Here is a 72,089-nt window from a genome sequence, read left to right as displayed (position 1 = left end):
ATTCCAAAAAATAGTTGTTATTGGAATAGTCATTCTTATTCCCAATATGCATTCCTATTCTCCATTCCTATGCTTGCAACCAAATGGGCCCTAGAATATGAACAATGAACCTCTTATGTATAAATACAATTTTAAATTTTTTTTTTAAAACTATGAATCTTTAAGTTTGAAAAATTAAGATATATAAATCATACATAATTGGTTATTTATGTTGAAGATGGTTTTGAAGAGTTAGAAATGTAGATTTGTGATAATAATGTTAAAGATAAATTTATATAATAAAATGAATTTCAACTGTTTTCTCTTCCTTTTAATTCACGAGAGATGCAAGATGATTGAATTCTTCCTCATCATTAGATGTCCAATAGTCATTTGAGTTTTAGGTTTAGAGTTAGGGTTAGATTAGAGTTGTGCATATGGAATGGTTAGGGTGATTAGAAATGTAGATTTGTGATAATAATGTTATAGATAAATTTATATAATAAAATGCATTTCAACTGCTTTCTTTTCCCTTTAAGTCATGAGAGATGCAAGATGATTGAATTCTTCCTTGTCATTAGGTGTCCAATAGTCATTTGAGTGTTGTTGTCACTTAGGTTTGCACCCTTGTCCAAGGCCTATGCGCGAGGACAACCTAGAGAAACATGGAAACAACCTCCAAGCTATGGGACTTGAACTACGAGGTTGAGTCTCCGGAGAAGGCCGGCTTCCTCTTACTGTCAGGGCGCACCTATCTATTCTCAGAAGGGAAAGGGAGAAAGAGAGCGTTAAAGCAAATCTACCTAGTCTAATCTAAGGCGGTGATGCACCAAAACAGAGTGTTCAGACTCATTCCTGCCCATATATGCACTACAGAACTAGGGTAACATACAAAAGTCATACACGTCCAGACTTATATTGATCAATAATCACATACAGATCAGAAAACCAACTGAATGACACTAGGAAAAGAAGATTTCACTTGTATATTATCTAATAGGCCAAAGATAGATACAGTATGTGGACCACTAATCTCAATAATGCATCAATGAGAGGCAAATTGAAGCACATACACATTGACCACTGAAGAGAATGACACAGGATGCTATGTAGCTCAGAGACACAGGGATTCTACACTGCAAGTCTGCAAGCAGTAGCAGAGAAAATCAGGAAGAGGCGACCCTAAGAACAAGTCACCAAATTGCCTTTATAGATCAGGCATAATTAAAGATTTCTGTGTCACACTCACTTCTTACCTACTAGCATTAACTTCCCATCTTGAGAATCCAATCGAAGATCTGATTGAATCCTGGCCTGCATACCAAGAAATCTCATATCTTTCTGAGAAAGAGCCTGGAGAAGATAGAAACAACGCCACAACATTCCCTGACATGGTAGATGGATCGACTGGATAGATGGAGTGTCCCTCTGCACCTGATATTCACTCTGAGTTGGTGGCAATTGATTATGAAATCAGATCCACGGCAAAAATAAATAAATGATTTCTATCCTTTCTGGTTCACGAAATAGCAGGGTCAAAAGGGTCAACCAGGTCCACATGCTGACTGGGCCATGCGGGCAATCACTTTCCTCCCATTTGCCACCCCGACAGTCCTCTTCACGCGCTGACCACACCTTTATGTTTGACTGGGCGCTATGTCGCTATGGGCGCCATGCCCTGAAGTTCCTAATAGCGACATAGCGCCCAATAGTTATCTCTATCCGTGGTGGTACCAAACTGTGATTGTGATGCCCCAACCAAACTGTATCATTGACTTGGCAACTTAACTGTCAATCGTAACTATGATGTTAACTACGCATCTAAATCCAGGCCCACGAGGATATGCAGTGCATGGGCGCTAGCTCGCTATCATAAAATTTGCGCGGTTTCTCCATGGCGAGATAGCACCCGCCGCTGATCTTCGTAGATCTAACGGTGTAGAACTCGCCCTTGCAACGTGCTAGTTGCGTTGAAGATCTAGTGCCACCTCATGTCTATGTTCTGATCTGGCATATGTGGCAGTCCTTCATTGGCCTAACGTAGCACCATTCTGGTGAATTCCCTAACACTTGGCCCCACTGACCTGGCACATGGTACTAAGGCGCTATGTCGCTATGGGAAAATCGAGGCAACCTTCCCATAGCGAGATAGCGCCCAACTGCCATCTCACCCTTTGATGCAAACGTGGCGTATTTTGAAATGCCACTATGGTAGATGAGGTACCACCCTGACCAATCACGAGGCCACGACGTTAGATAGCTCATCCCACCTGTCCCGTCCTTCGGTCCCACCAAGCCTAAGAGTCCGTCATGGTCTATTTTCCGTTTGGGCGCTATGTCGCCAACGGAAAACTCATGAGTTTTTCGATGGCGCCATGGCACCCCACCAGCATTTCTAAACTTTTCGGCTGCCTGACCTCTTCCCACCGCAAAACTGGCCCGTCGTAAACTTGCTTGCCGTCACACTTCCCGGCCGGGCGCTATGTCGCCAACATAACCTTCACACATCTCCGCCATAGCGCGATGGCGCCTACCGTCGATCGGCCTCGATCCAACGATCATGGAGTTCCACAACTCCCTTCCCTTGTAAGTCACTAGGCCGCGGCACATGTGGCACTTCCCTATTGGTCCAATGATCGCTTAATCCTTACCGCGCCAGCTGCGTGAAACCTGGTTCCATCAAGACACGTGGTGCTCGGGCGCTATGTCGCCAACGTTAACTCTCGGGCAGTTCTCGATGGCGGAATAGCGCCAGCCGTAGATCCCTGTGGATCCGACGATCGTGAAGACTCGCCATTCCTCCCGAAACTACTGGGCCTACTCAACGCGTGTCGACATTTGATTCGTTCTCCTGACGCCGATGGGTAAGACCTGATTCCCGCCGACACGTGGCAGATGGTCGCTATGTCGCCATGTTAAAACCCGTGCATCTCTGCCATAGCGAGATGGCGCCATTTTTTGATCTGGATCGATCTGACGGTGGAGATCCTACCCTTCCATGTACCGGTGACGCTGACTGAACTCTAACTTGGAGGACGTGGTCGCTCTTTATTGGCCCAATGAGACACCTCCCTGGTTTGACAAAGCACCAACTCGGAGGGTCCGTATTGCCTTGACCCCACTGATGAATACGTGGCTACATCTGATTCGCCATCTTGACGTCGGGCTGGCAAATTGCGTTGCAGAGTACCGACGTGTACTGCCTGCCCCTAAGTCGCATTTCTGTCATCATTGCCAAACTCTTTTAGGCCAATTTATGTTTGATGATTAGTATTATTATTTTAGAGATTATCAGATGTTGTTTTACACTCAATTTATTATATGATGAGATGACTTGGTACTCTATATTTCATGCATGTATGATGATTATTCAATGTTTTCAATTATCAATGATGATTAGTTATATGGTTTATTATCACACGTGCTTTCTTATGGATACTTACCCCATACTGCATGTGTATGGTGTGCGTGTTTGTTTTCTTTATGTATGGTGTTTCTGATGTGGTTAAGGAAGGGAGTCGTAGTCACCTGCTAGTCGGGATCTACACGATGCACCACTTCCTGCCATTGTCTGTTTAGCTTAGAATATTGTGTCTGTACATGCGTGAATTTTATGCAGGTTGCAGGTACCGGGTATCGACTTCCCTGAATTGCCAGGATGAGCGTACCCTATCGCTTTATCTCAATGGTAAGAGAGGGGAGATAAACTCTTAAGTCCAAATCCTAAACCCTTTAGCCAATTGTCCTAATTGATAATTAGGACAAGTATCTGAGTTAAGTACCCTCCGAATGCATCAAATGATGTTATTTCGTGATTATAACCCTTTTTGTTTGATTTAGTATGTGTTCTTCTATGATGGGTTTTCATATGTTGTTTTATGAGTCCTTGATGTATTTTCTATTAATTAAGTTTAATTAAAAGGATTAATTAATGATTTAATTTAATAGAAAATTATTATGATATTTTAATATTTAATTGTATTTAATTAATTGAGAAATTAATTAAATAAAAAGAATTAAATTTGGAAATAAAAGTTTTAAGTATAATTTTAGAATGTGATAATATTTATTTAATTTAATAATAATATATATTTAGAGTTCATTTTTAAATAAATGCTAAATATTATTATTAATTGAATTAATAAATATTTTATCAATTAAAGTTTCTTAAATAAATTAAAAGTGGAAAAGATATTAAATTATTAAAGGTTTCTAGATCGCATGATCTAAGCATGAGTTTAAATATAAAAGAAATTAATTAAAATGATTAATTAATGATTTAATTTAATAGAAGATTATTATGACATTTTAATATTTAATTATTTTTTTATTTAAATTGAGAAATTAATTAAATGAAAGGAATTAAATTTGGAGATAAAAGCTTTAAGTCTAAATTTAGAACTTGATAATATTTAGTTAATTTAATAATAATATATTTAGAGTTCATTTTTAAATAAATGCTAAATATTATTATTATTTGAGTTAATAAATATTTTTACCAATTTAGTTTCTAAAATAATTTAAAAAGTGAAAATATAATTATTTAATAAAAGATTCTAGTTCGCATGACTTATGCATAAGATTAAATAAAAGAAATTTATTAAAAGATAAAAATAAGTGAAAATAATAATGTTACTTTAATTTCATAAAGTGCGCATGAGATTAAAAGTAATAAAGATTAAAAATAGAAGTCAAGTGGAATATTAGATAAAGTTATTTAATAATTCAACTTAATGTGCATGAAAGTTGAATGCAAAAGAATAAGAAAAGATAATAAAGGTTAATTTGGAGTTAACTGAGTTGTGCAAAGAGTCTTCTCGGGTAAATGCACAATTAGTGCCCCGAATTGAGGAGAAATTGCTTATCACAACTTTGGGGGTTCATTTTTGGAATATACGAAGTTGGACGGGAAATTTTGGTGAGACATCTTTTGGAAGCGATTTTCAGAAGGCAAATACCAAAGAAAGATTTTGGGAAGAAGGTTATTGAGAGGAGCGAATTCTCTTGCAGTTCCTGGGGATTTCATAATAGCATCAGGATCAGGTAGGGTCTTGTGTTGTTGATTATCGATTAAATATGCAATTATCCTTTCCTGTCTTCTTCGTGTCTGGGATTTGTAAATCCGAATTCTCTGTGATGAAAGTTTTAAGCTTTCAATATTGTGAATTTATTAATTGTTCGTCAATAATTTCTGTATCCATGGAGACTGGATGAATTATTAGAACCCTTGTTTTCTTGATTTAGAAATTAAGATTTATTTAGGTAAGGATTTTGAATGTAAAACTGAAAGTTCTAAGTTTTAAATATATATATATATATATATATATATATATATATTTTCCTTGGAGGATATTGTCTTAATGAAAATTAAATCAAACTAAATTTAAAATAAACATTATTTATTTTATATAAATATATATATATATATATTTATTTATTGTTTTAATAAAATTAAATAAATCTTATTTAAAATAAAATTAATTATTTAATACTTTTATTAAAATCGAAAATGGAGATTTGTTTTATATTTTTTTTAAAAAAAAAAAATTACGATTTAAATTTTTATAAATCGTTTAAAAAAAAAAAAAAACGTTTTAAATAGAATTACTTTATTTAATATTGTTATTAGATAATTTAAAATTATTAAATTTTAAATTATATTGAAATTTTATTATTATTTATTAATAATTTTATAAATAAATAAATTATTAATAAATATAATATGATTCTTTATGTATCATTAATTAATCTTAGTTATAGTTTGACTTAATTAAGATTAATTAAATCGAATATTTGTGTAAGCAAGTTTAATATTATAACATCGATTTTAATGGAAGCTCAGATTATTATAATCAACAAGGATTATTAATAATTTAATTATTACCTTAGATTGTTTTAGGACTTTGACTTAAGATCAATTAAGGGTAATTAGGTGTTTCATTTGGAGTTAGGAACGGGTTACTTTGTAAAGGTGAACTATGGGTTCTATCTGTTTAAAACATACGTTCAACTGGAAATGGAAACCTCAATAGTATATTATCAATTAAATTGAACTATAAAACTTTTTATTTGAAAATAAACACTGAAAACTGAAACCTTATTGTTTAACTCAACTGTATATTTCAAATCAAAACCAATTGTGAGACTATGATGTTTTCTATATATTGTTTATGTTTGAGTGTTATGGGGTTGGTTTAGCATTGACCAGTTTAGGTTGTCCCCAGAGGCTCGGGGTTGTGAATGTGATGTTATGATGATTTGTTCTCGATCTTTTCAAACCAACCAAGGTAATGTGATAGTATGCTCTATGATGGATGTATTTACTGTTTGTTATTGCTTTCCAATTTCCTTGTGTGAAGCTGAGGTGTATGTATTTGAGATACTTGACTTAACCATTTTCGAGTCTCGATCAGTTATATTTGATAACCATTTTTGAGTCTCAATCAGTTATACTTGGTTTGCTTTTCGGTCGCTTAAGAGGACTGAAGTGTTGGTTATGTTCTTGATGATGTCATGTTTTGACTTGACCATTTTGGAGTCTTCGATCAGTATTGTAATTTACTATTGGGATACTTTCTGGTTTCTCATTGGAGAACCATTGGATTTTGTGATTTATCATTGATGCCTTCAGTTGCTGATAGAGAACTGTCATGATCATATGATTATTATTGGATGCTTATCTGTTGCTCATGAAGAACTGATGTAATTTTGTGGCTTATCTTTTATGATGTTTTTCAGTTGCTTGTATAGGACTGAGGTGATTTTATTATGATTCTTGATTTGTGATTTCATGAGCCTAGGGTAGGTTATCTATGTGTAGAGTCGGGAAGTGGCTTGCAATGGGGATCGGGGCCCTAAGAGGCTGCCTGGAGTAACCCATTGTAAGTTGTTTTAATAAGTGAAAACATTTACACTAAATAAGGGAAAATGAACCTAATAAGATAATTGTATGTTCTCTCCCATGCCTTGAGTGCTAGTACAGACTAGGATGGGGTAGAGAGAACGCTTGGTTACGACCTTGCACTCCATAGTATGCCTCGTCAGTACGAGAGGATACTAGTGGCCGCAGGGATCAGTAGGGACCTGGGATTCCTAAGGGATTGCTCGGGTAACTTCTACGTGACTTTTGCGATGACACTTTCCCGCTTGCATATTAGGTTTCCTACGTGTCTTGTGGTACCTCTGGGATTTAGATGTCGATCTTTTTAGGAACCCTTGAGTTAGCATACTTATAGGATTTCCTGGACTTAGAGAGTATTTATGATTATAGGTTTTGTTATCCTATTTGGGACTTGAGACTATCTCCTCAGCGCGGTGGGAGTGGACCATTTAGGTTCCACGCGGTCGGGTGGTAGTGCTTTTACTCTTACCATTGAGATTCGTTCCGTGGTCACCGTGGCTGGAGTTTTCGTGATTGGGATTTACCTTCACTATGTCCTTGGATTATTATGATGGATGGTTAGATTTTATGTTAGATGTTTTATCATTATGGATGTATGGACATATCAAGTATGGTGAATGGTTTTGTATATATCTTTACTGTACTTTGTATCATGGATTCATGGAGGTTGATGTATTTCTATTATTACATATGTATATTCTTTTAAGCCTTTCATACCCTGTGACTTGTATAGTGGATGATTGAGCATTCCGAATTAATTTGCCGAGAGGCATTCGGAAAAAATGTATATTATGGACATGGGACTTTCTGATTATTCTTTCATATGTATGTGATAGTTGTTAGACTTAGAATTAATTAAATTTAAACGTGACTCAACGTCTTGGGATCTTTAAGAAATGTAACTTACAATGTATGTTGTCAATGATTACATGTTATTGCTTCCGCTACTATGTGTTTGATGTGTACGTTATACTTCTTGTTAAAAAAAAAAAAATGTTTAGCAAACTTAGTAAAACTTTAGGTTAATTCTTTTGGATCCCTTGGCGGGGCGTTACACGACGGGACCCATTTGCCTGACCCTTCCTCGCCACGGTGGATTTTTTGATTGGGCGCTATGTCGCCATCGAAAAATGCATTGGTTTTTCGTTGGCGCCATGGCGCCTTGCCGTGTTTTGAAACTTTCGGTCTGTGGAAACGTGTCGCCCGCCAACGTGAGCATCTCCGTCAGGCGCTATGTCGCCATGGAGATTTTTCGACCGGTGTGTGATAGCGACATAGCGCCTGCGGTGTCAAAAAACTTTCTCGACCCGCCCTCTGTTGTAGCCCGCTCGCCAGACCCACCAGACACGTGTCAATTGGGCGCGATGTCGCTGATGCTAACTCTCGGGCAGTTCTTGATGGCGAGATCGCGCCAACCATCGATCTTGTTGAAATCTGACAGAGAAGATCCTGCGGGCTGCGAAATACATCATAAGGTCCGATCTTGGCATAAAAAATAATATTTTCGCGGCTAGCCGTTGGATGAGCCGAGCATTTAAAATTTAAACCTTTGGCAGGTGAGCGAAAGGTAACAAGTGTTAGGGTTAGAGTTATGGTTAGATTAGAGTTTTGCATAGGGAATCGTTAGGGTAAGGGGTTATATCATGATTAGTATTATGTTCAGGATTAGAACTTTGATTAAGGTTAAGGTTAGGTTCAAGGATATATTTAGAAATATGGTTATTGTTATGGTTAAATTTAGGGTTCCTATGATTAATGTTAGTGAATTTGTTTATCTTTATGTCATGGTTAGGGATAGGATTGTGTTGAGACTCTGGGATATGATCTTGTTTAGTATTAGGGACAAGGTTAGTAACAATGAGCATGGTTTGGTTCAAGATTTATATCATAGTTATAATTATGGTCAGGGTTAAGGTTTTGATTATGATTAATACAAAGGGTTAACATTAGGAAATTTAAGTTTACGTGTTGGTTATTGTTATGATTAGGTTTGTAGTTTAGGTTATGATCTTGTATAGGATTATTATTTAATTTTGGATAAGGAGTAGTGTTATGGTTGGGTTAGGGTTAGGATTGTATATATGATTTCTAATTATATTTATGATAAGAGATTTATCTTTAATTAAAAATATGATAGTCTATCATTATATCTATCTATGATAATGAGTTGTATTAAGGTCAAGCTTAGGATTTGGTTTAGTGTTTAATATTATAATTATTGTCATGGTGGTTAGTGATATAATTAGAGATAAGGTTTATTTTGATTAGGACTAGATTTCAAATCTAGGATTATGCTTATAGTTACAACCATGGTTAAGGTTAGGGTTGGCATCATTGTTAGTGCTATCATTAGGATTAGGATTAGGGTTATAGTTATCATTAGGTTTGGGGTTAGGAATGTGAATAGGCTTTCTCTAGTGGCATTTAGGTGGATTTTATTCATTTTATAGATATCAATTGTTTATTCACGTCTATTTCACACAAATATATTTCCCTACTAACCTTATTATTGACTAAGTGGTATAAAATGTATATATGATTACATTGAATGCAGTTTGAATGCTAACAAAGCTCCCATAAACAAGTTTGATTTGCACATGTACCTTCACATAGAAATATATGGTATTTGAAGAAAATTTGGCCTCTACACTGACATCACAATGTGTAAGGTTATAAATCACGAATTTGCATCTTACAAAAATCAAACAAGAAGGATTTGAGGATCAGCTATGGCCTCATGTTGATCGACCGATACACAAAATCTACTCAAAGAAGAGTAATAGAGTGGTTCTAGTCCATGACCTCAATCCCCATCTATGTTTTCAGACCCACTTGTGCTTATTCCAACCTTTGGATGATGTGAACACGTGATCAGAAAATGGTTCTATCCCCTATTAACATATCCATGAAGTATTTCTTTCTTGAAAGATTTACAAATAGCTGGAGGCGCCAGAGGACTCTAGTAGGGTTTGCAAAGGAATAGATCATGAACACATTCAGCTCACTAGAATCATAACTCATTCAGCAAGAAATAGAGGAATCTATCTTCGACGAGAAACCTGTATGGAGTGTGGGACCTCTTCTTCTACAGGCCTTCTTCAATGATGAAGTACGACAGTTGAGATTGTCAGTGAAGATAGAATGCATGAGATGGTTAGATTTGTTAGCTTGATTAATTCCAACTCCAACGGTAGAATAGACATGGCCAATGTAAACGTTGGTTCACTATTTTCAACTACTAGCACCGGTTTTAACTCTGAGTTTAGATTGTCATGCATCTTTGACTACTATGTATGTAGGGGAGGTTTGCAATTCAGTTTATAATAATGATAACTATTGTAAATGAAAGCAGTTGTAATTTTTGATTTCTGCTCTCTTCAATATTACAAGCTCTATTTCTTTTATTTGCAGGGATTTGTGTTTTTTCTTTTTCTTTGTTTTTCCTGCTAAGGCTATGAATTTCACATGGTATCAGAGTAGTTTACAGGAAAGGAAAAATCCAATTTTCTTTTGTTGCAGATATAGAATACTAGATCTGAAAATGGATTCTCCATCCTCTTTTATTCTCACACCGTACAACTACTTTGATTGGAAGTCTAAAATTTTACTTCAGCTTCGAAGTAAAGGTCTCTATCAAATAGCTAAGAATAAAGAGGTTGAGCCCAATTCAACAGTAGAGAAATCTAAATACTGCAATCATATGGATGAAGCATTTGGTCCGTTATGCTTGTCCATATATCAAGAACTGTTGTTCCATGTTGAGTCATGCACAACTCCAAGCAAAGTTTGGGATACCTTAGAGACCCTATTTGGAAAGAAAGACGAAATGCAAGGTCATATACTTGAAAATGAGCTCATCTCATTAGATCCAAGGAATTTTGAAAATATCCAAGATTACTTCACAAAGTTCAAAGTTTTGTTGCTTCAGCTGAAAGGGTGTGGTATTGATAAGTCCAATGAAGAAAGTAAGTTAGTTCTTGCCATTCTATCAAAGTTGGGTCCAAAATATGCAATATTTGTTTCTTCTTTCCACACAATCTAACTCACAATAGGATCGAATTGGAAGATGGCCACACTCAATGCCTTCATTGTCTTTTATACATGAGCAGGATAAGCTTATTAAGATGGGTACCTTGAAGAATTCCAAAGCTCACGCACTCATTGTGCATACAACTGGGAAGAATAACTCTAAATCCAATCAACAATCCAAAGGAAAATGGAAAAAGGATTCAAATCCAAGAAAGGAAGGTAATCCAAAACCTTTAGATGGGTCCACAGGTTCAAAAGAAAAGGACACAAAGGGCACATCAAAGTGCACCTATTGCAACTGTGGGTATCATCCAAAATCATCATGCATGAAGAAGACCATTGATCTCATGGTGCAGACACTTCAACAACATAATCTTGGTGGTTTTATTCTTGAGAATGCCAAGAAGCAAAAAGAAAAAGCACCAGAAACTAAAGGCAATGCTCATGTGTTTATAGCTATTCATTCTTCCTCAAATGCATGGATCATAGATTCTGGAGCTTCACACCACATGGCAGCCACAAAAGATGATCTTTCATCTTTGAAACCATATTCTGGTTCTCCTATCCTAATGGGAGATGGATCTCCTATAGAAGCAACTAGAATTGGGAAGGTAGAGCTTGGAATTGGAAGTTTTGATAATGTCTTGCATATCCCAAAACTTTTTGTAAATTTACTTTCTGTGTATCAAATGACACATGCTGGAATTGGGAGGAGAGTTGAATTCACACCAAATTTAGTCATGATCTGTGACATGCAAGACAACTCCATAATTTTTTTTGGTAAGGTAAATCATCAATCTCATTTGTACACTTTCTCTAATTTTGGTGCAAAATCAGATTCTACTTTACTTCTGACACATGCAAATGATGAAAGTAGAATTTGGCATGAAAGATTTGGACATCTGAATTTTAGATACATGCAACAACTTAGCAATCAGGGTATGGTAAAAGGTTTGCCTACCATGGAATTTTCTAATGGAGTTTGTGAAGGTTGTGCTCTTGGAAAACATCCAGAAGAAAAGTTTCCCAAGGGAATCTCATTGAGAGCCCCTTCTCCTCTAGAGCTTGTTCGTGGTGATTTAATGGGTCCTTTTCCTGAGCCTTCCATGAGCAAAGCCAGATATGTCCTTACATTCATTGATGATTACTCAAGGTACACATGGGTATACTTTCTTAAATACAAGTCTAAAGTGTTTGAGAATATCAAGCTTTTCAAAGCCCATGCAAAAAAACAATCTGGAAAATTGGTTAAGATCCTCCACATAGATAATGGGGGGGGGGGGGGAGTATGTAAACAATGATGTCCAAAATCTTTGTGATGAAGCAAGAATACAGTTGCAAAACACAATTCCATATACTCTACAATAGAATGGGGTAGCTAAGAGGAAGAACCGATCTTTAAAGGAGATGGCTAGTTGCATGTTGCATGCTAGGTCACTTCCCTCAAAACTGTGGACTGAAGCAATCAACTATGCTTCATATATCCAAAACAAATCTTTTCACAAATTTGTTAAAGGAAAAACTCATTTTGAAGCATGGAGAGGTATCCAACCAATGGTGACTCATTTTCGTATTTTTCAATCTCGTGCATGGGCTCGCATTCCTACTAATAAGGCTTTGGAGCCTCAAAGCAAGGAATGTATCTGTGTTGGTTATCCAAATGGTGTAAAGGGTTATAGATTGCTAGATCTTTCTATAGAACAACTCTTCATTGAGAGGACTGTATATTTTGATGAAAGTCACATGCTAGCATCTCAAATGCAACATACTACCACTTTTATGCTTCCTTCTCTCATAGATCTTGAAGATGATGGAGATACCAAAAATCTAATTTTAGATTCATCTGAATTTGATGAACATGAACATGCAAGTCTCAATTGGGATTCTAGTGATGATTTAGCATCTCCTATGAGAAGACAAAGAACACGAAGCTTGGCTAATATATATGATGCTTCTCATGCATTTTCAGCTACCGATTCCATTATTCCAAGGCATGCTTATCTTCTTCAAGTATTAGATCCTCAAACTTATGTAGAAGCTACAGGGAATCCTCATTGGGAAGCTACCATGGATGAGGAGTACAATTCTCTTATTGCAAACCAAACTTGGGAGTTGGTTCCACTTCCAACCAATTGTAAAATTGTCAAGTGCAAGTGGATCTATCAAACAAAGAAATCAACAAATGGTCAAGTGAGTAGATACAAAGCAAGGTTGGCAGCCAAAGGTTTTCAACAAGTTCAAGACATTGATTATGATGAGACTTTTGCTCCTATGGCAAAAATGGATTCCATTTGATTGGTTCTAGTTATTGCAGCATCAAAACGATGGGAAATTCATCACATGGACGTGAAGAATGCTTTCCTTCACGGTGATCTAAAGGAGGAGATCTACATGAAGCAGCCACAAGGGTATGTACTTAATTCCTCACTACTATGTAAGCTCAAGAAATCACTTTATGGCCTCAAGTAGGCACCTCGTGCTTGGTATGCTAAAATGGATTCTTATCTTCTATCTCAAAAATTTGTGAGATGTAAATCAGATCCAAATGTTTATATGTTGAGAACATTTGACTCTTTGTTACTCATAGTACTCTATAGATGATCTACTAATCACAGGTGATTCATGCCCAATAATTGTGGCAACCAAGGCAGCTTTGCATGATACCTTTGTTATGACAGACATGGGCCTTCTCAATTTATTTCTTGGTCTTGAAATCAATCAGAGTGAATCAAGTGTCACAGTTTCTCAATCCAAGTATGCAAGAGATCTCTTGGTTTGATTTCACGAGTGATTGTAAATCAACACCCACACCTTTTCTATTTGGGATCAAGTTGGAAGATGGAAAAGATACACATTGGCTGATTGCACACTCTATCGCCAGCTTGTGGGAAGTCTTCTATATCTCACTCATTCTCATCCAGATCTATCATATGCAATGGGTGTTGTTTCAAGATACATGCAGGAGCCTCATGAGCTACATTGGAAAGTTGCCAAGTGTATCCTTCATTATGTTCAAGGAATTATTACCTATGGGATTCATTATTCAATTGGATGTACTTTGGATCTTATTGGTTATATTGATTCTGATTGGGCTGGTGATAGCATTGATCGGAAGTCCACTTCAAGATATGTTCTCAATTTGGGTTCTGGCCCCATATGCTAATCAAGCAAAAAGCAATCTTTCATTGCTCTCTCATCCACAGAGGCTAAATACAAAGGCATTATCAATGCTATTGTTTAGACTATTTGGATACAAAATTTCCTCACTGAGTTGGATATCTCATTTCCTCAACTGACCATCATTTGGTGTGACAATCAAAGTACATTGAAGGTTTGCAAAGATGCAATACAGTGACAGTGGACAAAGCACATCGAGATCCATATGCATTTCATCCAAGATCTCATCCATGATGGAATCATTGATTTACAGTATTGTCCCACGTCTCATTAGATTGCTAACATTTTTACAAAGTCCTTTATTGAGAAAAAGTTTTAGTTTCTGCAAGATCTTCTTGGGGTGAAAGACATTGTAACACAATAGTTTTCTTGTCTTGTTAGCATCTTTTTTTTTTAGGGGGGGGGGTTTCATCCCACTGGGTTTTCACTCTTTCCTCATTAGCTAATCTTTAGGTAGAATTAAGGGGGGGTGTTAGCATTATTAATTCCAACTCCAGCAGTAGAATAGACATGGCCAACTGATGCAATGCAATGCAATACAACCACACAGCGGAAACACAAGAACAAGAAGAAACAAATAATAATATATTCATAAAATATAATTGATTACATGCAATGTGTTGGGCTGTAAGGCCTTCCCGGTTATGGCCAAATACAAAGCAAGTAATAGTTATGCAAGATCCCTCAAGATCCAATCCCAAACCCTGGCTACTAGCCCTTCTCAAAATTCGCTCTTCCAAGCTCCTCTACTTCTCCTTGCTGAATGATCATGCCTATCCCCACAACCCCTACTTATACCAATCTAAGCCAGAGGTCGTCCCAGAACACAAATTAAATACAAATACATAAATTAAATGCCAAAGTCGGCCTCCTACAACAATTAAATTCCCAAAATTGATGTCTTAGTAAAATTGTGATATCTCCTAGCTTCGGATGAATTAGAACTTGTGCTTCGAACCGTAGATAGAAATCTAGGCTCTCTTCAATTCCTAAAATTTTCATCCTCTAACTCATTATAGAAAATTAGTTACACAACTTACAACAGGCACAAAATTTTCAGACCATGCCGAGCAACCAATATTCACCAAGCTCCATAACCATTAACCAAAATCCCTCTCAAACATGCAGGATTGCAAGCAAACCCAAGATGCTCCTGCATCACCAACGCAAATGTTGATTCACTATTTTCAACTGCTAGCACCGGTTTTAACTATGAGTTTAGATTGTCATGCATCTTTGACTGCTACATATGTAGAAGAAGGTTTGCTATTCAGTTTATAATAATGATAACTATTGTAAATAAAAGTAGTTGTAATTTTTGATTTCTGCTCTGTTCAATATTACAAGCTTTATTTCTTTTATTTACAGAGATTTGTGTTTTTTTCTTTTTCTCTGTTTTTCCTGCTAAGGTTGTGAATTTCACAAGATTCACAGGCTCTGGCCTTCATATGGGAGTACATCTTGTTTTTCACTAACACAGATCCAAGAGTTGGTCGACGAATTGGTACATAATGGGCAACCTTTCTTGTGAGTGATGATGATTCCTGACAGAGCTCATTCATGGACACAATCGCAGTTTGATTCGGCTTGGAAGTTTATGCAACAAGGGTACGGAAATGATTGGAGGGATGGGGTTTTACTGTGAGGGATTGAGCGCCTCAACTTGAAATCTTTTTTGCCCCCTTCCTCCTTTCCCTATATATCTCCTTATATTTTTATCTCTTTATTAATCCATCTCACTATCTATATAATTCTATTTATCTCCCTCCCTTCTTATCTTTTGATCTTTTCATCTCTATTTTCTCAACTCTCTTTATCTTTGTTTCATCATGGACCAATCTCTATCCTTCTATTATCCTCTCCTTATTTCTTGTCTCACTCTATTTTCATCTCTCTCTCTCTCTCTCTCTCTCTCTCTCTCTCTCTCTCTCTCTCTCTCTCTCTCTCTCACACACACACACACACACACACACACACACACCCATATGTCCCTCTTGTTATTTCTCCATCTCTCTATACCCACTTTGTATATCTACCTTTATATTTATATCCCTTCACGTATTAGGTGTAATAAAAAAAAACTTTGATTCACAACTTTGACTTGTTTTACACTTTTTGATAGATACTTTCTATAAACAAAATTAAATTTTCTAGATTTTCTATGTCAATTTTGAACACAACAAGTTTATTGGTTACAACTGAATTAAACCTAACTACTCTACTATTTAAATTGCATAGCAATTCCAAATTGATCACCTTATTAAAGAAATACCTACTCACTATAACCATTTTTGACATGTCTATTTATCAAGATTTAATTATCATTAACCATTCGCTTATTGAAAGCATTGTAATATCCTATATAAAAATCATATTTGATCACCCAATTCAAAAAAATTAATTCAACAACCTAAGATCTCATTTATGACAGTTCTTTTTAACAATACATTTTCAAAGAAAATCTTCCTCTCAATAATTAAAAATGAAATCTATTTGAATAAGGTTGTAATTATACCTTTTGAATTACATATATAGGCTTCCTTGTCCAAGCACAAGTTTTATATGGAAAATACGATTGTAGGGGATTCCCAAAAAGTCATTGGATAACATCATACTTTGTTAATGCAAAGGAAAAATTTGTGTGAAGGGTTATATATTTTTTATGACACTTGAAGCTCATAGTGGAGCCTCATATTGTAGGCACCCCAGAGAACTGTGACTCCTACTATGAATATTAAAATGCACTTCTTTGCTATCTTGATAGTGTTAGGATTAAACCATGGACATAAATAACAATTACATGCAAATATAACCAATAACAGAAAATAATAGATCACACAGAAAAGAACACAAGACATCAAGATTTAATGTGGTTCACCCAATCCCTGGGCTACGTCCACCAAACAGCAAGTCTGATATTATTACGATCCAATGATTATAACTTGATTACAATCTATAACCCCTTAAAGCTCAATACCGCCGCAAGAACCAATTTCACATCACAACTATGAAACAATCTCTAACCCTAAGCTCTTTCATACAAGTATTTTTACTACTTTAGGGCTATAATTAATAATTATATGTTAGCCCAAAATACCGATAAAATAGGCTCCCAAATTTTTTTTTCAGAGCCCCAAAGAATTTATGAAGTATGTACAGTACTTTGTTGATCAGTTACCACAATCTAACAATCTCCCACTTGGGGACTAATCAGGCTCCACACTAAATAGTAATCTCCCACTTGGAGATTGATCCTATAGCTATGTCGCTACTCCATGAGGCTCCCACTAGATCAAACCACCCTAGACTATGATGTTCTTTTATTCATGTTCAGTCTAAAAGACCAACTAAAGCTGAAGAGGAGTTCAGCTTCTCCCTTGTTACTATCTTTGTAAACATATTTGTTGGATTGTCATCTATATGTATCTTATCCCACTTTAACTATCCATCCTCCAAAACTAACCGAATGAAATGGTACCACAACTGTATGTGTTTGTTCTTTGAATGCAGAGCTGAATTATTTGCAAGATGAATGGCACTTTGACTATCTGTAAACAAATAATTATCCCTCTGAGGGTGTCCCAATTCTTCCAAGAAGAACTGAAGCCATATCATCTCCTTGGCTGCCTCTATAGCAACTACATCCTTTGCCTCTATATTGGATAAAGCATTAACCTTCTATAACTTAGAAACCTAGCTCACAGCTGCCCTACCTACCAATAGTAAAGACATAACCTGTAGTACTCCACCCGGTATCAATATCCCCTGCCAAATCTGAGTCAACATAGCCCTGTAAATCAGTAGTAGAGCCCCCAAAGTGTAAACACTTATTGGATGTACCTCTCAAATATTTGAGAATCCATTTGATTGCATTCCAATGCTCAATTCTGGGATGACTCATATACCTGCTAACAACTCCGACTGCATGTGCAATATCTGGCCTAGTACATACCACAACATACATCAAGCTTCCTATAGCTACAACATAGGGTACCTTGGACATCTTATCCTCCTCTTCTTGTGTCTTAGGACACATCTCCTAGGTCAACTTCAAATGATCAGGTAAAGGTGTGTTGATAGCTTTAGCATTCTCCATAGAGAAACGTTGCAACACCTTCTCCACATAATTAGCCTGAGATAGCGCCAATGTTCTATTCTTCCTATCTCTGCAAATCTTCATACCAAGGATTTGTTTTTATACTCCCAAATCCTTCATAGCAAATGCATGTGCTAATTGGCGTTTGAGCCCCTTAATGTGATCCATGTTAGACCCAACTATAAGCATATCATCAACATATAAACATAAAATAATGTAGCTATCATCATCCAGCCTCTTAAAATAAACACAATGATCTAAATGACACCTGCTATAGCCATGCTCATTCATAAACCTGTCAAATTTTAGATACCATTACTGAGGTGCTTGCTTCAAGCCATATAAACTTTTTTTCAATTTGCACACTAAGTTCTCCTTACCTTTGACCACAAATCCTTGTAGCTGAGCCATATATATTTCTTCATCTAAATCACCATGAAGGAATGTTGTTTTAGCATCAAGCTACTCTAAGTGCAAATCTTCAGTAGCCACAAGACTTAAAATGGTATGGATAGAAGTCATTTTAACAACAAGAGAAAATATCTCATCAAAATCAATGCCCTTTTTTTTGTGCAAATCCTTTTACAACTGACCTAACTTTAAATCTTTTCTTAGCTCCATCCTCTTCTTTTAACTTGTAAACCCACTTATTTTGCAAAGCTCTTTTACCTACAGGCAACTTGCATAAATCTCATGTCTTATTCTTCAGCAAAGAGTCCATTTTGTCTTTTATTGCAAACTCTCACTGAATCTTAGTATCCACATGCACAGCTTCATCATAACATTCAAGTTCACCAGCATCAGTAAGTAAAATTGAATACAAAGAGGAAGAGAATCTTTCTGGAGGTCTAATTTGCCTTGTTGCTCATCTAACATTCACTAGTGTGTGTGGTATTTGTTGTTGCGGTTGTTGCAAATCGTGAGGAATGGCTAGAACGTCAACTTTTGGAGTATCATCTAGCATTACATAATCATCTTCTTTCTTCTCATGTTGCTGCAATAGATCTTTGTACAACACTTTCTTATTGAATATGACATCCCAGCTTCTTACAATTTTATGATTTTCAAAATCCCAATAAACCTATAACCAAATTCATTAATGCCATATCCAACAAATATACATTTCTTTGACTTAGCTTCTAGCTTGGTTCTGCTTTCAGAGTCTATGTGAACAAATGCTTCACAATCGAAGGTTTTGAGAAAAGAATAACTCACCTTCTTACCAATCCATGCTTCCTCTAGAATACCACAGCCCAAAGGAGTAGAGGGACCTCTATTAACCAAATATACAACAGTATTGATAGCCTCTGCCCACATGTGTAAGGGCAACCCATAATGCAACCTTATGCTCCTTGCATGCTCCATTATAGTCTTGTTCATGTGTTCAGCCACTCCATTTTCCTGTGGAGTCCTTGGAATAGTTTTCTGTCTATGAATACCATTAGTGGAGCAATAATCTTCAAATTCATGACTGCAATACTCACCACCATTATCAGATCTGAGACATTTTAATTTCTTACCAGTCTCATTTTCAACCAAGCATTTCCATTTCTTAAAAGTTTGAAATACATCAAATTTCTGTCTAAGGAAATAAACCCATACTTTTCTAGTTGCGTCATCAATAAATGTAACATAATAATGAGAGCCACCAAGGGAAGATACCTGAGCTGGTCCCCATACATCTGTATGCACAAGCTCTAATTTCTCCCTTTTGTTTTCCTTCTCAGTCTTTACAAAACTCACTCTCTTTTGTTTTCCATATACACAACTTTCACAAAAATCCATATTAACACATTGTAGACCTGGTAAAACTTTCTTTCAATGAAGTACTTTCATACCTTTCTCACTCATGTGCCCAAGTCTATTGTGCCACAGCACTGTATTAGAATTTACAGCAGCCATTTTTTTTCCCTACTCAACTGTAGCAATTGTTCTTGAACATTCATTTTTCTCTGAAATAATTAAAGTAGAAGGAACAATATGACCTGTACAAAGATATAAGGTGCCTACTTTTACATCTTTTGCTACTACAAGGGAACCTTTTGAAACCTTCCAATTTTTATCATTAAAAGTAACTACACAACCCTCATCACCGAGTTGCCCTGTTGAAATTAAATTCCTACTCAGCCTTGGAACATGTCTTACCTCATGTAGTAGCCAATGATTCCCATTTTGCAACTTAATCTTAATTTTTCCCTTTCCAACAATCTGACAAGGTTCACTATCCCCCAAATAAACAAGCCCAAAATCCCCTTGGACATAATCAATGAAATAACCTCTATGAGGTGTAGTATGAAATGAAGCACCAGAATCTAAAACCCACGAATCATCAACACTTTCTAAAGACAAAAGCAAAGCATCCTCTTCGGATTTGTTACCACATTTGCCTCCTTGTCTCCATCTGGTTTATCTCCTTTATTTTTCTTTCGATTCCAGCAATCTTTCTTTTTATGACCTGGTTTCCCATAGTACCAGTAGTCGTTCGGTCCTCTCGATTGGGACCTCATCCCCTTTGACTTTCCTCTTGATTTTCCACGATTTGCGAAATTACTTCCTCTCTCAGTCATTTTGCCCCTATTTTGTGCATTCAAAGTGCTTCCTGATGTAGATCCACCTAAGGATTTCCTACAAGTTTTCTCACTCAAAATAACACCGATCACATCTTCACATTTTAAGGTACTAGATCTAGGAACAAAATTACTCACAACCATTACCAAGTCATTCCAGCTTTCAGGCAAAGAACACAAAATCAAGAGAACCCTAATTTTCTCCTCAAAATTGATACCCATAGAAGATAAATGACTAGTAATAGTATTAAACTCATTTAAATGATCTGCAACAGATCCACCTTCTGTCATTTTCATATTAAATAAACGCTTCATGAAAAATACCTTGTTTGAAGCGGAGGGCTTTTCATACAGTGTCACTAGGGTTTTCATCAATTCTTTTGTCGTCTTTGCTTTTGTAATATTAAATGTCACCGATGGTGCTAGGCATAATCGAATGCTTCCAAGTATCTTTCTGTCCAACAAATCCCATTCATCATTTGACATAGGTCCTTGATTCTTGGCTTTGCCTTCCAATGGCTTCCATAAATTCTTCTGGTAAAGATAGTCTTCCATTTGCATCTTCCATAACTAGAAGTTTTTCCGATTAAACCTATCAACCCTCAGCTTAGCCTCGTCTGCCATTGCTCCCACTCAATCGTGAGATTTTCCTGTAGAGGATAATTGAAAAACAACCTAGCTCTGATACCACTTGCTAGGATTATACCACAGACAGAAATAACAATTACATGCAAATATAACGAATAACAAAAAACAATAGATCACACAGAAAAGAACACAAGACACCAAGATTTAACATGGTTCACCCAATCCCTGGGCTACGTCTACCAAACAGCAAGTCCGATATTATTACAATCCAGTGATTATAACCTGATTACAATCTGTAACCCCTTATAGCTCAATACTGCCACAAGAACCAATTTCGCATCACAACTATGAAACAATTCCTGACCCTAAGCTCTTTTATACAAGTATTTTTTATTGCTTTAGGGTTATAATTAATAATTACATGTCGGCCAAACATCTCGATAAAATAGGGCCCCAAAATTTTTTTTTCCAGAGCTAATTTATGAAGTATGTACAGTACTTTCCTGATTAGTCACCACAATCTAATAGATAGTAGTTCTTTGGTTCTAAGCCAAGCAGATGAACAAATTTGCTTGTAAGTCTCAGATAAAGAGAATAGAAAGGTGATCCTTTGAGTATTTCAAGTCAAAGACAATTCTAGGATTACATTCCTATTCTCACTACACACACCACAATACTAAGTTGTGTGGTCTGTCAAATATGGTTGCACTAAGGATTGTGCAAAGATGAAAGAGGTGAGCATGAATGTTATTGGTTGTATTGAAAATTACAATTGATAGATGAGGAAATAATTTTCAGATCTACAAGAATAAGGGGGAGGAAAGTTTAGCATACAAGTGAGCTATCCCAACTTCAAATATATGCTAAGTAGTGGAATCCAAACAAGAATTACCCAAGAGATCTTAGGAGAGCCATCATCTCCATAATGACCAAATGCCACTAGTTCATAGAGGCTCTCAATGATGCCCTACTACTAATGAATGGCTTTTTTAAAGATGCCATCATGAATGAGAATTTGGTACAATTCACTTAACATAAAGTTTGATGTAAATAAAAATTCATCAATTGCTTACTGATAATACAGAATTGTACTATGTCTAATTTCATATATCTAAGGAATCCTTTGAAAATGTGATGTTTTATAATGGGATGGTCCCTGGGTCACGACGATAATTGACTACTATGTTCACACATTCCATGATACAAGATCAAGAATAGTGTGAAGGTTGTGTATTCCATTTACATAAAATTTGTGTTTATGACAATAATCTACATAGAAAGTACTTCTTGCAGTGTCAATTTTCAGTGTTCCATGAAAATGCAAGTAGATATATCTCTTATGTATCATCGGCAACATATCTAGTCCCTCCATGTGGGCCCAGAGAAAGATATGGTGGAGAGGGAATATTCTAAGCACTTCGTTTACGTCTTTGGTTAGCTTGTGTGAAACATGGAAATCTAATTCACCCCACCTTATCAACCTTTAATTTTCTTAGCTTACAAATGTCTTTCCTAGACACTTTTGTCTTTGGCACTAAATAGTGATATCTATATAGAAGAAAATTGTGATTTATAATTATGTCAGAAGCATTTCTTTATTTGAAGTGATAGAACCTTTTTTATGAAATAAATGGTTGACAGTGCATAAAGAGGAGTGTTGATCATCTAAAATATCATAACAAATGGAAAGATAAAAAGGAATAGAGATATATGGATGTTGAGATGAATTAGTAGAGAGAGAGAGACAAAAAAAAAAAAGGAGATGAGAAAGGTAAAGATAAATAAATAGATAAAGAGAAATCAATCATATACAAGTACATATATACAAATATAAATGAGAATGGAGAGAGATAAAGAATGGAAAATATGGGGGGGGGGGGGGGAGCGCGGGAGAGAGAGAGAGATATGATGGGAGTAATATGAAGATGCAAAGATTGAAAAGTATAGGAAAGGGGGTCATGGAGAGGGATGGATAGAGAGAGGGATATTTCTTGAGAAATGGAGGGGAGGGGGGAAGAAGATATAGATAGAGATAAATATAGAGAGAGAGGTTGGGGGAGGGGAGAGAGGGAGAGGGAGAGGGAGAGGGAGAGAGGGAGAGAGAGAGACGGTGAAATAGAATAGTAAAAAGATAAGGGGATATAGAGAGGATGAGAAGGAGAGATTCGAAATGGGAAGAAGACATAGTTCACCTTGCATACATTTATAACGTACATAGTTCACTTTTCATACATCTATGACGTACCTAGTGCACACTAAGGTGTGATTGCTAGTTAGTGTTTTGATCTCATTTGTTGTCAAAAAACTATATTGATTTAGTGAATCCTCATGGCAATATCACAATGATTTAGTGATGTTAAATATTTGTTGAAAAGGGGTAACTAATTTAGTGATGTTAAATATGTGAGTAAATGACAGGTTATTAAATAAGGATTAATATAAGAGGAGTATTTCAATAGAATAGGTGATCAACAATTATATCTTGGTATGCAATGGTTGCTTTGAAAAGTTTTGAAAATAGTTAGGAAAAAAATTGGTGTATTTTTTGTTCACATTTGTACAATACATGGAAAAATGATTTTTTTTTCAAGAATTTTTTTTTTTGAAGCAGTTAGAACTCTATTTACAAAATGTTGCTATCAACAAACAATTGAAATAGAGGCAACCTACACATAGAAAAAAGAAATCAAACAAGAACTTACAAAAGAATAAAGTTAAGGCTCTTTAGGGTTTATGCTACTTCATCTTCAAGTTGTAAGATCTCCACAGAGAGTTTTATCATATCCTTAAGGTTCTAATTTGATTCTTATCCTCTCTGTGTGTGTGTGTGCGCGTGCGTGTGTGCGTGGGCGCGTGGGTGTGCGTGTGTGTGTGCGTTCGCGCGCGCGTGCCTGCGTGAGAGAGAGAGAGAGAGAGAGAGAGAGAGAGAGAGAGAGAGAGAGAGAGAGAGAGAGAGAGAGAGAGAGATGTTTTGTCAATGAACCCTTTGTGTGAGGACAAAATAATCATCAAAACATGTGGAATATTTTTATTTTTATTTTTAATGTAGCACTTATAAAATGGGACAAATCAAAGAACATTTAAACACCAAACCAATACTTGTAGGATAACTTGTTAGCATGAGGTAATATAAGAACAACAAATGTCATTGCATACCTAAGTTTCACTTTCTTTTTTCCTCACCATGTTTTCTAATACCTATATTTGCACTTGTCTTGCCACTAGATGTCATGCCAGTGAACCATTGGGGTGAGGATACAATACTCATCAAAACATGTGGATTATTAGTATTTTTTATGTAACACTTAGAAAATGTGACAAATCTAAGAACATATACAACTATATTTATTTTAAATACCAAATCGACATTTGTATGATAACCTTTTAACAAGAGGTAATATAAGAACAACAAATACCAATGCATACCTATGTTTCACTTTCTTGTTTCCTCATCATGTTTTATAATACCTATATTTGCACATGTCTTGCCATTAAATGTAGGTCATAAGAGTTGTTAACATTAAATGCATGATCATAAAGATTCTCATAATCTTATCTAGATCAATAACAAATACCATTAGACAGACCTCAGGGAAGGAGCCTAAGTCTCAGGGGCTCATCTTTGATGGCATTTCCTACATTCACGCTTAAAGCCTTCATAGTTCAACTCTTTAGAATTCAAAAACATCCATTTATAATCATGAAAATAAGTATCCAACCCTTTGTAGGGTCATATACCCAAATAAATTTCCCACCATTGTCACCCACTTAGGTGGAATAAGGGCAAAGTCCTACACTTAACTAATGACACCAATTTCCACAACTCAACATAGAGTTTTAGCCCACACTAATATCGTATCCATGCCATCTGAAGATTAAGACTGTGGTTAATTCATAGATATGTAACTTAAAATTTGGTTACTTATGCAAGATGCAACTTGGTGTAGGAACATCATTAAATGGAGACTTGACCATAGGGGAAGGGAAATTAATTTATCTAGATGATGAGAACTTCATGACTTTTAGTGTCAGCTCATAGTCTTTACAATAATAAGGACTATGGACAATACAAGGTTTGAATAACATCCATGACAGTAAACAAAATCCATGGAATTTATATCATACAATGATTGTAGTGAAATAAAAATTTTGATAATCAAGTTGCTCTCACATTATATTTCAATAACATTGTATAGCACAAATCCCATAGCAATGATTATAGCTATTACAACAACCACAGAAGAAACAATAATCTCTTTCTTCTCTAAACTATTGCTACCATTGCTTTCTTAAGCCGAGCTTTAGGGCCAACATTGTCATTACTTTGAGTTCTTTGATTTCATGATGTATTAAGAAATGGACGACGATTGAGGTGAGTTTCTTCCATTTAATCTTATTTGTTTGCGGATTTGTGTTTATCCTCTTAGTTTTATTATTACGATATGGAGATCTAATTAGAGGGGTTCTCATCTACTTTAGAGTTTTTAGATCAAATACGATTGAGGGTCTAAGGTCTAATGTGAGACCATTCCAAGATAACTCAATTAGTTGACCATGTGATGACACTCCCTAGTATGTAACCTGGGTCTCCTTCATAATTTTTTTATACGTGCCCCTAGTAATGTACTTGTTGAATATTAATTTTGATGGTGTATTTATTGAGAGTTGTTACTTATTGATTGAATGTCATTTATTATTGACAGTTGACTTTTATTGATGAGTGTCAGCTATTTATTGGTAGTGTACTTACGAACGGCTTAAACATCACACACTAAGGCTTGATTCTTAGTGCAAAAGTGTTAAATAGTCAAAGTTTGACTTACTTTTTCAGGGTTAATTTCTTCCTTAGTGTGTGATGTTTAAAGTTGGCCGTGTACTTATTGTTGGATGTTTTATGGTTTGTGATATAGTTTCATTGATGGCAATCAATTATATGTTGGTTATTGTGCTTTTTCCATTTGACACTTGGTTTGGGAATGGATATTCTTTCAATGTTATATCTTTTCGCTTGAGACTTGATTTATACTTAGTGTTTGATGTGAGCTTGGTATGTATTGTATGATTGGTTGAGTGTCTTGTTTGACTTTGGTTATCTTTCTTTATCACCAGTTTGTGTACCTTTTAATCAAATTTGGCTATTAGGATTCCTTGCTTGAGATTGTTTTATAATATATCTATGTGTGGATCGTACATTATCTCTCCTTCACTGTGGGAATGGAAACCTGATTAGGTGACCACGCAGTCGTGAGGAAGTTACTTTTTACCATTTGGGTCCCCTTAGTTTGACAAATGTTACATGTTCATGGATGCAATTGTACCATTTGTATTAGTTGTACTTATGCAGTTGCTTATGAGATAATGTATATGTTTCTTATTATTCATGAACATGTTTTGAAGACTTAAACTATTACTATACACTTCTTAAATGTGACTCAACTTGAAGGAACCCTTGAAAAACAGAAAATTGTATTTGTAATTGCTTGTGTACTTGATGTGTATGTGTATATTGCTTCCGCATTGTTCTCTTGTGTTGTTTAAACTTTAAAAAAATAGTTCAGTAAACATTGAATCTTGATAGGTTATTTAAAACAAAAATTATTTTAAACTTATTTTGTTTCAGTGTTAACGAAAAAATAGATGATTCTTCAATACTTTTAAAAAAAAGATGAAATGAAAAGCCCTCTCAATGAAACGGATCAAGGCAAACTTTTGCATCCGAAACAAGATGCATCAGTAGAAAGGAAGATGCTAACCTGATTGAAGCAATTTCCTAAAGAAAACAAAGGAGCTAACACTCAAGTCGTTCTCCTTGTCATGGAGAAATCAAACCGTCTTTTCTTCTTAAGATTTGCGTTTGTATGCAGTCGAACACAAATAGTTTTTTCTCGGTTGAAAACAATAGACTAAAATGCGTTTTCAAAATGGGAACCAGTTTATACCTGGTGCTATTCAACATCAAGTGTTGGAAGCAGATCATAACTATAAGGTGAAATCTGATATCTCCATCACGTTCGCTGCTGTTACGATCGATTTCCATTATAATGACTTAATAAGAAAGAAATCACTATAACATGATTTGAAGCATGTTTTTTGGACTTAGAGGATGTCATTACAGAAGCAATTTATGATGCCGGCTTACAACTCTGGGTGAGAATCTGAGAGCTAACAACGTTTTGGCGAGGGCAAAATGCAGGCCATTCTGTTGGAGCGACTTCCAAATAAGCCCTCGCTATTTTATAGCATACAGATACTGATAATTTTCTTGAATCAAACCAGCCTGCAAGCAAATGGCAGGGACCACTACGCATTCTAAAGGATAAAGTCACCCAGAAACCATCTTTGCATGTTCGATTGTGTCTCAAGGAAACAGAAGTGTAGACCACTATTTACCAAGTAGATTGAAAAGATAAAATACTAAGCAAAACGATTAATTTGTAAGATCTATATATTAATAATAAAACAATGGAGCTTAATTCAACGTTTGACTAATCAACTTGATATCCAAATTAATGTTCACAAATGGCCAACAACTTTTAGAAATGTGGGGATCAAATTTTGCCATGTTTCCAAGCAAACAGACGAACCATTTAGGACAATAGCTTGCAATCCTACTACAATGCTTTTATAGATAAAAATTCCCCTATATTACAACAATTAACTCACTGGTGCAGGAATATCCAGATATCCCTAAACTCTAATAAAAAATTTGTAAACAGAACCCACAGATGCCATTAAAGGCAAACTCCCTTGTAAGATAATAAATTGACTCATCCTCGACACTTCTGAAGCTGCCAGCCTCTCCCAACCAGTTGAGGTTTGGGCTCTTTAATCAAGAGAAATACAATTAAATTGGCTATATAGAACAAAAAGATGACTTCACATAAAATCATATTCATTCACATCATCATGATCTCCAGCTAACGCATCATCATCTTCCCTTTCAACATGTAGCTGTTTTTTCTTTGCACCTGCAAAAATCATGTCGAGGGCTTGTAAACATATGTACCAGCATCATGTGCGTCTGTATGGCTGTATGAGTGAGAATCTTAAGCTTAAAAAATTTCCGGTTAGGAACAGATGAAATTTACCAGTCTTCTTCTTTCCAGCCGCAGCTTCCTTTTCAGCTTTCAACTTCTCATTTGCAATAACAGTAACTGATGATGCTACTTCTTTAGCATCAGCTGCTTTCAGTGAAGTCATAGCATTTCGCATGACAGCTTTTAGTAGTGTTATATAACAATAACTTTTCTGAAAGACAACATGAATGAGATTATATTAGCAAAAACTAGGCATTGGTAGGATGAATTAGCATCACCAATCTTAACTGTGACACAGAAAATACTGTTTACCCTGATCTAATTACTTAAAAGAGTACACATTAAATACCTCGTATGGCCTCAATTTATGCCCAATAAGCTCTGCATATTCAAGAAAATCTTCTTCAGATTTTGGAATAAAGTTGTCCAATGACTTATCTCCACTGCTTTTACCAAATAACTCTGTTGTTGACTGGTAGTCAGCTTCCTCGACAAGTCTGCTAATGTGAAGCATGACTAGAAGGTTATACTTACAGGTGTAATCATACTGGATAACAGCACCTAATGATGTTATTGAATGAAATTAATCACGATAGTGCCCACCTTTGTTGTCGAAGCTTCTCTACCAATGGATCTGCAAGCTTTCCATCCTGCACTTTTGCAGATTTTCCTTTCACTGCAATACCTTTATTTTCCTCCTGAACTTTCACACTTTTAACCTTGCTTCCAGTAGCCTTCTTTTCAGGTTTTGTTGCTGTAGGGGATGAATCAGGCTTTACTGCCTAGAAGAAAAATAAAATCAGATCCTTCATCAAAATTAAAAAGCATTGCCAGCAAGAAGCATCAATTACAAATGACATACACATTATAGTGAAATACAGAAAATAAAATGAAATTTTAGTCAACCAGAATAGTTTCACAGATCTGGAGAATGAATCATTCAATGAACCAGTAGTAATCTGTTTGATGTGTAGTGCCTGCCCTCGTTTACATTTTTCTAGATACATTGTTGCTATCATGGCCGAACTTTATTACACTAGTTTTATGTTGATGGTTAGTAGCATTGTTTTGAGACTATCAGATATTGTATTACAGATTCAGTTGATATATGGTGTGATTACTTAGACTCTACATTTCATGTATGCATAATGATTATTAATTTATTACAGTACTTTCAGTTATTGATGATGATTAGTTAGATGATTTATTATCACATGTGTTTTCTTATGGATACTTATCCCATACTTGCATGTGTATGGTGTGCGTGTTTGTTTTCTTATGTATGGCATTTCTGATGTGGTTAAGGGAAGGAGTCGTAGTCACCTGCTAGTTAGGATCTACACGATGCACCACTTCTTGTCATTGCCTGTTTAGCTTAGCATTATATATATATATATATATATATATATATATATATATATATATATATATATATTGTATGTACATGCATGGACTTTATGCAGATTGCAGTTACCAGGTATCGACTTCCCTGAATTGCCAGAATGAGCGTACCCTATTGCATCATCTCAATGGTAAGAGAGGGGAGATAAATTCTCAAGTCCAAATCCTAAACCCTTAAACCATTTGTCCTAGAAAGGTAGGACAAGTATTTGAGATGTTTTACCTTCCGAATGCATCTGATGACGTAATTCGTGATTTTAACCCCTTAGACTGATTTTGTGTGGATTGTTCTATGATGGGTTTTCATATTTTCTCTTGGAGGTCTATGGTGAATTCTCTATTAATCAAGTCTAAAATTAAAAGATTTAATTAATAATTTAATTATTTTGGGAAAAATTAATATAATGTTATGATATTTTGATATTTTTCTTTTAATTAATTAAATGGGAATTAATTGAGAAAAAGAATTAAATAAAATAAATTTAAATTAATAATAATAAATAAATAATAATAATAATAATGGTAAAAGAATTAAAATAAAAGTTATAATTCTATCTAGGAGTAAGTGCACCTTTTGATTGCACGTATGTCTACAACACAGGAGTTAGCGCACAAATTAAGCACATGGTGTCCATAACCTTGTGACTCATCTGGAAGGTTGGAGAAAGCTCGTGCTTAGTTGTCAACCCTTATCTCATCTTTTGGTTGTTTCTAGAGACATTCTAAGTGCTCCCTGAGAGTTTTTTATATTCAAGCACTCATAGAAGCTCGAAAAGCATGTTTGGAGGACCCGGGAACGTTGGAGAAGGAAGGAGCTTGCTCTACAGATTCTGAGGAGAAGTGATTTAGCATCAGTGTCCAGGTAGACACTCGTGATTTTTGCATATGATATTTCGCTTCTTGCACTTCCTATCTTCTTTGTGTCCTCTGAATGCTTTCTGAGGATTTCATGTGTTGAATATCTTGGTTGTATGCATTATTGTCATGGGTAGTTAAATTCTTATATGAGAAAATTCCACATGCGTGGATCTGAGGATTATATGGGATTAGGGTTTAAATGTTGGACAAACCTATTAGAAAATAAAATAAAATTGGTGAATCTAAATGGGATACATTGTATTCATGCATTGATTTGATCTTGACACACGCAGATATATATATATATATATAAAGTCTGAACGTACTGAAAACATTTTGAATTCGTTATTGTAAACATTTTTATAAAAAAAAATTTAATTAGTAATGGGAGGGGCAGGTTATACCCACCCCCTACCCCCTGCACGCCTTACGAGATTGGCGACACCATACCTGCAATCGTAGGTACTACGACTATAGTCGCAAGCCTGCAACGTCAAGCATGGGGTCGCACGGCCTTTTTTAAAGAGCCGCACACATCAGCGCCAGCGGCGACTTATATAAATTCGCCTTTGGTTATAAAGAGTTTAATATTATGAATGCTATAAAATATCATATATTATATTATATGAAGTTTAATATTATATATGTTATTAAATATTATTTAAAATATATATATTCATTAATTAATATTAATATTTGTTATTTAATATATATATGTTAATAATTGTTATTATTTTTATTTTACAATGATAGATATGGAGCATTAATTTAATAATAGTTTGTTAATTATTATTAAATTAAAAAGAGATATTAGGTTGTTTGAATTTAATTGATGAAGGATTTGGTTTGGAGATTTAATAATTAATCATATAATTGTTAATTATCTTAATTTAAATGCAATTTCAATCATGATCAATTGGCTAATGGAGTTATATAGTTTTGAATCATGAATGGAATTGTGATTAATGAAGTTGGCAATTATTATATTTAAAAATTAACAAAGATTATTTTAGACAAATGTTTGTCCTTGAGGTGCTTAAAGGAAATTATAAATTATTTATTTGATTATTCTTATGCTAATTACTCGTATAATGGGAGACGCTTCTTAAGGAAGTTATATTTAACTATTAGTGACATAATGCAATGATTTTATTAAAAGTCAATAGGATTTAGTTTAATGATTTAAATAAGTAAATAATTATCTTCTAATTATTTTAGGAAATTGTTTTAAAATAATGGAGGGATAATTCTATGTTTTATTCGAAAAGATAAATGGGTTGACTTGGAGATTAAATGAAGAATCTTATACACTTGAAGTGTACTTGAAAACGAAAAACTGAAACCTAATATTTGGCTTAACCATGTGATTGTGAAAGCAAACTAAAATATGTGTTTGTATCTTGTTCTTTATGCTATCCGTGTTTGGGGTTTGGGTGGTCCTAGAGTGTTGACCAATTAGGATGTCTACCAGAGGCTTGGGAGTTATGCGAATGTGATGGCATGTTGATGTTATTTGGTCTCGATTTTTTTAAAAATCCAACCATGGTAATGTGATGGCATGCTCTATGAGATGTTTGTATTTACTGATTGTTATTGCTTTTCAGTCTTCTTGTGTGAAGTTGAGGTGTATGTATTTGAGACACTTGACTTAACCATTTTTGAGTCATCGATCAGTTATCCTTGGACTACTTTCCAGTCGCTATGATGGGACTTAAGTGTTGATTTATTTCTTGATGTTGTCATGTTGTGACATGTTTTAACTCGACCATTTTGAAGTCCTTGATTAGTATTATTTGCTTTGAGATGCCTTTTTGGTTGCTCGTTGAGAACCAATGGATATGGTGATTTATCATTGATATGAATATTGAGATTTATACGGTTGCTCGATGAGGACCGATGGATATTGTTATTATCTTTGATATTGTGGATATTTGATGTTCTTATTATGGATTATCTTTTGGTATTTTTTCCAGTCGCTTGTATAGGACTGAGGTGATTTTGTGATTTATGATTCCATGAGCCTAGGGTAGGTTATCTACTTGTAATGTCGAGAAGTGGCTTGCAATGGGGGCCGGGGCCCTAAGTGGCTGCCAGGGTAACTCATTATAAATTGTTTTAATAAGTGAAAACATTACGCTAAATGGGGATTAAAATGAACTTAATAAGATAATTGTATGTTCTCGCCCATGCCTCGAGTGCTAGTACAGACTAGGATGGGAGTAGAGAGAACGCTTGGTTGCGACCTTGCATTCCGTAGTATGCATCGTCAGTACGAGAGGATACTAGTGGCTGCATAGGGATCACTAAGGGGCCGGGGTCTATTGAGAGACTACCACGGTAACTCTAGCATGATTTGTGCGATGACACTTTTCCGCTTACATAGTAGGTTTCGTACATGTCTTTGTGGTGCCTCTGGGATTAGATGTCGGTTTGTGATTGGAACCCTTTGAGTTAGTATACTTTAAGGATTCTTGGACCGAGAGAGTATTTGTGCTATGTGATTTGATAGCCTATTTGAGACTTGAGATTATCTCCTCAGTGCGGTGGGAGTGGACCATTTAGGTTTCACGCGGTCGGGTGGTAGTGTTTTTTTCACTCTTACCATTTGAGATCCGTCTGAGACACCGTGGCTAGAGCTTTCTTTGTTGGCATTTACCTTCTTTCAATTCTTGGATCATTATGATGGATGTATTTACTGCTATGTTTTTTTATATTGATGATTAGCATGTGATTGATGATGTTATCTACTTGGTAGGATCATCTTATGTTTTATTCATGCATGTTAGATTTCTTTATGCATATGTTGTAGTATGTTTAAGAGTGACATCCCTATTATGATAGTACCGATGATCTCTTCGGTGACTTGGGATGTTATGCACGGAGGGATAGCTAGGGCCCACGATGGTCTAATGATGCTATTGACAGTTGGGAGGAACCGTGCACTTAGATAATTATGTGTAGTGATTTATGATTGTCTGTTATGATGGATGTTTATATCTTCTATGATAATGTATCATGTATGACATATGGTTTCATTTACTTACTGCACTTGCATCATGGATTAGAATAGGATGATGTACTTTAATTCACATATGTATATTCTTTTATGCTTTTCATACCTTGTGGCATGTACAGTGGATGATTGAGCATTTTGAAATGTAATTTTACTTAAGGACATTTGGAACAAAAGTACATTGTATAGGAACGTTGGACTTCTCATTATTATTTCATGTGGATGTGGTATTAGATGGAATTAATATTAGTTAATTTTGATGTGATTCAACGTTAAAGGATCCTTAAAAAATGTAACCTGTTATGTATGTTTATGTACACTTTCATTAAATGTTGTTATTGCTTCCGTTACTATATGTATGGTTTAACTTTCATGTTTCGAAAAAGAAAAAGAAAATGCTACCAAACTTAGTGAAACTTTAGGTTAATTTTTTGGATCCCTTGGCGGGGCATTACATGATGTTTCAATATTGTAAAAAAAATTTCAAAAGTGCCTTTGCTCAAATTTTTCCACATCTATTTGAGATCTTACCCCTTGTATTAATTATCCATTCACATGATTTTATGTGCATGAAATGCTACCACCAATTACATAATCAATCAATATAAATATAATCATACCAAAACAATATGACGTCAAATATATACCAATCCATAAATGGTAGGCGCGAAATGTCACCCTATATCCTATGATACTATAGGAATTACCTTGACTGCTTAAAGAACTGTGTTTTAGTTTGGAGAGGCAGGCAGGGAACATGTAGAAATATAAATGAGTTAAAGACCAGGAACAGGAACAGAGACCATGAAAAGGCTGAGCAGCACTGGGTCAACTCAAGGCAACAAGAGAACTGAAAAAACATTCTACAGGAAGTGCAGAAATTCACCCAAAAGTAAGGAAAGATGCTAAGATTCGTAACTCAAATTCCCAAAGGTGTAGAAAGATGCCCAAGCAAAGGAGGAAAAATCAAAGAAGATGGGAGTGATTTGTATGTGATCTAATAAGAGCAAGTATTTCCAGAGAGATTCCTAGTATCCAAAGAAATGCAGGATCTGGCTCAATATGGAATTACTGGTAAATCCATAGAAGCATAGCTCTCAATGCATAAATAGCAATTATTGGTAAATTCATTAAAGTAGTGCTCAATGCATTAACCAAAATAGAGGATCTTGCCTGAGACAGTGAGAACTAAAATTAGATTTCTGGAGAAAGTAGTTTCCTAGCAAATTACAGGCAACAGCACATTGAGAAATGGCTGCTAGAGGAAAGAGGTTTGAATGTTGTTTTAATTTTTATAATAGAAAACTAAATTGAACTCCAAACCTTTAAAAGTATGAGAATGAACCTTGAAAAATGTAATTGGGTGGCCAAAGAAGCAAAGGTAATTCTGGGAGGATGAACAACTATGTTGATCCCAGATTCTTTTAAGGCATGCCTATTTTACAATTCTCTCAACTTCACTGTTGAGAGAAGGAAACTGCGAGTATTGGCCACGCTTGAAAACTTTGGAAAGGATCATGTGCAGGAGCCATGAATGGTTAGACATTACAACATCATCTCAGAGAGCCAAGGTTGCACGGCAACAGGGGTACTTGGATACTTATGGCATGAATACAAGATCGGCTATCGCTATTTTTCAAAAAAGGGGACAGGAGTACTTGGTTACGTTACTTCTTTTATTATAATTCAATGTTTATAGAAAATCTGAAAATATGGGCCATGAGAATAGCTTTTCCAAACAAGAACAGTGATTATGTTTGCAGATGTAATGTATTGTTTTCAGTTTCAGATCTGAAATATGCTTGTAATAAGTATATATGCTAAATGATTAGATGCATGATGGAGAAGAAAGACTTCAAATGTAAGAAAAATGATCATGACTCAAATAACGACATATTGCAAATAATAAACTCTGAGTTCAACAGTCATAAAATTTACTGTTATCAGTATTCTATCAAAGTTTCAACCTGATTATGTATTGAATTAAGCATGCTAAACAAGCTGATACACAAAGGACAAACCAAAACAAAAATAAAAAATCTTAATCAAGGTCCTTAACTATGATGCTCTGCACTGAGTACTGGTACTTGGCTACGTGTACTTGGTTACGTGTACACATCCCAGGGGTGTGGGTGCGCGCACCCATGCAACATAGCAAAGAACTAAGAAGACAAAAAAAGGGAGGGGTGGTTGTATTATCATATTATCCTTAAGTTCCCCATATTTCAATGCTTTAAAACTAAGTTACCGATCCGGGTGCAAGAATCACGTGTGGATGTGTTCAAATTATTTGGGGGTATGCGGATATACATGTGTGTGTGTGTGCGCACGTGTGCATGCACGCGCGAAGAAATGCAAAAAATATACAAAATCAAATCATTTGATATTATAATATTTCACCAATACATATTCAAAATTTCAAATAAATAATACCAATAAATGATTATTCAATAAAATTATAAGCCATATCATATACACCTATGTTCACAATTCCAATGCAAATCAGAAAATCATCACAATTGCAAAATCAAATATATTTCATGATTCAATGTTCATCAATTTGAATCTGGATCATATGCATTCCCAAAATATAGAATAAAAATTTGTCACTGACACATGTTTCAATAAAATATAGTTGGCAAAAAGGCATAAAATTTTGTTTTTTGGGCATAGACCCCCGGAGGCGTCCGAATCTGCTTGGGTGCCCTACAGGTGCTTGTCGGATGTGCATCCCAAGCACCCAGATGTGCATTTAAGGCACCCATATGAGTGTGGGTGCTTACCAGGGACCTGCCTCCGGATCAGCACCCATAGGGCACTCATCTCCAGATCAGCACCCATAGGATTTGAATCCACATCCAACGCATGGGGTGAAGCATCGGTAACTCTGGTTTAAAAGAAACATTAATCAATGAGAACCAAAAAAGTTGGGTTCACTTCATACAAAAGAAAATAGGGGAAGTGTTGTAGTTTATTTTTCCCTGCTTTTACCAATGTAGTTCCCCCCAGTTTTCCCTACGGGGGGTTTAGGGGCAGCACCCAAGGTGGGGTCAAGAGGCAACATGTTTTAACCCTAATTTTGCAACCGACATAAGTTTTGCTAAAATGGCTTAGGGTTAAGGATTTTTCATATGATAATTTAGTAGCTTCTTGCAATTGTATTGAATTGCAAAGGGATTGCAGAGTGTAATCACGTTGATTCACTGGATATTTAGATTGGACTCTCTTTTTGGTGGACATAGCCCAGGATTGAGTGAACCACATTAAATCTTTGTGTTCTCTTGTTCCAATTTGTGTGTTTTTATTCCTATGGCTATTTTATTTATTAGATATGCATGTAACTGTTAGATATCCATCTTTCAAACACTTACAGTAAGCAGCATTTGTATACACTTTTGTTGAGCTTGGATTGGAAAACAAGTAACTAAAAATATAACAGAGAAATAATATTTCTGTGGTTCTTGAAATCTATCCTTTGAGGATAACTTAAAAAAAGGTTAGGGAATGTATTAAGTTTGAACATCCGTCTTTTTGAAGAGAACTAGATGAATTGGTAGAAAACTAATGACAAAGGCTCTACAAAATTTCTGCCAATCTCGAACACTGAATGGTAGAAAACTAATAACAAAGGCTCTACAGAATTTCTGCAAATCTCAAAGGCTGAAGAATGCAAAAACATCAATCTCGAGAAGGAAATTAAAATAAATTGAAAACCTATTCCAGCAAAAAGAGAGGATTGAAGTGGAGATAGCATATAGTCAGTGTTGGTGTAAATAAGTATTTACTTATTACACTTTACTTAAGTTTACTTAGGTCAATGCATTATTTTATTATTTCTTAAGTGAGACACTTAGGAGTTTGTGTACTCTTATGAGTTGTCATATTTACAACACTGGAGTAAGCAAATCTAATTCAGCACATGGTGACTACAACACTAGAGTTTGCATAATCAACTGAGTTGTCATGTAGACAACACAATTATTTGCACTCCTAATTTAGCACATGGTGTCTACAACATAATTTTGCATGCTACAACATTGTAAGCTTATCCTGTCATCATCGCACTTACTCCTGTGCTTAATAGAGGATAACCCACACCTGGTGGACACGTGCCTGGTTGTATGACTTATCATGTTGTTGATTCCTATGCATTCTGGAAGCATTCCAAAGGCCTTTATATACAAGCACTCCTAGTGTACTTTAACATCGAATATCGAATGAATATCATATCGTCATTCTGATCATTCTCTTTTGGTCTACTATTGCGCTTGTCCTTGAGTTCCTTGATCTTGGGTGAATTTTGCCCAAAGGCAAATTCTTACATGGTATCAAAGCTATACCAAATTCTTACAGTCAAAAAAGAAATCTGCAAAAAAATCAAGCTATATATATAAAAAGTTCTTGTAGTGTCTTCAAGGAGTGCTTTTAAATGAAGAACACATTGGATGCATGGCTGTAAGGACACAAGAAAAAAACTATCACTCATCTGTAGAGATTGATAAGAGCAGCAGCAGCAACAAGATTTAAAAGATTCCAATCATCAGCAAAAGTGCATAAATGTAATGAATGCCTTAAAGGACACTTAATCTCCTTACATGAGTCACTGTAAGCAGAAACCAAATGTGATGAAATAGAGGCTCAAAAATCAGATTGAGAAAAGAACCCAACAGTGAGCTTTCTGAAAAAGGCAACCAATTATTTTAAGAGTTTGGGCACATAGTAGGACAAGATGCGTGGGAAGCTCTGGAAGTGTATAGGGAGAAAAGAAATATTAAAAGAATAAGCACAACCTTTCCTCCCTTACTCCCTAAGAATCACAATGTGGAATACTTGGATGCTTCTTAGTTCTTACCCAATTGCATCATGCAATACTATCTACAAGATACAGCAAAGGTTACACTAGCATTCAGATCAATAATCTGTTTGAATAAAACCATATCAAAACAGAAAAGCAGGTTCATAAAAAGTAAAAAGACACAATAATATTGGCAAGCTAAACACTACTAAAGTTCATGACAAGATGAATTAGGTTACTCTGTAAAGGAAAAGTTTATCATGGAACTAAAACATATCATAAGGTTCAGGCTTTATGCCTAAGCCTAAACCTACTCCATCCCCTAACCGAAACCTGCAAATTCCAGCCCATTTTCCATCTCCACCATGTCAGAAGCCCTGATGAGAAGATTGTTTTTAAACCTGATGAGAAGACTGTTACTTTAACAAAGTTCTCATCATAAAGTAAATTCTGGACAGCCTAAATGGCCAACCTAACATGCAAATAAGAAGCGGGCTCTAGAACATGTGTACATAAGGCAGAAGAAAAGAATAGTGGGGTAGCTGGTTATGTCCTGGGTTCATCCATACAAAAACCATAAATACATACAAATTTGCAGCCTAAAACAGACACCAGGTTCAAAATAACCATATAGTACACATGCTAAATAAAACTACCATAAATAGTAAATAATCCAATTCAAAATTACCATACAGTACACATGCTAAATAAAACTAGCATTAATAGTAAATACTCCAATTCAAAATTACCATATGGTACACATGCTAAGTAAAACTGCCATAAAAAGTAAATACTCCAGTCTCACTTGTCATATTTAAATGTCCTGATAGATGTTTATTGAAATGCAAAACAAATAGTTTAATTTCATAATTTAACATTCTTAATGAAATTATTATGAGTTGCGAGTCATGGTTTTTATTTTAATCTGAAAATTATGTTTATCCAATTACCATCTGGACAACCACTTTCTGGAGGCACACAAATTTAGTTTCATTTAGACCAGTTTCACATTTTGTTCTTATTCAAGAAACTCAACTGATTATTGATCATGCCAATAAGATAGAACAACGGGTAATGGTTAATAAAATTGTTCTATAGTTTTGGAAAGTGATTGACCTACAATCAAGTCGAGCACTGAAAACAGCATACATTATTAAAATGAAAGACCCAAAAAAATGTTTGTGGAAGCTTGTTCAAGCAGCCAGGCTGGATTGAACTTGCAATAGCAAAGCACCAAGCAGCACAGAGCATGAATCATAGTGAGACATTAAAGCAGCCAATAAGGTGTTTGAATCTTTTTGTCACAATTTCCTTTCAAATATTGCATCTTTCATTCTTGCAGTGCATAATACTTACAAAATGTCAAAACCCACGAAATGTTCTTGTTTAGGATTTTCTGTAGTCAATAAGGAAAAAAAAATCACCGAAATGCATGCCTCTATCTGTGACATACATGTATTGGAATTGCCAGATCACAGTCCAGATCACCTAAACTGATGTTCTGTCAACTAAAACATTTTCTGATACAAAAAATATAACTCCAGTTACAGGGCATTTCATATTCAAACAGCCTAGTTTCCCACCAACTGGACAAACACAATGAATCAGCCACTATTTTCCATTTCATGTTTTCAACCACAAAAACAATGCTTTGCAATAAAGTCAAGAAAAATGGTATTGTGTGAAATTTAAGGCCTTGCAACTGAGGTTCAGAAGCTTGTCCACCACCAGTTCTTCGGGAGTGCAACAATGACTTGGCCCAGATTTTCTTTTAGAAGTTTCTGCCCCCGATGTCAGTAGTTTGTGAAAAACAACCACGTGCAATTTCTTAGAAATAATAGGCATGAGATTTACGATAGTACTGGTAAAAAACACAAGCATAGTATTTAGGGCACCAGCTACCACAACTTCAACCTAGGGCACAGAATGATTATTGCAGATGCATTTGCATTCTTTTTATTGATGATGTGCACCTCCATTGTGTTTCCCCATCAAAAAAGGAAGTATTGTTCGACAAGACAAACAGGCAACAGTGTCTATTTATGAAATACTCATAATTCACCAAAGCTTAAAGGCCCCTACTTTTAACATAAGATGAGCATGACATATCAACTAAAAAGGAAAAGAAAAAGAAAACTAAACTAAACCAAATACGAGCTTCTCCCACACTCTTATGTTATCTCACTGCCTCCCAGTTTAACAGTCCTGACTAGCAATTGTTTCAGTTCACATTTGTGAAAAATCCATAAAGTTTCTTTCAATTTTTCTTTCTTCTTTGAAATCTGGCAGAAGTAAGATGACCAAAATACCTTTTGTCAAATTTTCCACTTACGAAGATCAAGAAATCTCACTCAGATCAAAGCATGCCCTACTAGCTTATTTCCTATAATACATTATGATTTATCAGACAATAAGTGATGAATTTAATACTGCAGCAAAAAGATGAATAGCTCTAATTATAGAGAAAAATACTCTTACTGGAGCGGAATTGTCTTCGTCCTCCCAAGACTCTTTTACTTCTTCTTCTTCTTCATCCTCCCACAGGCTTTTTGGCTTCTCCTTAGCAATTACCGGAGCAACTGGCACAAAATCATCAGACTCTGCCCATCGTTTGCAACCAATTATTAATTCAAATTCGATATCCTACTAAAAAAAATCGACAATCTAGCACATTACCAAAAGTTCTAACATTGAATTAATGTATGTATTGGAATACAATATAACAACTGAAAATGGGAACCCTAAGTTTCAACAGAGAATATCACTGATATACATATGTATTAGCACCATACATATAAAATCAGCACCCTAGAATCTAGACCATAGATATGTGATAAGTATCAAGAATATGTATACCGCAAACACAGTTACTGTTCATAATGTCGACGTTGCTCAATTTCAATCATTATTCCACTCTGTGATTTTCACCATTTGTTTTGAAAAAAAGCAAAAAGAAAAAAGCAGACGTGAAAATCTTCAATTAACTAAACTGAAGCAAAACTAATGCCATCATCTGCAATCGACTAGCGTGCATTTCTATCGTCAGCTCAACAAGACATTCTTGACCATGCATGGGTGATCTGTCAAATATATAAAGTCAACCCTACCCATTTTGGCCACCATAGAAAATCCAACGAAATAAAGTTATGGAAACTATCATAATAAGCTTGGTTATAGTTCCCATGCACATGTAGCCAGAGGTAAAAACTATCAACAAAAACAATAGGAACCACCAAAAGTTAATATCCAGCATAACAGTTCAAAGCAGCCAAATAAAAGGATTTGCTATTACTGTGGCAATCCCAGTTACAATGAAAAGAAGTGAAGCATTGTTTCAAGAAGAGGCACAACCTCAGCCAGCAAACAAGAACAATAAGAATTCCAATCACTCTAATACTTTCTCTGCTACCTTTATTACTTTGGTCACCCAAGATGTCAAAGAAAATGAACCTGTTCTAGAGTCTGATACATCACAACCATGACAAATAACAATTATATGTGAACACAAGAAGTAACAGAAGCCAGAGATTTTGAGGTAGAAATTTGCAAAATGAACAAACTTTTAAACCTCCTTCCTCTTCAACATGCCAACAAGGATACACAGTATGGGATGAAAAGAAATTGACATCCTCGATAATAAGGTCAACAATTAATGGCCAAGAGTTGGGCATGGCCAATTGTTTGCCCAAGAAACATTCTAAGCATTGTGTTTGTGGAGGTTTTGCACTTGGAGAGTGTTACATCCCAATCTTTGACCTGACTTGAAATATAGCCATTGGGATTCGCATGAAGTCAATTGGCAGTTTAATTTGTTAAAATCTGGGGAAATGGTAAGATAGTTAGTTGTTGTGATTTCAAGTAAAGATGGCATGTTAGTTGATCGTTAATCACGAATTCATGGAATTAAGAAGATGGTTAACTGTTGTGATTATTTAAATAATTTATTATGATAATAATATAATTTAACGGTGGAGAATTTCCTAATAGGGAGTATGTCAGTGGGGACCTAGCAATTTGAAATAGGATACATTTGTGGAACCGCATGAGCTATAAAAGGAACATTATAATAAATAATGTAAAATAAACATAAACTCTTACCTTTAAAAGAATTATCCAATATTATTATTATTTAATTATTTTACTTTCTCAAATACGAACATATGTAAATAAAAATAAAATGACACCAATACATTATAAATAATAATCCAATGATGTCATCTTATCAATACGTACACATGGATGTAGAAAAGAAAATATAATAATAATAACTTTTAAACTTCTTATTTTCTTTCTTTCTTCCCTTTTCTTTCTTTTGTTTTTGAATGACTTTTGAATGGATTCTTGTAACGGACAGAAGTCGTAGAGTCAGGATCTTTTTTGTTTCTTAGACTCTCATGTTCATATCACGCACTCTCTCTCACCTTTCATTCTACCATCGAACTTATTTCCGCCTGTATCTCTCAATCAACAAAAGCTGAGTAATCGAATAGTTACTGCTGATTCATTCCTTCTTATACTTTGCCACGGGTCACAGAGATTGGAGACAATAATCCAAGCGCAAGCCTTCCAGACTTTAATAAAAGGAGTCACGTAAGACAATACTGTAACCTAAGTTCTGGTAATCTCTTTTCATGCTAGTCCGATGCATACAAATCAAAATGTTTATATATATTTTTATTTGCATCGCCGGATTTCCCTATTCTTATTTCTTTTAAGTATAACATCAATAGTCTGATACTATGATATCGAGTCCTAAGCATGATGTATGCTGGTTCTTACGTATTCAAAGGATAATAAATAGAATCATTCTGCAACATATAATACTGATGTAAACTTTGCCATGAAAATTTATTCATCTCAGTCTAGATTTAAATAGATCCTTTTATATCTCATAATAGAAATAATATCTCATAACTCATTTTTGTTCATCCATAGCCGACTAGGCATGGTAGTTTGTGATAAATATATAATGCTAGTTGTTGGTTTTCTGAAGTGCATCAAAGATCATTATTCAAGTAACCTTGAGAATACATCATTTATAAATTCAAATGGTAGTTGTTTAAGAACTTGATTGATTTTATAAATCAACATCAATGCACATGCTATCACAATTTTCCAAACAAATTCTTAATACTATTAACACGGAGGAATTCACCAGCCGAGAAGCCATGATATGGTGAAGAGGGGGAGTTAATCTACAAGAACACGGAAGAGAAATCAGTTATGTTTAAAATAATTAATTAAACCTTCAAGTTTGAAATCTTTAAAGAACATAATTATGTAATGACAAATTGTGAAATGTTGGATGCATGTAAAATTGGCAGAACTGATTGTTCTGAGGATTCCTACATTCGAGACTCACTTGGCTGTGAAGCCAAGGAGATGGGTGATGAGGTGAAAGAAAGGAATCGTCAATAATATGAATCAGTATCAACTATGATCAAACAATGTTTATCATTTTTAATATGAATAAAATAATAGCTCATGCATATTCCTGTTATTGTGATCTGCTCCTAAGTCGTATGGTGAGTTAATTACCAGAAAGCCTAGTTGATGGTAAGATGTCCCCTCTCTATTCCGAGTAGGGAGGGCCTTTCTCTTAGAGATCGTGTGGGGATAAGTTGTGGTCTGAGGTTGGGTGGTTAAGCCCTTGACAATGTTTCACCTCTCTCCAAGATGTTAGTCGTGAGTCAGACAGAGATAAGCTATGCAGTCAATTGTTTAACGGAAACAGGTAATATCACTTTTATGAGGAGGTAAGCTTAAATTGAGTTATTTCATTGAAACTGTTATTTTACACCTAGAGATAGATTCATGGATTGCTTTTCATTTATATGAGTATCGAATATAAGTATATTTCTAATCTTGAGATACTGTCACAGTTAAGTAATCGGAAGGTAAGGAATCTGAAGCCCTAATTGATTGAGAGATGACTGGAACCCTAAATGATACAGTGGCATCGGAAGCCCTAATTGAATCCGCGATAGCAGAAGCTCTAATTGAATCCGTGGTAGCAAAAGCCTTAAGTGATATAGCGGTATCAAAAGCCCTAAATGAACCGATGGTAAATGATGCCCTAATTGATACAGTGGTATGTGATGCCCTAATTTAGAATATAGTGGTATTTAATTGAAATTATCATTTGATTTTAAGATAGTCTTTTTTAGATGATAGTCGTCACGTGAAGTTGTTATAGTGTATTTGTGGACTAACCTGGGTGGTTGCAAAAACATCCTTAGTTTGATTTCGCTCTCAGTTTTTCAAGGTATGTGGTTTTCAATTTCTATAATACTTTCATTTGATGGTGTTTCAAGTTTTTAGTTAAGAAATTTTGTCTAGCTAATTTTTAACGGTAAATCTTATTCACATGAACATGAATGATATAACTATCTTCCTATGAAACGAAGTAATAACTGTATTCTTTGAGTTGATAAATGTTAATTTAGACCCTAGAAATCCGGATGTTACATATACGTTACATTCCAATTTTAAAATACTCCTTTATAATATTCGTTACAATTTCAAGTTCATCAAGGACAATGAACCACAAGGGGAATGGTATGTTACATCCCAATTTTTGACCTAACTTGAAATATAGCTGTTGGGATTTGCATGAAGTCAGTTGGCAGTTTAATTTGTTATAATTGGGTGAAATAGTAAGATAGTTAGTCGTTGTGATTTCAAGTATAGATGACATGTTAGTTGATCGTTAATCACGAAATCATGGAATTAAGAAGATGGTTAACCGTTGTGATTATTTAAATAATTTATTATGATGATAATATAATTTAACAGTGGAGAATTTCTTTGTAGGGAGTATGTCAGTGGGGTGGAAGCATTGTCAGAAAAGAATTAGGCAAGGCATCACCATCACTGGGCAAACGGGTAGAGGACCTAGCGATTTGAAACAAGATACATCTGTGGAACCGCATGAGCTATAAAAGGAATATTATAATAAATAATGTAAAATAAATATAAACTCTTACCTTTAAAAGTTATTATTATTTAATTATTATTATATTTTCTTATCTACGTCCATGTGTACGTATTGATAAGATGACATCATTGGATTATTATTTATAATGTATTGGTGTCATTTTATTTACATATGTTCGTATTTGAGAAAGTAAAATAATAATATTGAATAATTCTTTTCATCACTGGGCAAATGGGTAGAGGACCTAGCGATTTGAAACAAGATACATCTGTGGAACCGCATGGGCTATAAAAGGAATATTATAATAAATAATGTAAAATAAACATAAACTCTTACCTTTAAAAGTTATTATTATTTAATTATTATTATATTTTCTTATCTATGTGCATGTGTACGTATTGATAAGATGACATCATTGGAATATTATTTATTATTTATAATGTATTGGTGTCATTTTATTTTTATTTACATATGTTCGTATTTGAGAAAGTAAAATAATAATATTGGATAATTCTTTTAAAGGTAAGAGTTTATGTTTATTTGACATTATTTATTATAATGTTCCTTTTATAGCTCATGCAGTTCCACAAATGTATCTTGTTTCAAGGTCCTCTACCCGTTTGCCCAGTGATGGTGATGCCCTGCCTAATTCTTTTCTGACAATGCTTCCACCCCACTGACATACTCCCTACAAGGAAATTCTCCACCGTTAAATTATATTATCATCATAATAAATTATTTAAATAATAGTGTATTTGTGGACTAACCCGGAGAAGCATCCTTAGTTTGATTTCGATCTCAGTTTTCCAAGGTATGTGGTTTTCAATTTCTGTAGTACTTTCATTTGATGGTGTTTCAAGTTCTTAGTTAAGAAATTTTGTCTAGCTGATTTTTAACGGTAAATCTTATTCATATGAACATGAATAATATAACTATCTTCCTATGAAACGAAGTAATAATTGTATTCTTTGAGTTGATAGATGTTAATTTAGACACTGGAAATCCGGATGTTACATATGGTATCAGAGTGCTGGGTTCAACGCTGAAACCTTGGGCTCAACACTATTTTTGAGAAATTGATATGTAAATGATGAAAAAGATCTATTTTTGCATAACGGATATTGCAATCAAAACTTGGAAAATCACACTGGAAAAACATTCAAAATAGCGGGGAAGGCTGAGATGATATAAAATGGACAAATGTATAAACTATAATATCATAAAGACGAAACCTAATTAAGAAGATAAAAAGGATTGGCAAGTCGAGTTGGTGGAGATTGGGTTTGTAGACCCAATTTGAAATCCTTGGCCAGGGTAGAATTAGGCAGATATGCCGAACATGTGATATTTGTTGATTGTTCAGATCTTCAATTATTTGGGAGAATAACTATTGGGACTTCAACCCATCCGATTACTCAGATGGCAAGACCAAAATGATACATATGCCTTATCCCAGGAGGAAGGGCCATTCTCAATAGAGAATGAGAAGATTAAAATGGGTCCCGATGCCGAGGCTTGTGCAATCCAAACACAGTTTATATAATCTTGATAAAGATCAATTTGTGCTCCCGTATGGACTAAACACCCTTGCATAATTGGAACTATCAATGCTTGTTTACAGATGTAAACTTTAACCAGATGGGCATGGAAGCCTAAATCACAGAAATGGAAAAGATGAATTTCCAAATAATTGCAGATGAATGATGAGTTACTCATGAGAATCTTATGTATTGTTTCAAATGCTTATGATCTTGATTTTATGTATGATGATCTTGCATAGTATATCATGTTTTACCCTTTAACACACTGCTATACATGTATAATACACATGCAATGTTGACTTTACATATTGAGCTGTTGTATATTGCTTTGGAGATGAAGTGTATATTCTATCATGAAATGATTATTATAATGAAATGCTATTAAGATGGGCAAAGAGGCTGAGGTTACATAAATGGAAAAACATGGATCTAATAATCTTTTTCAGGTGATCTGTAAGTTTACCAAGACGATCTACCCATTAATAAGTGCCTTATGCCAAATGGTACGTATAAGTGATTTAAATGAAGATCAAGAACTTGCTAGTTGAAGAATTTCAATTTTGAATGCTTATCTTACTTTCAGTCATTGAACCCTAAAAATTCTCTTAAATGAAGATATCAATATGAAATCGAACTAATGATATGGTGAGTGCCTACATGAGTATGACAAGAACATGAAATAGAATCAACTCGAATGACGCTAAGAAAACAAGTACGGTAAAGAGAACTCAGGTGAGCACGTGTTTAATTTTATGTTACCATGCAAGTATCTTTCTAGAAACTTTAAAGTAAAAATGGATCTTGAGTTTCGATTATGATTTTGATTCTGACCCAATTGAGAAAAGAGATAATATCACAATGTTACAAAGAGCACCACAAGAGAAGTTTAATGGAGAGAATCTTGGAATGCCCGTAGACTTTTGAATCTCGTGTTTAGTGGCCTTATGGAGCCAGTAGAAGAAACACTCATTTTCCCTTTCAGCTATACACTCACTCACACTAGTATTTTTTTGGATGCATTTGAGTTGATTTCTTGAAGCCCAATAGCAAGTGCTTCCAAAGTTTGGAAATTTAAAGCTTTTGTGAAAAGCAAAGTTTGTTAACAATTCTTTTACTAACTTCAATGTAACAAACGGAATTTTCATATCTAAAACAAAAATGGTTTAAACTAAAACTCCCAGCATTTATAAATAGCAAACTAATTTCCTCTTCACATGACATTAACTGCTTTTATCCATTAACAGAAAATAACTGTAATCATATTCATTTGAAATAACTTGATCAACGATTAAATATACACAATTGTATTCATGTTCAGCTGAAATAAATAGATTAATGATAACTAGTATAATTGTATTCATGATCAACTGTAATAACGATTTACTGTTCACAACGGTATTCATGTTCAGCTAAAATAACTAGATTTAACAGCTAACTAGCATATTTATATTCATGATTAACTAGTTAGCAAGTAAATGCTTAACAAGAAAAGAAAGGAACATACAAGTATCATCGGAGGATCTTTAGCTGGTTCTGTAAGCCTCGGCTTTGGTGAGAGGAGAAGCATTGACATACGCTTAACCTCCCAACCTCGGACCATACTTATCCCCACACATTCAATTAAATTATAATGGCCCTCCCTACCTCGGGATCAAGCTTGGGATGTTCTTCAATCCAACCACCTGAGCATCCTGGTGTTTTGAGGATGTTACATCAGAATATTTAATCTTGCTTTTCAGCATTTAGTTTTGACTCAGATTGGTACATATCTCACACCATCCAAGATCTGTGGAAATGTAAAAAAGAATTGCCCTGTCAAGCATTCCAGGTTTGAATTAATTTGCTCCTATACACTACTTTACTAGCAATGGTCCACTTGATTCTTTCTTTTTTCATTTATTACAATGCCTGGTTCAGAGTTTCGTTATCTTAGGGCATGGAGCAGCAAGTATAATCATATTTAGGCATGTTTTTAGTTAAATAGGGAAAGATGGGATGTCGAGCCTTCTTGCGGGGTGTTTTACATACTTGCTTCCTGTACAATCATTCCAAGAATTTTTCAGGTTTACATGGAAGGTAGTGTGCCCTAAGTTCAGTGTTGAACCCAACACTTTAAGACCATATGTAACAAACGGATTTTCATATCTAAAACAAAAATGGTTTAAACTATAACTCCCAGCATTTATAAATAGCTAACTAATTTCCTCTTCACATGACATTAACTGCTTTTATCACTTAACAGACAATAACTATAATCATATTCATTTGAAATAACTTGATCAACGATTAACTATACACAACTATATTCATATTCAGCTGAAATAAATAGATTAATGATTAACTAGCATAACTGTATTCATGATCAACTATAATAACGATTCACTGTTCACAACGGTATTCATGTTTAGATGAAATAACAAGATTTAACGACTCACTAGCATATCTATATTCATGATTAAATGATTAACAAGTAAAGTAAATGCCTAACAAGAAAAGAAAGGAACATACAAGTATCATCGGAGGATCTTTAGCTAGTTGTGCAAGCCTTGGTTTTGGCGAGAGAAGCATTGACATAGGCTTAACCTCCCAAACTCAAACCATACTTATCCCTAAACATTCTATTAAATTAGAATGGCCCTCCCCACCTCAGGATCGAACTTGGGATGTTCTTCAGTCTAGCCACCTGAGCATTCTGGTGTTTTGAATGTTCGCTTAGTTATGAAATGGACATGCTTACATAACTGGCGCTACTAACATCAAGTGATCATTAAATGGCAAACATGCCTATTAACTAACTTGGCCAAGGATTTCCGATGGGTTCAACGACCTAATCACCACCACTCGACTTGACAACAGGTTCATTACAGGGATAAGCATGAGCTATTGAGCATATTTCTTTTTAAGTTATTCATGCTGATTTATCCTTTGTTTTCTTGCAAATTTATTTCACCTCTTCACCATTTCATGGCTACCAGTTGGTGAGTCCTAGGTGCATTAAAATTTATGAGCACTCTACACTTTTTCAGCTCTTCACCGTTTTGTGGCTTCATTGCCAGTGATTCCCAGGTGCATTGGATGAGCATCCTGCTCTTAATATCTTTTATCATAGTTTGAGACAGCATAAATCTTGGTATCGATATCAGTAATATTCATGAAGGTTCTTACAACATTATGAGACTCCTTTTCCAAAGTTACTACTCGACTTCTTTAATGATGGTTTAGGATACAATGAAAATAAAATGGGAAACTCAATATAATTCGAAGGGAACAATCAGCAAGTTACATAACATGATCTCGGTCATAAAGAAAAAGACTCCTAAGCTTAGCCGGCTACAATAGAATATGCATTCAAAGGAAAAAAAAAAACATAAGAAGGTATCTCATGACCTGATATGTATGGTTTGGAGAACTTGAAATCTGATCGACACCCTCTCGTCTCTTAAGACATCACCTTTAGTGCCTAACCTCTGTATCCTAACCGGAAATACTTGCTTGGCTCACTTGAATTCACACAATTTGATCAAGGTTTTGAATCGGTATTTGCAAGGGTGCCGGCGGATATAACAATACTGGTGATGAAGTAGAACTCGAGGCTATTGAGGCAAAGAGTTTGAAAACGGTGGCAAAAAAGAAAAGTGAGAATGCGGACAGTGGTGTCCGACTCCCTTCACGGCTTCTCTATAAAAGTCTAGCCGTGACTTCTTGGCTTACATCGGTTTAAAGACTTTAAACCATTTGAATTTCCAAGTATTAAATCGATTATGGAAAGAGAGGGAAAGGAAAAATAAAATAAGAAGTTGGAAAGAAGAGTTGGAAAGATTATAATTTCAATTGTTATTATAATATATAGTTATATATGTTCATGTAAGTATATCAATGGGGTGACATCATTAAATTATGATATTATAATTTATTGGTGCCATTTCATTTTTATATTAATATGTATGTATGTAAATATTTATTATAATGATATGATGAAGATCAATTAAAAATCCCTTGAGGTATGTTTTATATTTTTAAATTAGATTATTTTTATGTTTTCTTAGATTATTTTCTCAATAGCTCATGCGGGTCCCAAAAAAATGTATCCTGTGATCAAGTCGTTGCGTCCTTTCCAAATAAGTTTAGGCCATACTTGCCGATCCTGATGACTGAACTAAGCGAACATCCCATTCCGATGATCCCATTTAGCAATGCTTCCGCCACCCCTCCCTTCATCTTCTCCTGCAATCACCTATGAAAAACACTTCCACCATAATAACAATTCCATAATAATTTTCATATAAACATTTAAAAGACATTAAATTATTAACTATGATTCCAAAATCAAGCAACTGCTAAACATCATATAACAGTTAATGGTTAATGGCCATCTTTATTAACAGTTAATACAACGGATATAATAACTACCTATTTCACATGATCATGAAAGAATAATTTGTTAAATCCAACGGTTACGAACAAGTTTAAATTTTAGGTCAAAATTTTGGTATGTAACATTCAATAACAACGCTCTTGAAGTTTAGAATGGAGTGCTTGCAAATTAACGCTTTACCTGAAACTCTCCAAACTAATTATGGAACAAAATTGGTTGACAGTGCTTTTACTAACTACAACAGGCAAACTAGAATCAAACATGAATGATTTTTTCTCATATACGTCAACTAAATAAATAGGCTGACCAAAACAATCAAATCATGAAGAAACCGCAAAATATATACTCCATACCAAGAATTGGGACAACAAATTCTAGGCTGAGTTATACAGTTGGGACGTACAAGTTTTAAACAAACTACTTATGCAAATAGGTTTTTTGATATACTAGTCTTGAAGAAGCTTATTGTCAGCAACAATCTATGCTTCTAGATCTCAGAATTTTCAATTTGATACATTGGTTCATATTCCACATGGACTCAGTAAACAACTGTTATACTGTTTGTTATTTTGAGTGTTCATTTGTTATTTGAGGTGTTAAAACAAAAAAAAAACAAAGTGGTGATTATCTAAGCTTGAATTTCCAAATGAGAGGTGGAAGAAGCTAGCAGCAAAAAGCAATAAACGATTTTTTTATGAAGGAAGTTGAAAGCATATCACTCCAATAATCCAAAATTGCAAAATAAGTGTTACTCACCAACCACCTCCCAAGTTATATGACGCCCTTCTCACATTCTACCAACTGTAACATTATTATATCTTCCTTGTGGTACTCGATGTTGGATCCAAGAATACATGGTAAGTTGTAAACAGTCCTTACTGGTTTCCCGCTCGTGGCACGAAATACAGATATTTGCAATACTCAAAACATATGGGAAAATATAAGATAGGCCCAAATTAGGAAATGTAGAATGACTACAACTCCTCATTAAAAAATGGAAGTTAGGAGATAGCATAGTTACACCGCCCTAGGGGTTGGGGGAGCAAGGGGACAGAGTGGCCTTAATTTAGGGACGGCGGCGAGGCAAAGGGGGGTTGTATATACTATACATATGGTACTTAAAATGCTAGTTATAAAAGATGTATTGCAATATAAGATATAAAGATGTAAAAGAGTAAAAACTTGAACGTTGCATTGAATTGGAACATCGAACATAAATAGTCAAATCAGCAAATAGTTAACACCATATGCGCTCCCACCCTTGGCGGAAGTGGTGGAATTTGGTAGCGCCATTGCAAATGGGGGACAGAATCCCCAAGTCCCCAATATGTCCCCATCTCCGGAGCGTGGGGCAAGGGGGGGGGGGGGGGGGGGGGGGGACGCATCCCTGTGTTACATGAGAGATGGCCTCCCTTAAAGGAAGAAGTAGCTTGTAGCTTGCAAATGCATCCATCAAACAAGTTCACTTTTGACGATGATGGTGAGGTAAAGAAACACAGTTGAACTTGTTCCAAAAGAATTCTCTCAGCAAAAGGATATTGATTATAATGAAACTTTTGCTCCAGTTTCTGATCTTGATGCATTTTGCAGTATTATTTTTATTCATCTCACATTTATATGGGAATTGCAACATGTAGGTTTAAGAGTACATCTATTGTGATAGTTGAATCGTGTAGTTTTTTGAGTCAAACTCATTTGTCGATGTTTCATAAGTGGCAACTTACAAGAACCCATCTCTCATGAGAATGAATGGAACACTTGGAACTCATTGCATCTAGGTGATGCTCACATGAACGAAGCAGTGGGACTTCCTGGGAGATCACCTATTCTAGTATTTCTCCAACTCAAGCAGGACTTAATCATGGAGTTTCCTCCAAAGTTAAGCCCAATGTGCTCGCTACCCCATTTGCAAAACCTTTAGCAAGTGTTGTACCTAATGCACATTCATTAGAAAGCCTCTTCAACTCATCAATCAATAAGTAGGAGGTATTTTCCACAGAGAAAGTCAAAATTGTGCTATTGTTGTTAGCATTCTAATTTGCCTATACAGGTTTTGAGTCAAACTCATTGACACATGTGAGCATCATCTACATGCAATCAATGCAAGTGTTCCATTCGTTCTCATTAGAGATGGGTTCTTGTGAGCCACCACCCACAAAACATGGGTCAGTGAGTTTGACTCAAAAACTTCACTATTGAATCTTTATAGGACCATCAAGGTTTGACTTCCTGAGGAAAATACCTCCTACTCATCAGTACATTTATCATGGTTTAGCTGCAGAAACGTATATGCAAAAAACACTCATTTTTTCATTCTCCCACTAGAATATATCCAAGAGGCAGCATGACATTTAGAGATTTGATGTCATTTCAATAGCCCATTATTCTTAGATGTCACATTCAAAGAGTTATTCTAAGAGCTAAGAATTTAGTTTTTTGCACATAAATCATAAAAGAGATCTATCACCATTACAATTCAAAATTTAAAATTAAATCATGGTCAAAGAGTTCATCTTAAATATTGCAGGTGGAATATCGAATTGCAACAACTTAACGAAACCTTGACAAGAGCAGAATTGCTTAGGTGTCAACACATGCTCCATCTTAGTGCACTTATCATTGGGGAGGCAATTCCAAAATGTCATCTCACTATTCCCGTTTTGCCATTTTCTAGATATTGTTTAAAAGATAAGTCACAAGGTTCAAGTTCATCGGCTATAAAATTAGGACGAAATTTGACAAGGGCGACTGTTTCAAAAAAAAAAATCAACGATAAATTCACTTTATATAATTTTATTTAAAATATGTATATGTAGTAACTTATTTTTTATTTTTATTTTTTAGAATCAGATAATATTAGTTTTCATTTACAAAAACATTAAAATTTGAAAACAAAACAAAATCACTAAACCAAGGTAACTGGGAGACGGGGAGACTTGGAGGTCTCCGTACCAATACTGATACAGGTACAACTATTTTTCAAACAGGAGACAGGGGTACTTTTGGAGACATCACATTCTTTCAATATAATTTTAAAATTCCTAAGCAATACCATAGATTATAACATAATGCTTTGTAAAAAAGAATAATGAACATTGAAGAGTTATAAATATTAACATTCAACGTTAGAAGTTTGCACATTTCAAAAAACACATTTCATATCTCATTGTTATATCTGAATTCTGAATATTACATATGATCATCGTCGTATCAGATTAATAACGGTTGAGATTATCATTAGATTCATTACATATTGAAATTTGAAATTAAAAAATATAGTTTGATGCCAAATCGCTGATATGCAAACAAAAAACAGAACTGTAATAAAAAATCACAATCTATCTAGTATCTAGTATGATGATAATACTATGTTTTAAATTTATTTTTAAGGCGGAGATGCACAGGAGACTCCATTTTTTCGGTTTGGAGATGCATAGACTTTTGGAGACTCCCGTCATGAAGTCTCGCACCTTTTTCAAAGTCTCTGGAAACTTCAAAAGTCTCGGAGACACGTCTCCATCTCTGAGACGCCTCTCGGAGGGGGGGATCCCTGCACTAAACTATATCTTTTAAAACATAAAATAGAAATACATTTGTTTTTTGTTCAAACTTTACAAAACAAAATAATACATAATAAAATTAAAAATTGATTAAGATTATTGTATATGACATATTAATGTAATAATAAATGAACTAATAATTGTAATAAATAATTTATATGCAAGATATTAATGTTTTACCCACCAATATTTAGTAGCCTCTATCTCCAATCCCACGGGCTACAGCTTACTCTCCTTCTTCAGGGTGGACAGCGCATTTCAATAAAAAAATTAATATACATAAAACATATAAATAATAAATTAACTTAAATCTTTTTAAAATTAAGAAGTAAATAAAAATAACATATAATTCTAAATGCAATCTTACAACATTAAAAAATAAAAATGGAACCTAAAAAACAAAACAAAGTGTTAAATTGAAAATTTTGACAACCTCCCTCCATTCCATGTTCTTTGCGTAATGACAGGAAAGCTCTGAAAGACAATGACAGAGATCATTCTCAATGTCAACTGTGGCCACAAGCAAAGGGAGAGATTCTGAGATGTACTGAAAGCCCCTGCTGCAGTCAACAAACAACGCTTGCAATGAAGAAATTGTTCTCATGACAGTAGAAGAGAAACCCTGAGAAAATAACTGCGCAAATTTCTAAGTTTGGCAAACATGGGATGATCTCGAAGTTGGCTCAGATCTTCCACAATTTCAGAGATGTCACTGAGAGGGATGTCAAAAGACTACTATTTCACTGAATCGAGGGCATTCTTTACAGAGAAAACTAGCAGAAAACCTTTGAAAATGCTTAATAAAAGAATCATATGAATTTTTTAAAAAATTATAGGTTCACCAAATTTTGAACCTGATGCCAAAAATTTGGCAAACCTTGTGACATAGTTTGAAAGTAGCTATTATAAGATTTTACTAGGTGTAACTGATTTGTTTTTGTTGTTTCATTTTATATGAGAACTCTTTCACATGTTTTTTTATTCTTGCACCTGCAACCTGCCACTTGTGCTTTGCATTCTTTAGGTAATCTTCTAAAATGCATGCTTTGTGCTTGCTCATACTTTCATTTTGCATGTCTTTAGGAAGCTTCCACCCACAATTTGAATGTTTATCAAATCTGTCATTTGTACTTCTATATGTCCTATGTGCAACTCTATAAAATGAAATCTCTTGCTAAATGAAATCTCTTGTTCCATGTTGTAGAACTACAGTCTCATGGACAATGTCTATTTCACTACAACTCTTATCCACCTTGATTTATATGTCCTCCTCAAATCTTGGCTATTCTGTTAAGAACTTTCATTCTCTGGGTGTATTTATTCTCTATATGCTTAAACAACTTAAATAGTCAAGACTGTTCTGATTTCTGGTGGGAATGGGAAGAATCAAATGGGAACATGTGAAAGCAATGAGGTGAGAACTTCTATATCATCATGAAATGAACCAAATTGCACATATGTGAAGGATCTTGAGATATAACAGATTCTAGGAATGTGGTAAAAAAGGATACAAGACATAATCATTGTCTCTTATGTGTGCATGAATGCTCTTTTGCATTTCTCTGCATTTGCCTCTAAAAATGTTCCAGTTTACTTCCCCACTTTTCCCTAAAAGTGTAACAGCTTAATCTTAAAAGATTATGAGCAGAGACAATATCTTAGTTTTTGACACAGGTCATGAAAGTCAAAAGTATATATAAAGAGAACCGAATGAGAGGACAGATACAGTTTCCAAAATGGAACCAGATGAGAATAAATTTTAAAAGGAATAAGTCATTTGTCAACAAAACAATATGAAGGCACTGCAAATTAATTATTAGTGTAACTATGTCATCCCAATCCATAATCCCTGGTCCTATTTGATTATTTATTGACTAATAAGAAAATTATTTATAGTTATAATTCACTGACCAAGCTGACTAAATGCAAAAGGGTGTCATGACTCAAAGGCTCAAGGGCAAACCCCGCAGACTTGAAGCCCCAAAGTACTTTACAAGGGAGGAGTTTGCGTGAAGACCTAAACTAAAACATACAAGATAACAAACCCAAAAATAAACAACACAAAATCATACTTTTTGTTTTCTATACCAATCCTCATTACTTTTTGCTAACAACATTTATTCAAAAGGTAAGTCTACAAATCAATATTACAGCTTGTCAAAAACTCCCAACTTACAAACTATATGCCAACTGATATTGGTTGCTTTTGTTCAGCTGTTGTAGCAAAGCCACAAACACTAAAAAGAGAGTTGAAAGTTTGTTAACTTTTAGAAGGTGGCTTCTCTTATGGGCCTCTTGCTCTGTTTTATAGACCCAACTCAAAGCAATTTTCAGCCATGGCAGTAAGTCCACACTTAACTAAGCAGTCAGCCATTTCCTCAATTTCAGCAAATATATAAGCAGTCCTCCTTGGTGGATGGTAGTGTGTAAACACTTATCAAAGCCGCCCCTCAATCAAAGAAAAAACAATATAGTTAACCCAGTACCTTATCATTGTCCGCTGCAGACTCTCATATAACAATCTGACTACAAGCCCTTCTTATCTCAGTCCAAATTATTTAACAGAAACTACAAACTTGCCTGTCTATGCTACTTCTCTGAAGGCGAGCCACTCTATCAAAATGGGGACATCACAAATCCACCCCTCGCAAAATTGATCGCCCAAAACTAATGCAGTGCTGGATGTTACAGCATTCCTGACCTATCCCAATTACAACCTATACAAGCAGATGCCCCCAATGGATCAAGATCCCAAACCATCACATAAGAAATATTATATTGGAGAGAACGGAGTTCAGTGCAATTTACCCATCATTTTTCCCCCTTCCCAAAATTGATTGCCCAAAACTAATGCAGTGCTGGATTTTCCAGTATCCCTGACCTATCCCAATTACATCCTCTGCATGCAATTGCCCTCAATGGATCAAGATCCCAAACCATCACATAAGAAGAATTGTATTGGACTTGAGAGAATGGAGTTCTGTGCAATTTACCCGTTACTTTTCCACAACCACCAGAATTCTTCCCACAATTACAGGAGCTGACACTTTTAAGTCCACAATAAACTACAGTATTGTGTGGTATATTACACACAAAACAGTATTGAATGATCAATTTCTCAGCAATCTAATATAATTGGTGAATCATTATGATGGTTTAATAATGCACGTGAAGTAATAAATAAAATCTTTCAATCTCATAATGAGGCTCATGTGACATCATCTGCACAGTAATAATCCACTACATACTTTAGAGAAAGGAAAACATGATTGTATTGCTCTGTCAAATGCCCAAGTTCAACCTCAGCAACTTCCTCCTCTATCGTTTGCTGCTGTTCTGATTCTACTCCCAAACAAGTTGAAGGAGTACTACTGCTAGAGTCTGTCATCTACCAATTTCTGTAACCCATGGTTCAATTATCTGCTTTTCTAAGGCTTGTCGAAGCTCTGATCCAATCTTTATTTGCGAAAAAAAAGGCATTACAACTTTTGCAAGTTTTGGAGTGGAAATTGAACTTTCTCCTTTATGAAATGTTCTATACTAAATTGGATTTAGCATGCTACACAGAGGCTGCAACCCTCATCCCAATAGCTCAATCATTCTACCTTGGCAACTTGTAGTGCCTAGTAGTAACTCAATCTATTTGTCTTGAAGAAAATCTATCATGGGTCTTCAACTTCCATTTTCCATAAGCTAGCAAGATGAAAATCATAGTAAAGAACCAAACTCGAAACATAAAAAATAACAAACCACAAAAATACTACAGAAAATAATGCTTTTTATATAGTCCGATAAGTTTTCAGCTAATCACATATATTCCAAGGGAAGTATACCAATCCACAACTTTTTTGGTACTCCCAACTTATAAATTCTTTACTATCTCCACCTGCTGTAGCAATGTCTCAGAAATTGATAAAGACTTGATGGTTTATTAATATTCCAATGGTGTCTTCTCTTATGCCTTATCCTCTGTTTTATAGACCCAACTCTCAGCAATCCCAATTCATGGTAAGTCAGTTGACACTAACTAAACACAGTTCTTTCCTTAATCTTGAGAGCTTAACTAAGCCGTGCTTTCCTTGATTTCAGTGGTTAACTGAGTGGCTCTCTAGGCCTCTCCTCAATTGATGGTAGTGCCTAAATGTCAATGCCAGTCCTCAATCAAAGCAGAATCCAAACCATTAACTGAACACCTATCCCCCAACACTACAGAGTCCATTGTTACACGGGGATACTTCCCCGCCATTTTTGGCTGCCGCACACGAGACGGGGGAAAGACCAAAACAAGGGGACAGTGTTCCCACGTCCCCAGCAGCACCACCATTGCGCCACTGGCAGGGGGGCAGGAACATGTCCTTCGACCCAACTGAGGACGACCGGTCATTCCCCATTTTGGGACATAAAAAAGTGCCAAAAAAAAAAATAAAGGTTTAAATCAGTGTAACGAGACTCTTATGCTACGCATTTTCGCATGAAGATGTTAGATGACCTCAGTATGCTCCTTACTGCAGTCCTCACACTTTCCACCTTGATGTGATGGTGTTTGTTTGTCCTCCTATAGAACATTGTCTTTCACTCCTACATGTATGGACTTCCCAAAACAATAACATGCACATCTACAGGACTCAAGAGCAACATCTACCACCATTCCATAAACAGATATGGAACCAACTAAAACCTTCATTTTCCATTGCTTACCATCTACTATACCAGCACATTCTTTGATTCAACCCAACACAAAAGGGTTGAAGAGTCTGTTGTAAGGCCAATTTTTGTCAACCAAATATTGGGCAATTAAGTTAGTTTGAGAACATGAATCAAATAATGCATCAACCTCAACATCATTCGCATAAAGTTTGATGTTGAACAATACTTCTTTTGCCAAGAGACCAACCATTCTAGTCGTGCAAGGAATCTTAGAATCTATTTCCAAAATTCAATTGCTCATATGGGATTCTTTAGACTTTTCCACAAATATTAGGGTTCTTTGTACCCTTCTTACATTGTTTGTGAGGGTTCTTTTCCAAGTGCAACTTACAACAAAGCGATTTTTCATGATCATACTTACCCTATAGGTCACAATAAAACCCGGATTTCCACTTGTTACTAGTGAAATTTACCTTCTTGTTCTTGTTCGGGTTTTATTTTACGTTTGAGTCCCATGACTACTTCGCCCATCCTATAAATCACACATAATTCTCTTCGATATCTTCCTAGGACAGTGCAATGCAGAGACTGCTTATTGACAGCACATTTCTATGGTAGAAGGGTATATCTCTGCTACAGATTATTCCTTACAAGCATGCACCGTTGTATTCTGAAATGATGCAATCATAAACCAAGTTCGAAAAAACTTGGACTAGGCGTTCCTAGGAAACCACAGAGGCCCCTTGTCAAATCTTGTAGCACCGATTATAGCTTCAGCGCCCATGTAAAGAAATTAAACTGCTAGAAAGGGACAAAAATCCACCCAACTTATCTGTCTAAACATTTAACTCCCCAACCAACCATAAACATAAATGGCCACGCAAAACCATGCCGCGCAATGTTCAAACCCAAGTCCCGGGGAGGCGAGGGACTACAACCCTAATTTCTCAATATATTATGTTTCGTGCATGTCCAAACAATGACTAATGAGATTTGACAACATAGCAACTACTGAACAAATCAAAACGTTCATGGTTTTTCCAAATCGCATTTTGCTAGTACTGAATACAAATTGTTCGATGATGTAATTATTCAGATGATGAAAACCATAAAACCCCTGATTAGACCTCCAGATCGTAATAAGAAAACTAAGAGGAGAAGAAACACAAATCCGCAGACAAATAACATTTAATGGAAGAAACTCACCCCAATCGTCGTCCATTTGTTAATACGTGATGAAATCAAAGAACTCCCTGTCCGTAGTTCTTTTAACGTGCCAGGAAAGGTTGTAAAAAAATACAGCGTGAAAGCACAATCCAAATTCTTCATTGATTCGACTTCAAATCCAAATTCTTCATTGATTCCAACATCCTGAAAATAATCAAACAGCTAAACTAATAAGACCCAGAGAGGCCTGGCAAGGCACCACCATGTAAAGGTGAGAGTGGGAGAATTTATTAAAAAATAACGAAATACTATGTCCCAAATCCAATTCAAAACAATATTATGAGCGTTCAACTATTTTACTTGTTAAAATTAACATTTAAAACAAGAGATGCAATGCGTCATAGTTCCTCTCTAATACATAATGGTTGTAGAAGTGTAGATGAGTCATAGTTCATCTCTAATACATAATGGTTGTAGAAGTGTAGATGAGTCAGAATCTAAATTAACATTGTGAATGCATTAATTTTTGTCTATAAATGCACTTGTATGATCTGATAGGATTGCTTATATTTTGTTGTTAAATTCTCGTTTTAAAAATGCGCTTATGATTTGATAAGATGACTCATATTTTGTTGTTAAGTTCTTGTGCTATATTATTATATCTTTGGGCATTTAAATCCAAAAATAAGAGGCCAAAGTCCTCAATATAGCACTAAGTACTTAATATCATACTACAATCAATACATGTGCTTTAGACAAATTTGCACCTTCTACATTGACAACTTAAATTATGTGCAATGAGGAAAGATATCCATACCAATATTTGAATTATAGAACTTGAAGAAGTGATAAAGCATTTGGAGTAACACATTATATGTTTAAGCATACTATGCATGTTACTAGAGAACCATAAGTAGTTGGAATAATCCCTTTAATAAAATTAAGTAATTTTTAATTATGAAATAATATCTATATAATTTAATATGTACATTTGTAAATAATAAATAGATGTAATACATATTAAATAAATTTGATGTTGATGAATAAATATGATATAATAAATAAGAAATAAAATATAACTATTTAATTTTAATACATAGTTTATAAAAACATAATAATAATTTATATATCTTTTAGAATTGACTTATTTCTTTTTTTGTGGTTATTTCTTTAGTATTTTTTTTATATAAAATATAATTACAAATTTAATATTAAAATATATATTTAAGTTTTAAATATATTTAAACTAAATGATAAATTGTTTAAATAAATAATATTAATAATAATAAATGATATAATTTATAAATTGTAACACTTATCAATTATACATATTATAAACACTATTATAAAATATAATTAAAAAATAATATTGTTTAATTTATTTTTATAGAAGTAAAATAATAGTAATAATTTAACTATTTTTATTAAAAAACAAATTTTAAAAAAAAGAAATTCAAATACAAAGATATAACATATTGAAATTATATTAAAAAAGAAAAGATATATATATATATATATATATATATATATATATATATATATATATATATATATATATATATATATATATATATATATAAAATTTGAACTTATGCATTACATGAAGTTTTAGGAACAAGTTATATCAAATAGTAAAAAATAAACATCAATGTAAAATTAATAATAAATATATTTAAAATAAAAAATAAAAAATATTTAATAGATTGTGATAATTAATATTGATTAGACATGTTGTGTGAGGTGGAAGATAAAATGATTGAAAAAATAAAATCGTATCAACTTGTCACAAATGTGGAAAAGATAAAGTTGTAATTAATACATTCATTAATACAAGATGAAGTTGTTAGAAAATATTTGTATTTTTTGTTGACAAAAAATAATTTTCTCCCTGACCAAAAATAGTATTGACCAATAGAATGGATGAAAATTCTGATTTATAAAAGAATAATAAATTAGAAAAATATATAAACATTTGAAATCTCATATAATCTCTTGAATTCTTTGATTTGATTGGTTAGTGTTAATGTCATATTTGCATTACATGAATGCATAAGTATTCCTGCCTTGGCAGGAACTAAAAATATGTAAATAACATTCTTAAATAAACATTATAACTTGTTCCCTTGGATTTGTTAAAAATATTTAAAAAAAAATGTAATTAACGTTCTTAAATAAAAATTATATTTTAAGATTTATTGAATCAATATACTTATAATTTTGCTAAAAAAAATTATTTTAATATTTAATTAAACTCAATAAATTATTAGCTCAATTCGTTAAATGTTGTAAGGTATAGCTAAATGTTATAAGTATATTTTTGTAAGGTATACTTTTCTATTTATAGAAATTTATAATTAATTTAGTAATATAATTCTTATATTTAGTACCAATACTTCTTATATTTAGTAACAATATTAAAAGGTGTAAATATTTTTAAAATTAAGATAAATTAATAATTTTTAGTCCCTGCCTATATAGGGAGGGAACTAATGTTTTCAGTAGACCCTGTCCAATCAAAATTATTAAGTTTCTAAAGTTTGAAAGCTGTTTTATTTTTAAATTCATTTTTTATCATCAATATCTTTTTTCTGATTGGCTAGTTGTAATTTTGGTGGGGTTTCATTATTTTTCAAATTCAAAAATTACAGAAATATATATGACTCTAGAAATTTCCAAAGATTTCATATATTTTTCCAGAAGTCTCTACATAAAATGAGCTTGGTCAAGCACAGTCATCCACTCGTCATAATTGCCCTAAAAGATATGGTGTGGCAATGAAGGAAGCAGAGGCAATCAGTTTGGCGGCATGAATGGGGCTAGTGGTGCTACTAGGGTTAAGGGCGGGACCAAGGATGTGGTTAAGCATCATCTTGCTTCAATACTTGAGAATGGACCCAAGGAGGCTTCCACTGATAGATTCTGCAATGTTTACCAGGCATAGGATCCTCGATCTGGGATGGAGTAAAACTACATAATAGACCCCTTTTTTTGCAACCCTCCTGATTCCATGCCCACTTCTGTTGCTGTTGTAGCCAAGGGCAATATTACTAGACATAGTAGCTCCCCTGTTGGATTCCTTTCTCAGTTGGTTTCTATTGAGGGACAAGGAGTTTATGAAAATGGTGAGAGACCTAGTTTTTTGAGTTACCGTTACCATTTGTTGTATCCTCTTCTCTATTTTTGTTCGATGGTTTGTCTTTCCATTCACCGTACATTTTTTCTAAACTTGTTATCAGTTTTGGGCATGCTCTGTTAACCGAGCCATATCAATCCCCTTGCCATTATAGGCAGTTGTTTCAATGATTTTGTAGTAGTTGAGACCATGGTCAAGCTATCAACTCTACTTAGAACATACCATTCTCCAGATGTTATTCCTAGACTTTTTCTTATAGCCTTCAAGTTTTATATTGTAATTGATACTTCTCATTGTAGAATACATTGGGTTGTACATACTCTTACAACTAATTATTTTTGCTAGGTTTTTCTCTGTCTTCCACTTTCCAGAGTGATTTTCGTGTTCTATTTTAAGCCAGTTCCACTCCGATAATTTCATTCATCCATTTTATCATGTGTGGGCTTTGAATACCCTCTCTCTTTGTTTTGTCATTAGTCCTCTATTTTTCTTGCTCATATGAATCCATAGATTACAAGATTGTAGGTTTAGTAACAATCTTATGTTGTCATTGGACCTGGTGTCAGTTGGATTCAATTTAGTAGTTGTTATTTTCTCTAATCCCCTCCCTTTCAAAAGGCAGGGACTTCAACTCGTCAAGAGCTCTTGTTAACAAAAAATATTTTAAATGTGAATTATTAGTTCAATTTGTTAAATGTTGTAACGTATATTTTTCTATTTAAAAAAACTTCTTATTTAATTTAGTACTAGCACTTGCACTAGAAGGTACAATGTGCACGCCGATAGTAGCATATGCTGTGCAATTTCTTCAATGTGATAGAAAGGCAGTTTTTTTAATTTGTTGTAACTCTTTGATTTGGTAATTGTTGGAATCTTGTTTTGTTTTATGTGCAATTAATTTAAACAATTTGTAAAAAGTGCACATCATGAAATTGTAAAACTATGTTGAAATTTTTCTTTTTGAAAATCATCTCATATCATGTACAAGATATATAAATTTAATTTGCAATTGAGAGGCAACTTACTTTTTGATTATTTATTTGGTACCATGAATGTTCATATTAGCATGTCCCTCCTTAAAGTTTCCCAATGAATTGTTCATACTTGTAGCTTCTTGTAAAACTATTTGTTGGCATCATTAAATTCTTGAGAATAAGTTTTTTTCATTACATGTATATTATCTTGTCGACATAGATATATGTATAGAATAATAAATAAATAGTAAGTTTGCATACCTTCATTGTTGAAAGGGCAAGTTCTCGTAAGCGTGTTTCTTCTTTTGTCCTTATGGTTGTGAATGGATTGTTTTGCATTCTTGAATATCTTTCAAATGAGAAGTGTGGACGAATGTGTAAGCCCTTTAATGAATTGAGTCTTGAAATTGATGTGAATGTCAAACCTTGCCTTTATGTTTTACCAATGTCAATTGTTGCTTTATGTAGTGTAAGCCCCTGCGATTTGTAGATTGTTAAAGCCCAAGCCATTGTTATTGGTACTTGTCTTCATGACCCCAATGTCAAAGGAATAATTGGTATGACTTTTGGATCATCTATGTCCCAAGCTAGACCACTTTAATTATTAACCCTTGCTATAACATATAGTGGAAGCTCTGGTGGTTTTGAATCTGGGCTATAAATGATATCAATAATTTGACCAAGTGCTCCATTTACAAGGCCTACTTATGTCCATATGTTTTTTGTCAACATGATCCGTTGCCCTTTGCATATGAGAATTTCCTTTTCTAGTCGTTCATCTGCAGTTACATACTATATGCTATTTGTAGTGGTTGTTGTTATACTTAATGAAATTGGAACATTTAATTGTTTCAACATTTTTTTGTTGTGTAGTTTGACAAGATCATTTGTAGCAAATAGATGTATTGACATATCAAATGCTTCATTTTCATCTGGAAGAATGTGTTGATTTGTGCGTGTTAGTAGGAGCTCCCAATCTTCCTTTGTTGCTTTTGCATTTCATAGATTCTGTAAGAGTTCTCGAAACTGTTCTTGTTGTTGATCACCACCTTGCTGTCGAAAAACTTTCTCCAATGTGATAACTATTTTGAGTTGATGCCATAATGTTCTAGCATTAGAGTGTGATGTGTATAGAAGTTTGTTCATCACAGGTGGTAATTAAGCGAGGTCACCAACTAAGATTACAGAAATGCCACCAAAGCAGAGTTGTTGATTTTGAGGAAATGCTTGTCACAATCTACTGTCTATTTTTAGAAGCAATTTTGGGCCAATGAAACTTAGTTCATCGATAATCATGTATTTTATTTCCTTGAAGTCCTCTTGAAGTATGGTCAATGCATGTCCCTATAGTGGTTGCATTTGTTTTATAGGTATCTTTAGAGTTGTATGAATTATTGATGCATGTATTTTGTATCCTGCAACACTTGTAGGAGCTACTATCAACAGCATGTTCTTTTGTTGGTCTTCATCACTATGTAGTTCATTTTTTATTTTGTTAATCAAGTATGATTTTCTTGTACTAGCTATACCTTGAATTATCATCTATAGTGGTTTATTTGATGCATAAATTTTATGTATGTGGATTATTTCAAGTGCTACATGTTGTTGTGCTGATAGTGGATAGTTTGGTAGATGCTCTTTCGCTAGAATGTTCCCATCTTCTGTAGTTCTTTTACTGGTATTTATGAAATGTGTTGTTATTACATGTCGATGTTGAGGAATAGTATTCTTCACCTAGTTGTTCTTGTTATCAAAGTCACATCTTCCAAGCATGTCAAGTTCGTTGATTGTAATGCTTTGTGAAGGACCCATTTCTAATAACATTTTCCATTCATTTTTATTAAGTATCTCCTCCCTGTTAGCATCATCATTATTATCATCCTCTTCCTATTCTGAAATATCTTCATGTTCATCCTTGCGATTGACATGCCATACTTGATATCCATTTGAGTTCATTTGGGTCTAATTTGTAATCACTGATTCTTTGGTTAGGCCAATATCCATCTCTATATCCTGAAAAATGCTTGTACAATAGGAGCTCACTCCAGCAGAATACTTCAAAATGTTCTGAGTTAGAATGCCAAATTGTATTAAATCTTGGATAAACATTGACAATTGCTTGGTTGTTTCTTTTTTTCCATTTGTTTTGTGTATGATTTGTAGAAAAAGTATATGATCGTGTTGACTCAAGAAGTGTTATCATATCAAGGTCTGGGGGCCTTTGAATGTATGCCTACAAGTATGAAGAATCTATTTGATTTTGTCTTGATGCATTTTTTATCTATTGAAAAAAAATTCTTCCAACATGTAGAGATGTAAAAGGACGACTACACACAACAAGAGGCAATTTTTGAAGCATGTGACATGTTTCTTGTGCACCTATGTCACACTTAGTTACAATTTTAGTCATGAATTTTCTGTATGCTGTAAGAGCTGGACTATCAGGTTTTTTGGCCGAAGAAATTCTTTTTAACATGTTAGTGTATGTCTCTGATGTTTTTTCTGCCTTTGATGCATACTTAGCAATGTATTTGAGAACAAGTTCTTATGAGATGACCGGTTGGCAATCTATGTTTGCTCTCCAAATTGACAACATTTCTCGATTGTGAATATTTAGCCTTTCATCATTTCTTTCAGGTTCATTTTTTAAAAAACCATTTTCATCACATGTTAGAGTTGAAATAGTTTGTTGTTTCCATGGTGCTTTGTAGTGACACTCCAATTTTGTGCCTTTTTTCCATAAACATGTGCCCTGTCTATATCTTATATGACGTTGAAGCCTATTGATCAATTCTTCATAGTCATGGTCACTATTTGCAAATAGTATATCATTTGTATTGAGCAAACATGGGTCATCTAGTAGACTTTGGTAAAGTGTAGTATTTCTATGTGATGTTTCATGAGGGTTCCAAGCTGTAACATATCTATCAAAAAATAGTCGTGCTCTTTCAACTTCATCTACATTATTCCAGTCAAGTTTATCCATATCAGGTGCATTTTTTATCTAAATCACTCCATGTATATGTGTGCTTCCTTTATGTTGCCACTCTGTTCTATATCAATAGTCTTGAGCATGGAGAAGTTTTTCAATAACTTCTTTATGGAAAATTGTAAATCGGTGATGCATGTATAGTGCTATTGTATGAGGGTTATTGATGATGTTTTCTGTGCGTTGTTTGTTTGATAACATTGTTGGAGAAGTATCATTTGACATTAACTGGTGTAGGTCTGGCCATTTTGTGTCTGTTGCACTCAGTGTGAAGAATAAAGTTGGCAATCTAATCTAGTTTATCATATTAACTAAATATGTTTGGTGACTGCTCTAGTATGGCCGTGTACCTCGCATTGAAGAACCGTAGTGCATCAATTATTGTGCCAACTGATTGTCTGACAAATCTTGTAGGTGTGCATGGAGGTTTTCTATAGTAGTAGGCATACTATCCTCTGCATTTCTTTTAATGAATATTGTGCAATTGCTTGGCTATGATGTCTACCCATTAGATTAAAGAGAAAATATGTAAAGCAAGGATGTCTTCCAAATCTGTTGTCATAGAACCTTATTAAGTGTTGTGCAAATTCATGTAGTTGAACTTCCCTTATCCTAGGTTGCATATAAAGTGCGGATCCTTTCGAAAATAGAGTGGTAAATTCCATATCCAACAAGCCCTTGTTGTTATATTCATTCACTAGACATGAATCTATCTCTGGCCAATCTATTATATCACTTGAATTTCCTTGAAGTTGTAAGCTTTCTTTTATTATTTGTAGCTTAGGAGCAACTTTCGATGGCTTACTAATAAATGATGTTGTATATGTTGTGCTAATCTCATTATCATGTCCATCCATGTCCATTTCACTAATTATGAATGCTATGTCTTCAGTTGTCTCAATAATTTTAAGCATATTGGATACGTCTGTTCTTGTTTCAGGGATCTCAGCTAGATGATTTGCATGAATGGTGACATCCTTATAGTGGGGATCATATTTGATATTGTATTGTAATGCATCTATAATATGGCTCCTACAAACATAACAATCATATGACTGGCATGTTGTATGTAGTCTTTGACCAATGAGTATATCTATATCTTGGATCATTCGTGGCAGTATTGTTGCAATCTGTTTAATATCTTGTGCAAAGCTTATTGTGTGGCCACGATATTTATATTGACCTCCATAATTTTGAGTAACTTGTAACTCTGGGTTAACTCTAGCAATCAACATTTCTTCAACCTGGGTTAATCTTTTCAATATAAGAGGTTGGTCACTCAGATCCATATTGTTTAGAAATGAAAATCGATGTATGTCTTTTTCATGGTAGCATCGGTTGCATGTGGGATTTGTGTTTGATAATTGAATGCGTACTCCTAGATAGCATTCTCTACATATAGTGCATGTCTGCAACTTTCTTAGCACATCAATTCATTTTCAAAAAAAATTCAGTGCCATTATATAGCCTATATGTTCCTGTGTTTGCATTTGTTCATTACTTTCTACTTGTAATGTTGTTTGTTGAAACTAACAATGTTGGTCTTCTAAATTGAAATTAATTTATTGTTCCATTAGCTCTTCACCATTGTCCATCTATTGTATACAATTTTGAAGTTGTTGCAATCTTTTGGCACGCCTTTGAACGATTATTCTTTCTTTATTACGAGCATAGTATTCTCTGCTTCTTTTTCTGTTCTAGTCTTGTTGTTATTGTAGAAGCAGATTTTTTTGTAGATTGATGCTTTGTTGTTGTATTGGGCTTTGTTGAGCCTCCAATGGGTGGATCTCTAATGGCTGAATTGGTTGCTCAATGGATACTTCTGTAGTACAGTGGTTTACTATTTGTTGTGGTGGATGTGAATGTCTCTCTAACAACTTTGCATGTCTACGAGCAGCTATTGCATCTTTATTACATGCATAATATTCTTGATTCCTTTTTCTATTTTGTTCCCTCTGAATTTTTGATAGTGCATCTGGTGGTAATTGTTTTGGAGTGGGAGTTGACATTTTTTAGTAGCTGTACACATAAAATATATCAGTGCACATTTTATCTCGATGAGATGGGTAACATAAAGTTATCTAAAATGGGTAAACTACTACATCCTCTAATTTAAATTGTGCATGAGACAGATATATTTAACATGTTTCTTTTTGTCTTGTGTATAATGTAAATGACAACTTATCATTTTATTTGTAATAATGCATTGTATAACTTGATTGATAAAGTTAAGAGAAAAAGTATGTGCAAAAAATTAGTTTAGTACAATATTTTTCTTCAAAGAATGTAAACTATCTAATGAATTCAACATGGTACACCTACAAACTTATTTACGATATTACTCTAAGAAAAAATTTATTTTGGCAAACTAAAAGCAATGGTTGTTGTTGGAATTGAAAAATGTAGGAGAAATTCTAAATTCTATATATAGGAGGTGATAGGTAGATGTTTGTATATACATTGAAGTCTACATTATTGCACCTTGTAATTGTAATTGTGTCTGATATGAAAGAGGTTTTACATGTTCCTTTTTCATTTATGCATAACATAAATAGAAATAAAACCTTGTAATTATAACTAATTATAAAATAAAGAGATTGATAAAAGGCACATAGAAATAATTGGGAGATATTTGTTCAAGTAGAACATTTTAATGCAAACAATTTAAACTGTACACTTATTCCAAATGGTACACATGAAAAATTAGATACCATATTGAGCACTACAAAAATGAGTTGCATAAACTAAAAGCAATAGTGTTTTTTGAAATAGAAAAACATAGCAAGGTGAACAAAAACTGCCAATATAAGAGGCATTCAAAGATGTGTCTATCTCTACCTAAACTTACATCATTCCATAATTATTGTATTAGGAATCATGTTCTTCATTTTCGCAAGCATGATAGTACTTTTAGTAGAGAAGTTGACTTCTTGAACCCCTATGATGATTGCCTTTAGTCAAGATTCATTGTCATACATCTCATTTTTGTAGGACAAGGTAAAAATGTATTCCCTATTACTCGCATCTCTTATGATTTGTTCACTTTCATTTCCTTGAGGAGTTCAAAATTGTAAGGTGTACAAATCTTTTGCTGATATTTTCATCAATTATATTGCCCCTTTATCAATTGCAAATTCCCACATTGAGTATGTATGATCTTGTAGCTTTACTTGTAGAATATACTTGTGATTACAATCAATTTTAGTCACATTACACTTTGAACAAAATCACTTTCCTTCATTATCTTGAGTCATAGCATTTTTACATTCTCACCCATTTGATTGGTTGGAACATGTTGGATAAGACATCTTGTCTCATTTGATGTGTAATACTAGTGCTCTCAACATGCATTCAATAGAATCAGCTATCATTTAACTCTTTTCTTCAATATTTGAAATGGTCATTCACGGGGCATCTGGCCTTATTGTAGTTGGTAGCAAGTTTTGACCTACTTTGTTGAACCATTCCTTTAAATCTGAAGTTTTCTGTAATTCAAAGTCTATTTCCAATGTCATAGTGTTGGATGTGTTGAGAACCTTACCATTATATTCAGAAACCCAACATTTTTTTACTTGCAAGAACAATTGTTTGTTTTTGTTCATACCTGTGATGTAGTTGACCACCTACCTTTTTAGCCATTGGTCCCTAGAGAATTAAATCTATAGTTTTCCCATACATATCTAACAATGTTATTGTACATCACAGAGTCTCTATACCATCTATTCTTCTTATTGTAAACACAGAATACATTGATGTGATAATTCATATTACATCAATGTATGTATTATTACTTTTTTTGGCTATTTCATTTATAGGTGTAAAATTTAATTGTACTTTACAATTGATGAGTCATCCTCACAATGGATGATCTTTGAGTCAGTAGTGAGAGTGATTTCTAACCCACTGTTTAGCCTGTTTTTGTTAGCATTTTTAATGGTTCCACTTGAAAGCATATAAATTACACCTACATGAACTTTGTTGTAGTGTGCATTGCTTGCATCATTGAAACAAGTTACTCTTGTTTCCGTTCCTTTGACATCTATAAGGTCAAAGCTAAAAAGTTGTCTTGCTCCTCGAGGGTTCTTGTAGTGTACTATTTCACTCTTTATTGTGACACGACATTTTATGGTCCACCTAGGTTGATAAGGATTCAGATTCCTTATAGGTGTAATTATAGTTGGTGACTCAATATTGTTTAATGAGGATTGTATACCAAATAGTATCTTCTGGCTTAGCACTAGTAGTGGTGGTGTAGAAATGTTGAACTGATTTGACGTGGCAGAAACATCCACCATTTCTTTTTGTTTATTGTCAGATTTATCTAA

The 72,089-nt window shown here is 34.5% G+C and overlaps 1 protein-coding gene across 2 annotated transcripts; it reads right to left on the bottom strand.

Moving 5' to 3' along the window:
- Positions 1–27,806: 27,806 nt before the first annotated feature.
- On the bottom strand, positions 27,807–61,060 carry LOC149530384 (uncharacterized). 2 transcript variants are annotated; one of them, XM_089809137.1, is made up of 6 exons: positions 60,708–61,060; positions 40,920–41,041; positions 28,978–29,156; positions 28,724–28,874; positions 28,426–28,585; positions 27,807–28,305 (listed from the first exon to the last, which is right to left on the bottom strand). In XM_089809137.1, the coding sequence occupies exons 1-6, from the start codon at positions 60,721–60,723 to the stop codon at positions 28,214–28,216; spliced, it is 720 nt and encodes a 239-aa protein (XP_089665263.1). In that variant the 5' UTR covers positions 60,724–61,060; the 3' UTR covers positions 27,807–28,213. The 2 variants fall into 2 exon arrangements, with proteins under 2 accessions (XP_089665263.1, XP_089665264.1); XM_089809138.1 differs by having other exon boundaries at positions 28,724–28,871.
- Between the last annotated feature and the right edge of the window lie 11,029 nt (positions 61,061–72,089).

Source organism: Cupressus sempervirens, chromosome 11 (genome assembly GCF_028749045.1).
Source record: "Cupressus sempervirens isolate cs-2001-9-10 chromosome 11, ASM2874904v1, whole genome shotgun sequence".
In the NCBI taxonomy this organism is placed as follows: Eukaryota; Viridiplantae; Streptophyta; class Pinopsida; order Cupressales; family Cupressaceae; genus Cupressus; species Cupressus sempervirens.
This window is presented reverse-complemented; position numbering and strand designations above follow the sequence as displayed.

What these genes read in the sequence shown, in the direction of transcription:
- LOC149530384 (XM_089809137.1), bottom strand. An exon ending in GAGAAGCTTCGACAACAAAG is followed by an intron (nt 28,875 to 28,977) that starts GTGGGCACTATC and finishes GCTTCACATTAG; the next exon opens with CAGACTTGTCGAGGAAGCTG. An exon ending in GGCTGGAAAGAAGAAGACTG is followed by an intron (nt 28,306 to 28,425) that starts GTAAATTTCATC and finishes TGATTTTTGCAG; the next exon opens with GTGCAAAGAAAAAACAGCTA.